Raw genomic sequence first — 60,948 nt, 5'->3', positions numbered from 1 at the left:
CCTGGTCCAGATAGCCTCCTCTATGAGTATTATAAATCCTTTCTTCCCCTACTTCTGCCACATAAACTGTAAACTCTTAACACCTTCCTTCAGCAAACTGCCATCCCCTCAGAAATGCAAAGATCATTCCTCACTTTGATACCAAAACCTTACAAGGACAGTTCTTCATGCGCTATCTATAGGCCTATAGCACTTTTAAACTCTGACCTGAAATTTTTTACCAAACTCCTCTCGATACGCCTGAACACGATATTACCCTCTTTAATACACAGAGATCAGGTGGGCTTTGTCCCTCTCCATCAGGTAGGGGACAACACAAGAAGGGCTAAGAAGGGTTATCGACTTGATGTGGCAAACAGGGACAGGCTGGATTCCTTAGTCCTCGGTCTGGATGTGGAAAAGGCCTTCGACCACCTTGGCTGGCCTTTCCTTTTTGCCACATTACGCCACATGGGATTCCGGGGACCTTTTCTATGGGCTATTCTACCCCTCTATACCAACCCTATATCCCAAGTGAAAACTCCTTTTCCTCTGTCTCCCTCTTTGCAAATTGGACCAGCCAGGAGTGCCCACTCTCACCTCTATTGTTTGCACTATATGTTGAACCCCTGGCGGCATCCATCCACAGAAACCCAGGCACTCCCAATCAACATCCCGGCAGCCGAAGTGCACCACCTGCAGCAGCGCTTTCCTTATAATTGGAGGACCTCAGCCCTGAAATATCTAGGGGTTCATATAACCCCGACCTTTGCCAAGTTATACTAAGTGAACTTCCTGCCCCTGTTTCACTCCATAAGAGATCTACTGAAAAAAATGTATCCCTTCTGGGCAGAGTGACCAAGATGACCATTCTCCCTAAACTCTTGTATCTATTCCAGACACTACCTATCCCTGTCCCTTATATACAACAAAAACTCTTGATTTCAAAAATATATATCTATTCTTTTTTGCAGAATTTTTGAAATCAAGAGTTTTTGTTAAGTGTCACTACAGCTACTCCCTGCATCTATGGTTGTAAGCTATCATCTGTACATCCAACCACGTAGCACTGCAGTTATGTTAGCCTAACAGTTTTCCCCTACACTCTTCACGGCACCGGATATGAATATATGGCCGGACTGTGCCTGTCGGCATTCCATCTGGAGGTGTATGCAATACTGACCAATCAAATCGCTATGTGTTTATATAATCATGACCTCAATGATGCTCCTCTTGTATGCCCTCTCTCATGATGAGATTGATGTTTTGCTGTATTGTATGTTTTTTGCTATTATTGTTGTTTTTTACTTTTAGAATGTGCTGTGGTAGTATCTGGCTCTGAATGCCCCTGATGAAAGGACTATACAAGCGCCCTGAAACGCGTAGGGATGAATGTCTAAAATTATCATACACTAACGATTCATGATTGTAATCTACTGTTTTTATTAATCATATTGGTGATGGTTGCACCTTAATTTTATATATTTTTTCATAATAAAAGCTATTTTGTAGAATTGTCTGTTTATGTTTCTCTCCTCTGTTGCCTAGAAAGTCCCTTATAATTTCCCTTGGGGGGGTACTTGTCTTTTGCAATTTAAGATTAGTGACTCTATCACTGGTGGGGTCTTCCATAAATGCCCTCTCTGCTGAGAGCAGACCCTCTGTGGCTTCAGTCATGGCTGTTTCTGAGGTGCGCTTAATCTTATTGATACGCATAATAAGTGTCATGTGGGCGTGGGTTTTAAATGCCTCCCAAACTATCTGTTGTAATGCAGTGCCTTCATTAGTGGTCAGGTATTGTTACCAGTTGGTTATTATATCATCTCCCTCTGGAAGCAGCGTCAGCCAGAAGGGGTTTAACCTCCATGTAGTTAGAGGTCTGGTATGTGGCAAGGATAGCGTAGCCCAGTAAGGACAGTGATTTGAGAGTGACCTAGGTGAAAATCCCACATCCGCTAACTGGGGTAGTAGGGAGTTGGACAGAAATTGATGAGAATAAGATGGTATTTTTAATATAGTTTTTTCAGGCAAATACAGTAGCTGCACATAATGATGAAAATATAAAGTGTTTGTAAACCTCTAACAAGAAACATGAACAAAACATATCCATCTAGAGCTAAAAAGGTGATGGGGAGGGAGATCCAGCCTATAATTGACAGCCTCAGCTTGGTTCCTGTGTGTTGTGTGAAGGGGGTGTATGCCTTCCGTCCAATGAGTGGCTTTCCACTTTGAATGGCTTTAGAGAAAAGAATGCTGCAAATAAACAGGTACAACTTATGTAGGAGGATTTGTTTAATATCGGTGTATCATCTGAGGTCAGTCGCTTCAGTGGGTAAACATAATGATTTACAACCACTTTAGTGCCTGGTAATTGGAGGTGCACAAAAGAATAAAAGCATTCAAATGTGCCTTTAAAGAATATAAGAGGTACATGGATACAAAGAAATGGTGAACTGCTGAAGAACTGCTGCTCAAGAAATGGTGAACTTGCTCTAACTTAAAACTCACAAACAAAAAAACGTTTGCTTGAGCAATTATCATCATTCCACTTTCCATCATCACGTATTTCCACACAGTCCTCATTGCCATGAAGGTTGTTGGGTTCACCTACATGCCAGTTGAAGTATTTGATGGCTTCTCCAGACAGGTCTCTAAAATGACCCTCTTTCTGCAAGTCATTTATACCCATGAATGCATGCTCATTGACCTGCTTGCGGAGGGATAAGATGGCTTGGTTTTCTTCGGGGGTCCGGGGGACGGCCAACTGACCTCCAGCATTGGCACAGCTGGTTCTGGCCTCAGAATAAGTGGTTTCGACACCATTTATAATATAGAATTTGTTGCCACTTCTTGCGACTTCTTTTGTAAATGAAAGAGCTGTAATAGTGGGAAGAAGAGGAAAAAAAATATATTTTCATCACAAGACTTCATGGAACACATAGCAAACAGTAACATCTGCCACTTTCTATTAGGTTAAAGGAATTATGTAGGTGAACAACTGTGGCAGCCATTCATCTCCATCTAATAATTGTCATTTAGAGGGCTCAGCTGCTTAAAATCCGGATGTCTAAACTGTAGTCTTGTTTATCTAAAGATGCACTCCAGGACATCTAAAAATCTAAAGACTAAAGGACTTGGTAAAACAATTTTACTAACCCAATCCTCCTCTCCTGCAAATTCCCTTGCACTGCTAGAGCCACCCACAGCCTCTTCTCTCCTATACTTCTGCAGTCTAAGGTCTTTTGACCTCAAAAAGACCAATGCAGCGACCACATTGTAGCTCTGCAGTGGACATAAGGACACCGAGGAACAGTCCAGTGCCAGAGCATGGGGGAGCAAAGGATTTGGTAAGCAAAACTGCTGGGCTTCAGGTTTGCTGCACTCATTTTAAGCATTTGTATAGTTTGGTTTGTAGACTGCTCCTGACTAAGAGCTGTGAGCTGGTTCAGCAGCAGAGATTGGACCTCCAATCCCTTTAGCTCTTCTTTCCCCACTGAATATTCCAAGGCAATTGTCTCTTCTTCCTACCTACCCATTGGCCCCAAACACAAGATATACATTACCCAGGTGAAAGTATCCTCCATATAAAGCATCCAGCTAACCTTTTGCCTGCTTCTCCAGGTTTGATTGCAGATCTCTTATTCGTCTATCCATACCAGCCATTTGCAATTTAAGACTTTCAATTGCTAAGAAAAGAGTTGACATAATTAAAGTGAATATATCACATGCAAAATCATTTGTTCCTTTCTTCAATCAGGAGTAAAAATCAAAAATGTTTCTACTTCTTTTTGGTCAGGAAACATTGAGAATTGAGAAGTTTGAGAAGTTTGAGTTCAGTACTTCTAAGATACATTTTTTTGGGCCTTAATATAGAAATTGTGGATGGGAACTTTGTCACATGTCATAAAAAAGATCCCCGGGTACGAGTTTTATTGCTATAGACAGATTGAATCCACATTGGCGAGGGAGTTCATCAAAAAGAAAAATCTCACGACTAGAAACCCAGTTGATTATTGACTTGAAATGTCATACTCCTGTGGGAATGAATATTGACTGGGACGTGAATTGCTTTATCAATAACAGTTAGGTTATTTTATGAATTTATATATATATATATATATATATATATATATATATATATATACAGTGGTGTGAAAAAGTGTTTGCCCCCTTCTATATGGAGACAATGCATGTGTGCAATCTATGCTTTAAAGATGTAAACAATTAATTAATAATAACCAATCATTCACACCTCAGAAAATATACAAACTAATCATCATCGAAAATTATAAAAAATTATCCATACAAACACACACACACACACATATATATATATGTGTATATATATATATATATATATATATATATATATATATATATATATATATATATATATATATATATATATATACAGTGGTGTGAAAAAGTGTTTGCCCCCTTCCTCATTTCCTGTTCCTTTGCATGTTTGTCACACTTAAGTGTTTCGGAACATCAAACCAATTTAAACAATAGTCAAGGACAACACAAGTAAACACAAAATGCAATTTGTAAATGAAGGTGTTTATTATTAAAGGTGAAAAAAAATCCAAACCATCATGGCCCTGTGTGAAAAAGTGATTGCCCCCGTTGTTAAAACATACTATAACTGTGGTTGTCCACACCTGAGTTCAATTTCTCTAGCCACACCCAGGCCTGATTATTGCCACACCTGTTCACAATCAAGGCATCACTTATGCCCCATACACACGATGAGATTATCGGACGAATGAACGTCCGTTTTTTATTGCATGCTAATCTCAGATCGAATCTGATGAGTTTACTAAAGTCACGAAAATTCCCGCACGACATAAAAAAAATTCGTACGTGATGTCATGTGTTGTAATGCATTTGTATTGCATTTTCGAACGATAGCTGTACTGATTACACAAAAATCGTACGATCTGGCATCGTACGAAAAAAATTTCCGTGCACGTCCGATAGAATAATATCGGATGTACTGTTCGAATCGGCTCTCAAAAGCTCTGTACTAACGATCCGATTATCGTACGATCGCATCGAAAGCGGTATTTTCCGTACGATTTTCGTATCGTGTGTACGGGGCATTAAATAGGAGCTGCTTGACACAGTAAGGTCCACCAGAAGATCCTTAAAAGCTACACATCATGCCGAGACCCAAAGAAATTCAGGAACAATTGAGAAAGAAAGTAATTGAGATCTATCAGTCTGGAAAGGGTTATAAAGCCATTTCCAAAGCTTTGGGAATCCAGCGAACCACAGTGAGAGCCATTATCCACAAATGGCGAAGACATGGAACAGTGGTGAACCTTCCCAGGAGTGGCCGGCCGCCCAAAATTACCCCAAGAGCGCAGCGACGACTCATCCAAGAGGTCACAAGAGGTCACAAAAGACCCCACAACAACGTCCAAGGAACTGCAGGCCTCACTTGCCTCAGTTAAGGTCAGCGTTCATGCCTCCACCATCAGGAAATGACTGGGCAAAAATGGCCTGCATGGCAGAGTTCCAAGGAGAAAACCACTGCTGAGCAAAAAGAACATCAAAGCTCGTCTCAATTTCTCCACAACACATCTTGATGATCCCCAAGACTTTTGGGACAACATTCTGTGGACCGATGAGACAAAAATGGAACTCTTTGGAAGGTGTGTGTCCAAGTATATCTGGCGTAGAAGGAACACTGCATTTCAGAAAAAGAACATTATACCAACAGTAAAATATGGTGGTGGTAGTGTGATGGTCTGGGGCTGTTTTGCTGCTTCAGGACCTGGAAGACTTGCCGTGATAAAAGGAACTATGAATTCTGCTGTCTACCAAGAGATCCTGAAGGAGAATGTCTGACCATCTGTTCGTGTACTCAAGCTGAAATGAACTTGGGTTCTGCAGCAGGACAATGATCCTAAACACACCAGCAAGTCCACCACGAATGGCTGAAGAAAAACAAAATGAAGACTTTGGAGTGGCCTAGCCAAAGTCCTGACCTGAATCCTATTGAGATGTTGTGGTATGACCTTAAAAAGGCTGTTCATGCTCAAAAACCCTCTAATGTAACTGAATTAGGACAATTCTGCAAAGATGAGTGGGCCAAAATTCCTCCAGGACGCTGTAAAAGCCTCATTGCACGTTATCGCAAACGCTTGGTTGCAGTTGTTGCTGCTAAGGGTGGCCCAACCAGTTATTAGGTTTAGGGGGCAATCACTTTTTCACACAGGGCCATGATGGTTTGGATTTTTTTTCACCTTTAATAATAAACACCTTCATTTACAAATTGCATTTTGTGTTTACTTGTGTTGTCCTTGACTATTGTTTAAATTGGTTTGATGTTCCGAAACACTTAAGTGTGACAAACATGCAAAGGAACAGGAAATGAGGAAGGGGGCAAACACTTTTTCACACCACTGTATATATATATATATATATATATACATATATATATATATATATATATATATATATATATGTGTGTGTGTGTGTTTGTATGGATAATTTTTTATAATTTTCGATGATGATTAGTTTGTATATTTTCTGAGGTGTGAATGATTGGTTATTATTAATTAATTGTTTACGTCTTTAAAGCATAGATTGCACACATGCATTGTCTCCATATAATTGATTTTATTATGCTTGTTATAAATTATTTTGTATAATGATTTATTTTTTAAATATTGTTTTTAATTTTGTTTACATAGTATGGTTTGTGCTCCATATGAATCCGCTTCCGATTTTCTATGTCTAATATCCTTTATTTGGATGTTGGCGAATTTTGTTTTCGGAGGTTGGATTGTATGTGTATACTTAATTTTATTGCGCATGTGCCAGTTGGAACGCAGAGCTGGACGGTGTATTGTGGTGGTTATTTCCACTTTTTCAATCCTTCCCAGCCATTGGCATTGAAGTGTGTTTCTCTCCGTTCCACTGATCACTTCCGATTTTGATTGGTGGATTGGTGCGCTCCAGTGACCACTTCCTGTTTCCGGATTTGCTGACTGGTGCGCTCCAGTGACTACTTCCGGTTTCTTATGCTCTTTTCTGGAAGTGGTCACTTGTCACCTCTCGCCTGATAGGGCGAGTGGAGATTATTTAGATTTTTATTGGACTATTATTTTCCTTGGTTTGCTCCTGGAAATTAGTGGGTTTTTAGCTCCATAATGCGCATGTCCTGACGCTTGTTCCGGCATACAGCTGTTGCATTGTGAGTAAAGTACAGCACCTGACATTCATATTGGGTTTATTATATATAGAGCATGCTTGCATCACTTGGTCATGCCTCAGATGATATCCCTCTTGAATGATACATGTAAGGCTGACTGATGCAAGCATGCTGAATGTGGAATTCTGATTTTTACCTACCTTTCTTTGATGCCCATGTGTCACTTCAACACTGTAAGTGCACAACAATAAAAATGTATATTTTTTTCGTACATATGTTCTGTCGCTTCACTTTTTTGCTTTGCATGTCATATGTAAACATTTGCATTGCTGTGGCCTGAAGTTAAATGGATTATCCTGATTGCTTCTTGGATACATTCACATTTGTTGTGAGAGATTGACACCAGCTAAGAGTGGCCAATTCCTGGAGATTATCTGTTCATTTAGTGGAAGCTGTATAATCCCTATGATTTACATTTAATGCTCGTCCTTATTTGATATCTGGTAAGCAGATTTGATACACCTGGGTGTTGTGTGCCTTTCTCTGCACTCATTGGAAATGGTGGAAGCTTTCTCACTAGCATTCTCTTCACTGATTGAGCTTGGATAAGTGCCGCAATTTGGACTATATTTTACTGAGATGGTTGATGATCAACGAACTGTGTTGGCTGCTATTTATCTCTTTACAATTTGTTGCTTTTCTTAACGCTGATACCTACCTTTATTTATTTTGTGGTATAAGTAAGCTTTGTAATGTCACTATTGGCCTCTCCCTTAGGGTTTTTTCCTGTCTTGTATAGGCAGTGTGCCACATTTATCTCTTAGCTTTGTTTTCAGACTGAGAACAGTGGTGGATGTAGTCACAGAGGGCAGGGAGATGGGGCGGCGCGGGGTAGTGACCGCCAGTCACCAAGCAGCAGCTTAAACAGACTTGTTCCTCTTTGCTCCCCTCCTGTACTGTTTGTTCCTGGTGTTAGACAGTCTGATGCCACGTACACACGATCAGACTGTCCGGCGGACTTAGCCCGGTTGACAAACTGCCGGACTTTCTGAAGGAGTGGACCTGCCCACACACAACCGGACTTTTGGCAGGAGTCTGCCATACTTTCGAAAATGAAACGGACTTGCCCACACACGGAGGAAAGTCCGTTCATTTTGAACGCGGCTCCAGGTAGCCAGGACTAGCGAAGGAGGTCAATGTCGCCGCCTTTGGTGGCAATATTGACACGCCGCTGGCTCCTTCACCTGGTATGGACTTAAAGGGGAAGCCCTACGCAGAAAAAACGGCGTGAGAGCCCCCCCAAGATCCATATAAGACCCTTATCTGAGTATGCAGCCCGGCCGGTCAGGAAAGGGGGTGGGGACGAGCGAGCACCCCCCTCTCCTGAGCCGTACCAGGCCGCGTGCCTTCAACATGGGGGGGTGCTTTGGGGAAGGGGGGGCACAGCTCCAGGGATCTTCTTCCGTCTTGGGTGGTCTTCTCGCCGGACTCCTCCACTATCTTCTGCTAGCTCTTTTACTAGCAGAAGAGCCCGCCTTTCTTCTTCGTCGCCGCCCAGGGATCTTCTTCTGACTTCGGGAGTCTTGTACCCCTCTTTGGGGGTCTTGTCCCCCTCTTCAGTTCTTCTTGCCGGGCCTCCGCATTCTTCCTTTAGCTCTTTTACTAGTGGTGGCCTGGAATTCTGTGGCCGCCGCCGCCTCTTCTTCTGACTTCGGGGGTCTTGTCCCCCTCTTCGGTTCTTCTTGCCAGGCCTCCGCTCCTTCTTCCAGGTCTTTTACTGGTGGTGGCCCGGTCTTCTGTCACCACCTTCTCTTCTTTTCTTCTCTTCTTCTTCTTCTTCCTTGAGATGTTGACTCGACTCTGTCTCTGGCCTTAATGACAGGGATGTGTTGCGCGGCGACTTATATAGGGACAATGGGCGTGGTCAATGGGTGATGTCCCCGGCCATTATGATGTCACAGTTCCAGCATCCTCTGAGACTGTGACGTCATAATGGGCGGGGACTTCACCCAGTGACCCCGCCCATTATCCTTATATAAGTCGCCGCGCAACACGTCCCTGTCATTACGGCCAGAGACAGTGTCGAGTCAACATCTCAAGGAAGAAGAAGAGAAGAACAGAAGGTGGCGAAGACAGCGGCGAGAGAAGACCGGGCCACTGCCAGTAAAAGAGCTGGAAGAAGGAGCGGAGGCCCAGCAAGAAGAACCGAAGAGGGGCACAGAAGACCGGGCCACCACTAGTAAAAGAGCTAAAGGAAGAAAGCGGAGGCCCAGCAAGAAGAACCGAAGAGGGGGACAAGACCCCCGAAGTTGGAAGAAGATCCCCGGGCGGTGACGAAGAAGAAAGCCGGGCTCCTCTGCTAGTAAAAGAGCTAGCAAAAGAGCAGAAGATAGCGGAGGAGTCTGGCGAGAAGACCCCCCAAGACGGAAGAAGACCCCCGGAGCTGTGCAATAAATGATTTTGAAACCTTGTGTGGTGGTTTTTAGAAAAAAATTTTCACCAGGTGAATGGGTAGGGGTACATTGTACCCCATACTCATTCATATAGGGTGGGCGGACGGTATCTGGGGGCCCCCTTATTAAAGGAGGCTGCCAGATTCCGATAAGCCCCCCGCCCGAAGACCCCGACAACCAACGGCCAGAGTTGTCGGGAAGAGGCCCTTGTCCTCATCAACATGGGGACAAGGTGCTTTGGGGTGGGGGGCCACATGGCCTCCCCTTCCCCAAAGCACCCCCCATGTTGAGGGCACGCGGCCTGGTACGGCTCAGGGGGGGGCACTCGCTTGTCCCCACCGGCCGGGCTGCGTACTCGGATAAGGGTCTTATATGGACCTTGGGGGGGACCCCCATGCCATTTTTTTGGCGTAGGGCTTGCCCTTTAAGTCAATACCAGGTGACGGGACCAGCAACGTGTCAATCTTCACTAGTCTTCACTAGGAGCCGCGTTCAAAATTAATGGACTTTCCTCCATGTGTGGGAAAGTCTGTTCATTTCAAAAGTCCGGCGGACTAGCACACACGGCCGGATTGTCCGCCGGACTCACAGTCCGACGGACAATTTTTGAGTCAAAACTACTTTCTAAGTCCGCTGGACTTTTGGGGAAAAAAAGTCCGCTGGAGCCCACACAAGGGCCGGATAGTTTGATCGTGTGTACACGGCCTGACTGTTTTTTTCTCAGATTCTGTGTCTCCTGTCTGCCTGTGGGAGGGCTGCCCTGGCTCATTTGCTGCTGCTTCTGAAGTAGGTGGATGAAAGCAGATGGTTCTTAAAGGGACAGTGTACCTGTTTTTCTTGGTGAGAGAATTATGATTTTTTTTCCATTTTTTTGCAGATATGAACTCACCACACCTGTCAGTGTCACAGGAGACTAGCAAAAGGTACAAGGGGGCAACATGGTACATTGTTTTTAAAAGAGTGTTCAAGGAATGCTCAAGGAATCCAATATATGGTGTTTTGCAATAATTTAGGAGCAGAAAACACAAATACTCCAAAAAACATAAGACCCACCACTGGTCATACCCTGACCAGGACAATCTGCATTCTTCACATTCTCGCACAAGATGGCTTTCATGCTCCTCAAGCAGCTCACGTGGCAATGGCTCACATGTGTTTACATCAGCACAATAGAAAATGCTTTGCCCAGCCCACAGTGAATGTTGGACTCGCAGTGACGGGAAAATAATGTGCATGGATTCCATCAAATGACAATGGATAAGGAAGTGGATGCACAAATTTCAAAACCTAGAGGCTGTAGTGGAAGGAATGCAGGAAATGTCCATGCCACAGACAAGACACAGGCCCAACCATCGCAAAACACACACAATATTCCCAAATGTGAAAAAAGGAAGGGTCTTCTTTCCCCATAATGAGTGTTAAAAGCTCATTGTTGACGAATGGCAGAGATCTGATAAGAAAACCAATTTACAGTAAGAGGCCTCCAAGCTTTACTCAATGAAGCTGGTCAATGCATATTTAAGCATCGCAATTCTAGTAGTGGATGGGGCCTGCCAGCAGCTGGTGTGCAAGTGTCTTTGCCTTTCAATATCTTTAGTGATCCTATGGATTGAAAAGTGCATTTTTATTTGAGTCGAAAATGCATGAACAGCGTTTACCATGGGTTCCAATGCCCTACGTCGCACCAGTGGAGTGTGTTTCAGTACAGTCAAATAAAGTAGCATTCGTTCTGTATGGAACACATCTGTAACATGGCAAAACGCATTGAAACAGCACCTGAACACTTCAAAAACACACATGCAGAAAGACCCCTTCAACTCAGAAATTGTGGTGAACTGGCCCCCAGACTTGTAGAAAATCTATACTGTGGCAGGTTTTTGCCTGTTGACTAGCAACAACATTAACTGTGATGTTTAAAGCATTATTAAATGGCCTTTAATTCAAGTGGAACCTGCAGGAGTGGCCATGGTTTTGGAGGACTTGAACCTGGCTGCTGACTTTTGGCAGAGGCTTCAACAGACTTAGTTATAGGGATGGCGCATTCAGTCACAGCCATGAGAGCTTTGTGGTTGAGCCACTGGAAGGTGGATGAAGCTTCCACACAAGCCCTTTGTAACAGTCTCCATAATGGAAAGTTGTTGTTCGGCAAAACGCTGGATGAAGCGAGTGACAGAAGAAATGTCCAGACTGTGGCCACAGTCTAATAAAAGAAAGCAGTCGTCTTTTTGTTCAAGTTGGTCAATCTTCAGAAGGGTTCAGGAGTCCAAATTTTATAGGCCAAGATGAAATTTAACAGATCACAGTGAAGGGGGTTTAGACTTGCTCTTTACAAGGAATCAAATCCAGAGCAGGCTGCTAGACATCTGGAAATTCTTTTGAAGCTGGGCCCAACCAGTGTCTTCCAGTGGGAGCCAAGATATTTTTTGGAGAGTTTGGTTGACAAACATCAAAGATAGTTAGCTGGGAGTGCAATCGCCAAATTCTTTCATTCATGACCAACAGATCTAAAGAAGAAAGAATTATTGCAAGATTACATATAAGAATTAGACTGCAACAAGTCCATAGTGCTTGTGCCACCAAAAGAACAAAATCTGGGGTATTCTTTCTAGGACACAAGGCATCAGGAGCTTTCCCTACTGTCTGAGTTTGAAGAAATTTAATGGGTGCATACACATCAAAAGGTTCAAGATGGAGTCCGTGAAAACAGTTATAGCAATAGTTCAGCATGAAGACCGGTTAGTGTCAATCGACCTGGCTGACATATACTTCCATGTACCAATCAGTGTGAAACATCAGAGACATCTGAGATTTGCAATGACCGGCTGTCACTTCCAGTTTAAGTGTTTGCCATTTTTTCGGCATAGCACCAAGAATCTTTTCAAACATTTTGTTGGTAGTGGTGGCAGTAATTTGTCTTTGGGGATAAGGCTCTACCACTACTTGATGATGTTTTGATTGCCGCATGTGTAAGCCAGGAGCTGGTAAAGCATCACAATCTTGTCCAAGAAGTCCTTTTCCAGGTTCGGTCGACTAGTTAACAAACAGGGAAAGCAGTTAACTCCTTCTTAATCTTTAAAGGGTCTTGGAGTAGTATTTCTGTTTCAATGTGTTTATTGAGATTTGCAATAAAGGCACATAAAGTAACAATACAGACATTGGCTCATAACAAAGGCCAACATGGCCAATCGAGGAGGACATGTAAGATATACAGTCAACATTATATCCTTGAAATGAATGGGATGTAAACTGTAAACATTTGCCTCCAAGCTCATCGACTGCTTTGTCCATGACCGAATGAGTCGCGGCTTCTGTGCACAACATTCCACTGAAACTGCCCTATTAAAAATTACCAATGACCTACTAACTGCTAAGTCCAATGGCCATTACTCCATACTCATACTCATACTCTTAGAACCTTTGACACAGTTGACCACCTGCTCCTCCTCAGCAAACTACACTCCCTTGGCCTCTGTGATTCTTCTTTATCCTGGTTCTCCTCTTATCTATCTCAGTGCACTTTCAGTGTTACTTACAACTCCATCTCCTCCACTCCTCTTCCTCTCTCTGTTGGGGTACCCCAAGGCTCTGTCCTTGGGCTCCTCCTATTCTCACTCTATACCTCTTCTCTGAGCCAGTCGATAACCTCCCATGGCTTCCAATGACACCCAGATCTATCTCTTTACTCCTCAACTCACCCCCTTGATCTCCTCACGGATCTCAAACTTACTGAATGACATATCAATATGGATGTCACACCACTTTCTCAAACTCAATCTTTCTAAAACCAAGCTTGTAATATTTCCTCCTTCCCCCTCTCCCCCCATGAATTTACCATTAAGATCAACGGCCTAAGCATTGGTCCCTCCACACATGCCAGAGTGCTGGGTGTAATCAATGACTTTGACCTCTCCTTCAGCCCTTACATCCAATCACTGGCTAAATCCTGCCACCTTAACCTCCACAACATCTCCAGAATTCGACCCTTCCTGACTAATGACACCAGAAAACAAATTATTCACTCCTTGATTTCAATGGGGAGCAGTGATGGTGGAGCGGTAAACACGCCGCTCCTTCACCACTCCAAAGAAGCTGATGGCAGGACTTTTCCCTGACATCCTGCCAGCGCACCGCTGTAGTGTGTCACACTACAGACAATGGTGCAGCTTTTTTAGGGCGGATTGCAGGCGCTATTTCTAATGCTATAGCGCCTGCAAAACGCCCTGGTGTGAAAGGGGTCTAAGTACAAGTCCTAAAGGGGGTGATGTTGTGGATATAAATAAATAGTTTTAAGTATAAAAAGTTTGTACTTTATGGTAGCAGCTTGAGCCTCAATTGGCTATAGGATATTCCTATGTAGGAATTTATTTTAGCGTTTTGCTCAATCCATAAGCGCGTGTGTGAGAGGCGCAGTTTTCTACACATTTTTGTAATTTTGTACTGTAATTGTGCTGTCCTCCCTCTACATTGTGAAGCGATGCGTAAACTGTTGGTGCTACATAAATCGTGTATAATAATAATTGTGCTGCCTTTACAGGCTAATTTGGTTATAATTACTTATATAGAATTTGCTGTTTACCACTGCCATCTAGTGGCCAAAGTCTGTAGCAGCTTTATCTCCAGTTATGTCAATTTCTCAGACAGGAATGAGACACTTGGTTTAGCAAGTTCTTCAGCCATTTTAGATGGCCATTCTATATGGATGCAGCATGTCCGTTTCTCTCCCAAGAGGCTTGAGACATCATCACCTGTAAGTTCCTTTCTGTTGTGTCATCTGTCATTTATGCTAGACTAGTTATTCTATGTGTACTGATATCTTGTCATTGTATTGTATTGCAGTTTCACAAAGAAGTAAAATAAAGTTGGATTACTTCGGTAGACAAATCAAGCATTGGGCTTCCATTTACTGGAGTCTCTGACAAGTGTTTAGCTGTCCGTTTAGAACCACACATAGTCAGTGTTTTGAGAGCGGAAGAAAGAAAAAGAAAAAGCAGAACAGGAAGCAAAGTTGCATATACTTCAGCGTCAGTGTGCAGCCGCCGCAGCAGCAGAGGCCGCAGCTTATGCTGATATTGAGCGATCTGGAAGTGGGTCTATCCACGAATGCCCAGATGTGCCTGAGAAACCCCGTTCCTCAGTAGAACGTACAAAGGAGTATGTCCAAGAACTTTTAAACAGTAATGCAACAAAACAGTTTCCCAATCCAGAGTCAGCTGAATTTAAATCAGAACCCCTGAGTGTACGACAACAAACCCATGAAGTCAGCAGTGCCAGAACAATTAAAGATGAACCATTAGAGACGTTGTTACATACCTTACAGCGGAGTCAGACTGCTGCGGGTGGCCTCTTGCAGGGTTCCGATCTCAACACCCATGGAAGTGGGGACAGGGAGTGTTGAGGTAGCGAAAGGGTGCAGGTGCCTGCGGATTGAAGATGGAGGCTTGAAGACACTGGATCCTCACGGAGGAAAAGGTGTAGACTGGTCACCGGAGGTATTCAGTAGAAGCCAAGCAGGTATGAGGAAAACACTGCACATCACGAACAAGCAAGGTTGGCAACTGATTGACAATGAGGTACAGGAACGGAAGGTAGGTACATAGTCAAGGACGAGCAGAGGTCTGGTAACGTGCTGGCAGTGAGGTACAAAATCAGGAAGCAAGCCGAAGTAGAAAGTCCTAGCCGAGGTCAGTAATAATCCAGGAAGTAATAAGCAGGGATGATCCGAAAGAATAGTCGATCAAGCCGGGTAATCAGGAACAAGGTCACAGGTACAAACAACGATCAGGTATCTCAGGGACAAGCTGAAGACGATCCAGCACTGGTATCAGGCCAGGATCCTGTTTATATATGGTGACATGTGCCAGGATTGGTGGATGTGATCGTGCGTGCGTGAGTTTGCCCATACGTTCGGTTTGACGGGCAAGTGCGTCCACGTATTCGTATTGGCGTGTACATGCGTCCGTTCGTTCCGAAACTCATTCGCCTCTGACGGGGACACCGCATATGGCCCTTGGAACGAAAATAAGCTGCTGCTACACAGGGACGGACATTCACGCGGTGAGTTCCCTGACAGACGTATAGGAACAGGCAAAGTGAATCCTTACTACAGCAACCCAAACACCAGAGCACACAAGATATCACTAAATATCTTTTAATGGTTAATTCAGGCTTTCTCAAGTTTGGTGACTGCCCCGAGAATTACTGGGCATGGAAGTCTACTTCTCTGAATGCAGTCAAAGACTAATGCCCTGTACACACGGTCGGAAATTCAGACGGAAAAGGTCCGATTGAATTACGTTGTTGGAAAATTCAATCTTGTGTGGGCTCCATCTGACTTTTTCTGTCTAAAATTTTCAGACAAAATTTTTTTTACGATCGTTTGTAGAGAATTTTGATGGACAAAGTGCCATGCATGCTCAAATTAAATTATGAGATGAAAGCTATTGGCTACCAGCCTCTACGTAGTCCTGTCGTAATCAACGAACATCACTTCTTTCCGAACGATTGGATTTTCCGACTACTTTGTCTGACCATGTGTATGCAACACAAGTTTTGGGCAAAATCCGTTGGAAAAAATCAGACGGATTTTGTGGTCGGAATGTCCGACCGTGTGTACAAGGCATTAGACTTACAAGCAGCTGACATGCTAGACCTGATGATAAAATAGCTTGGGACAGAATCAGCAGTGCATGCAAGAAGAATGCACAGGATATACATATTTAACCCTTCAGCAGGATTTGATATGATCTGGCAAAGGCTAGAGGAAAGATATGGATCACCAGAAGCAACTGAAGGTGCTCTAATGAAAAGACTGCAATTTTTCCCTAAGCTAAACAGCAGAGACAATTTGAAACTGCAAGAGCTGGGTGATATTCTTTGGGAAGTCCAGTGTGCCAAAGAAGAAGGCTATTTAAGAGGACTTGCACATTTAGATACCGCTAGTGGTATTAAGCCTATAGTGGAGAAACTATTAAGTCAAGAGGAGGGGTGGCAAGGAAAGCTGGATGTTTTCGGCACCTCACCGCTACACCATTAGCTAGGGAATCTTAATAAGTAAGTATGCACTTCGGTGCTGCTGGGGGTGTCACCTTACCCGTACTTATGTGTGTAATGATTATTGATCATTTCCATCTAATTTCCATTTTAGATTATCACGTGCATGCTACCTGATGCCATGTTTCCACCTATCTACACCCATTTTTAAGCTACTATTTAATATCTACCTCTACAGGTCCAGTGAAGCCATAGGTCCTGCAGGCACTACCTTGTAATTATGAATTTACCCAATCTTGTTTTTTTTGAACTATGGAATTTTATTATGGTTTTAATTGAGATAGTATTGCCATCAATTTGTTTACTGTTCATTATTATGTTTATTTTTCTACCTTTGACACTAATGGTTAAATTTTGAGGCACTTTTGTTATCATCATGGTTACTGTTGTTTCTGTGTTATTTACCTTGATATTAACAATATATGTATGTTAACACTGTTACATCAATAAAATTCCTTTTGCTCAGCTTAATTATCCATTTGCTACCATATGGTTCACACAAAGTCCCACTTTCCTTGCCCCCCTCCTCTTGGCTTACAGGCAGTTAATAGCAGTCTACTTACTGAGAAAGCAGGATCTTCTAATGGATCTGTTAGGCAAACTATCTTCCAACAATAAGTACCTCAACTAGTATTGGCTCTATGGAGCATTCAAGTGGTAGTTCTCATAGAGAGTACACTGAACATGCATCTTCCATTATTTGCAACAAGGTACAAAGGTGAAGTGATAGAAGGTGGATTCATGGTTCCAGGGTTTTCTTCCTCCAGTGTCCTTGAATATGAAGATTCTTCAGTTGAGCTGGAGGAAAAAAAATCTGAAAGTACCTGCTAAAAAAGTCTTACATGGAGAGCCAAGGAGAGAGAAACCTGGGTTGCTGAGGCTGGTGACCCTGCTGAGTACCCGTGCTTACATGTTTTTTTTTTTTGGATCGGGGCTGCACTACTACACCTAACCAAAGACCACCACCACCAGAGGGACCCACAAGGTCATGGCTGCACACCACCGTTAGTGAGAGACTGCCACCCACCTCTTTGCTTTGCTGAATTTGCAGTGTCCAGGTCTGTGTCACCATATTACTTCAAGGCCCAGCGAGCTGGGAGTGAAAAATTTTGCACCCAGAACATCTGCTGCTTTGCCCGGAATCACTGCTTCAGTGTCTGCTGCCACCATCTTCCAATACCAAGAACAACTCCTTATAAGATAAGGTTGTTAACTTAGGGACCTTCTGACTTCTGTACTGCTAAGAGAACCAGATTAAGGTCCCAAGGGGACACAAGAAAGTCCACAGATGGAGATATTTATCTACTAACTATACAAAGAAGTGAGAGACCAAAGGTCTCTGAAAGAGAAAGGCTAATGCTTAGATTGGGCCTTTAAACGTACTCAAAGCCAGATGCTGATCCAGACCAGATTAAAGGAAAGACAGAATACATCCCACGGAGCTCTTTCTGGGATGATAGTTCCATCCCAGTTATGATGGTAGACTTTGTGGAAAGTTTGATTTTCTAGGCTTCAAGTGGGTAGGGAATGATGACCAAGTCTAAAAAGACCTCCATTTCTAAGGACCATAAATTCCACAACCATTCTGTTAAAACCAGTGACTGAGAAGCAAGATGAAACACTTTCTATTGGTGCAGATGGTCCAGATGATTTGGAAGGGCCCGTCAGGAGCCTGAGTATGTTTTACTATCATGTACTTCTGGGCCAAGTTGATGCAATAAGTATCACCAGAATGCCTTCCAATGCAGAGCAGACAAGAGAGTATCTAGAGCAGGGAACTCCAAACTTTCTATGCAAAGGGCCAGTTTACTATACTTCAGGCTTTAGGGGGCCCAGACTGTGACCAGTAGGAGTAGAAAATGCCCTGGCATCAGTGCCCTATCATTGGTTTTAATGAGAGGAATAATACCACATTGATGACATTAATGAGGAGATTAGTACCCCATTGATGATGTCAATAGGTGGAATGCTGACCACCGATCTAGAGGGACAGAAAGGCTGAACCAGTGAAAGGCTCGATGATTCCTGGATCTGACAACAAACCTGTCCAGTTTGATGTTGAATCTATACAGTAGCAGATTTATGTCTTTCGCCCACCACCTGTGGCAAAGGGCCTGAAATACTTCTGGATGGAGAGCCAATTCTCCTGGATCTAAATGCTGATTATTGAAAAAGTCTGCCTGATTGTGATGTGGACTATGGTCATGGCTGAAACCTGCAGATGTTTTCTTTTGTGTGGCATGACTATTGGTGCCTCTTTGGTGGTTGATGTAAGCCATGGCCATGGTATTGTCTCACTATCATCAGGTGTGCTCACAACAGCAGATACAACTGAATACAAGGGTCCTGAGTGAATAAACTACCACACCTATTAGAGCTAAGAGCTGAGCCTGAGCTAGCAAGACCATCTGCCATTTTTCCTTTTGCTTAAGATTTGCTATGCTTGTGAATATATGGCTTCCAGAGGGATATCGATAATCTCCACAGCAGTAGAGAGGGAGTCCAAAGCAACCCAGGAAGCATGATAGCTACTATATTGTGTCTAACGGGAGAGAACCAGGAGATGTTGCTGGACCAAAGTCCTACCCAGAAAGAAGAAGAGGCACTTCAGCTCAATATTTGCTGCATCACACGTCTATACCTCAATCAGCATACAAGAAATCTCTCACGCTCCATCTAATCAACGCAGTTAGACAATGTATACCAGTATATTGGAGAAACACCATTTCCCCTAAAATTGCAGACTGGCTTAAACGTATAGAGAACATAGTGGAGATGGAGGATTTAATCCATCAAGCTAAAGAAAACCAGACAATATATCAGAAAACATGGGCTTGTTGGCTACACTTCTGAGACTCCTCTGAGTTTCAGGAGCTTCTATACAACTCATAACTTCACCTCATAGAGGGAACAGGCAGACATTTCCCAACGTACCTTCCCTCCCCCAACATGGATAGGGTAACCATCATACCCACTCACCTATCTTAATCCGCACTTCACATAAAGAACTCCCCCCACACACCCCGACAAAGAGCAAATCAAATTCAAAATAAAAGTAAACCTATACTTATCTCCCAACACTTGACCAACCATTGAACATAAGGCCAATTTCACAACTTTACATTATTGAGCTCCTTCGCTAACTTGCCCACTCCCGGAAATGGGCTCTAAAAAACCACTATAAAATGTGAAGAGGGCAAGTTCCACTACTGATGGGACATCTCAAAATGCAACAACTGCCCCCTCCCTCACACAGTGTGATCCCGTTAGGGGTGTCTGGGACGGGGATAGGCTTGTCTTGGTTCACCTGATCTTCATAGACAGACCCTCTAAGAAATGACCTACGAAACCTCATAACAGTGATACCTTTGTGCACAATTCTTCATACCCGTTCAGACTGATACAATTGTACAATGATTAGTTTGTACTTAAGTTATATATAACATTGTTATAAAAATTAATCATATGGTCTTTCGATACCCTGTATGGAAATTGTTTGACTACATGTACCAATTGCATTGGTTTAATTTCTGTTGTTATTATCTGTAAACGTTATGTTACTAATAATAAAAATTATCTGGGAAAAAAAAAGAAGAGGCAGGATGGACAACTGCAGTAATACTATTAAAAAAAGGCGGTGCTCAGGTCATGCAGCAAACACCTAGTTTGGGAAGGCACACTTGGCACCACAAAGGGGGGCATCCAGTCTTAATAACTCTAATCACTGGAAGGTGCTGCTCAGACCACTTCTTACAGGTGTGTAGACATGCAACAATGCAGGTTACAAAATTCACAAAAAAAGCATACCAGATAGGTGTGATCATGGCCTAACAGTTTAACTTTAATACTGAATTAAATTGATGTACTGTAATATATCATTATGTAAGCAACAAATGACATGGACTGTTACCTGGAGCAGCGTTGTCTCCTCTTTCCCCTTTCGGTCCTGGTGGTCCTGTTAGTTATAGAACATATTTAATAGGAGAGTTAATTAAACAAAACAGTTAAAACTTTAAATTATCTGTGCAGGAGAAGATCAAAATAAATTTAGGCCTATGAATATCTGTGGGTCAAAGATCATTATTTTAAACAAAGATGTTGATGACAATCTGTCTGTTTACTTTCCTCTAAAGGATGTGTGAGGGTGTCTAGGCACGCCTGTACCTACAGCCCAATAACTGTATATCTGCAGTGTGAGGTCTAAGGCACTGCTGCCCCTGACTGTGTCACAGAGAATGTGCATTCAGATTTGGAGATGTCACCACTGTACTACTCACTGCAGAACATTGCCTGGTAAGTCATTTTGTTATTATACTGTATCTGCTCAATAGGTGCAAAAAATAAATATGCAACACTCATATCAGTTACATTGTTCCTAGTAAACTCTGCTTCTGTTTAATATTAGTGCAGATCCCATTTTCTACAGCCTATTCAACCCTGAGGAAGGGTGTTTTTTTTTTACAAGCCCCTGAAACAAGTTGACCTTTCCTTGGTGATTCTAACCACTTGCTGACTGCGTAATATACATTTACTGTGGTAAAGTGTCTCTTTTGTGCAAAATGTGCAATGGCCTCTAAGGGATGCGCATGTATAGCTGGAGACTGATTGGACAGAGGGGGAGCCAATCAGGGGGCCGGTGGACCCGATGTCTTCCGGCCATCCCCAACCATTCTCGAGAGAGGCAGAATGGTGGTCTACCTATGTAAACAAGGCAGAATATCGTTTTGACAGGGGAGAAGATGGAGATCTTGTGTTTCTGCTACTCGTTACTAGTAAAAAATAAATACCTGTATTTATCAGTGTATAACACGCACCGTCAATTTAAGAGGGACGTTTCAGGAAAAAAAAGTTTAAAAAAAAATAAACTACTTTGAAGCAAAATAATGGTCAGTGCCCATCAATGCAGTCTTATCAGTGCCCATCTGCAGACTTGACAATCATTGCAGTCTTATCAGTGCCCATCTGCAGCCTTGCCTCTCTTTGCAGCATAATCAGTGCACATCTGCAGCCTTGTTATTGCTGAAATAAACAGAGGTGGGTCTCCTGTGTAATCGGCTCGGCTCGCAGTCCTGCCCAGTCCTGCCCTTTGCAACGAACGAACGTCATCACGTTCTGAACACCAGTTTCGGACAAAATCTATCGGAAAAAATCCGACAGATTTTGTTGTCGGAATGTCCGACCGTGTGTACAAGGGCTTAGAAATATAAACTGAGTTATTCAGCACTCCTCCTCACTTGAGCTATTGCAATTTTGACTGGTGATGCGCAATGGACCTAGGTTTAAATTAATGTAACACAATGGGATCAAATCCCCCACCACCCTTGCCCTTTTACCCCATTAAATAAAACACTTACAACCATCAGGTTGGAAAGGGCAAAGCCACAGCTTTATTAAATTCTAACACGTAACATGTGAACACATTTAAGCAGTGCCGATCACAGTCGTACTTTGAGCACTCAATTACAAAAGGGGGTAGTGGGGCCTGTCCTTACCATAAGTGCCGGACAGACAGCCTACTTCCAATTTTTCATCAAGGGCATAACCCATTCCAGCAACTTTTAAATGCTGGCAAGGGCAAGAAACCGCAGCAAGTTGTGACATACCATAACAAAAGGAAAAAGGGGGCGGGAGGGTGGTCAGCCCTTCCGATTCTTGTGAAAGACCCAGAATTCCCTGGGGTACACGTTTCCTGAGCTCAGGCCCATCCCATTCCCATGTTTCTACCAATCATTTCCTTTGTCCGGCACCTGGCCATGCCCCCAGCAGTCAAGGCTCTCTTTCCCCAGGGAGGGGGGCTCAAGAGGCCTTCATTATTTCTACCGGTGACCCCATTGGGGAGATTTCCTCTCACTAGATATGTACAGAATGGAAACATTTGTTTATTTTCACTTCGAAAAGATTTGTTAATTTACTATATTAGTTTTGTTGCATTTGTAATGAAATTAATTTCGTTTAGTTTATTCATATTCGATCAGATTCAATTTTTTCCAAAAATATAGAATCGATTTGAATTCATTGTGAAGAATAACTGGTTCTATTCTGTTCGAAGTTTGAATTTTGGAAGACAGACATATAGTTTTTATTTTGTTCTATTCAAAATTTATTTCAGGAGGCAACGGTAATATTTCCAAATAAATTTTGGCTATAGCAAGGGCATGTGGAGGTTCATTTTATTACAAACTTTCTGCAAGGAACAAGAAAGATACATCCTTCTTCTCCATCAACAGAAAGAAAAAAAAAACACAGGGGCGGGCTTCACAGTGACTGATCAATGTGGTAGCCAATCGGAGGCTTAGTACAGGGCCCAGGAATCTCGGTGAGACTCTCAGCACAAAGGGAGAGATGCATATATGCATCTCCACTTAAAAATACCCAGTGCACGAGGCCACGTATGTGTGTTACTTCTGCATGAAGAGGTTAAAGGTCATGATTGCAGCAGTGAATGGTGCATGTTTCTATTAAAATATGTGGTGGTGGTTACCATGTGTGTGTAAAGGGATAATTGGCCAGCCTACCTTTCCGAGTGATGGTCACTCTCAATCTGCTGGTACTTAGATTGGTGTCCTGCAAGCGGAAAATACTATTTGTACAGCAAGGCTGACAGTGTGTGTATGTCACACTAACCTTCCCTTGTTCTATCCAACGCAAAAACTTTTTTGCTGAAGTTGGGTTTTAGTTGCAGCAGAGTTTGGTGAGATAACATTAATGGAAGCTTTGGTTGAAAAACCAACCAGAGAGAAAAAAATAAGGTCTTAATTTCCTTCATGTACACAAACAATATGTTCCTTATTTACCTGAAGGCCCGCTGCTTCCTCTTTCTCCTTTTGGGCCTGTTGGTCCGGCGACCCCTTGTGTACCCGGTGCTCCTAAAAAGCCATGTAATACAGTGACCCAATTAAAGATAGAACAACATATAGAATTATATTTTGATACAACAAGGATGTACTTGTAAATAAGGATTGCTAAAATAGTATTTACCAAAAAAAATCTTAAAAGCAAACTACAAATTCCTGGACCTCATAGCAAAACTTTGGCTGCCCCTTTCCATCCCCAACTCTAGTTTGGTGGCCAGTGAACTATGTTGCAGATCTAATGATAGCCATTTTTAAAACATTACCCCTAGAATAAGCCTCCCATAAACATTGGGGCCTAAGGGCCTATATTGCAGACCTAGAAAAATGGCCTCCATTTAACATATTTCCTCTAATATGAGACCTCTCAACATTTACGTAAGCCTTAAAAATGTACTTCTTTTTTAGCATGTTAAAAATGTAATTAACATTATTTAATTTGTTCAGCAAGACAAAAATGCTGGTTGATCATATAAGAAATTCAAAGCTAGTCCGTGCACTATTTAGCCCTCATCCTGTACTGCATGTGTTATTTTTTTTTTTTTTTTGCAGTGAAATACACTTTAAATAAAGATGCCTCTATTTACCACATTGCCCTTGAATATATGGTAGCTGCCAAATGGCCAATATTGTAGACCTAAAATAGCCCCTATTTACCATATTATCCAAAATAATAGCTCTCATAAACACTGATGCTCAAGGGCCTATTTTGCACACCTGGTCCCTTTACCATATTACCTCTAATATGAGCCTCCATACACCTAGGCCCCCTATATCTAAAACCTAGTCATATCAGTTCACATTCAGCTACAGTACATATATACTTTTCTGTTGTTTAATCTAAAGTCATACAAATTATTAATGTAAGCACAGAGGATTCACTTTAATTAAGTTCCCAGTTACCTGTTTCCCCGTTGGCTCCTCTTTCCCCTTTTGCACCAGGTGGTCCGGCAACTCCTTGTAATCCAGGAGGGCCTAATCAGTCAAGAAAGAATAAAAGCTTTAGTTTAACCTACTTAATTGTTTACTTCCCTGGTTCCTCCCTCACCTTCAACGTGTTTCTAACAGGACCTGTACCCTCAAAAAAGTGTCAGGGCTGGGCTCAGCCCTTCCTTCTCAGAGCAGGCCACTCAGCTGTCGGTTGATTGCCAGCTCTAATCTTTTTCACAGTCACTCACCAGATAATGATATCCTGTTCATCATTCCTGCTGGTTACTTAAGCTGTTCAGTTCAGTCCCTCTCTGCCTTCACCTTGGTCAACACATCCAGAGACTCTCTCCTGTGTACCTGTTGATGACTTGCTTGGCTGATTTCCTTTCTGGTTCCTGATCCTGCTTGCTGTTCCACTATGCTAATTCTCCGGTTTCCTGATTTCCTGGCCTGTCCTGTAGTATGCTGATCTCTGGCTCCCTGACATCCTGGCTTGTTTGACTATCGGTTCCGGTTACCAAACTCTGGCTATAATTTGACTACTTTGCTCTTTTTACCTTTTACTATTATTATTATTAAACAAGTGTGATTTTAACTGCACTTCTGTCTTGGTCTGATTCATGGTTTCTGACAGTAGGCGAAGGCCATGAATTCAGAAGATGCAGTCAATCCACTTGTTGGTAATATTTTTCCCAGGTTGGATTAGCAGGATAACCGTAAGCCATAGCCTTACAGATGTTCTTGAATCACACGGCTCACCGGGCTCACCTGGAAGCTCCCACTGTGGTTGCAGTGAAGATGAACCCATGCACTTCTGCTTTCACGTCTGTCTGCGGATGAGAGAACATTTAGGGAGAGGGGGAGATTGTGCCTTTATTGTGGCCAGGCAGGTCACTTTTTAGTCTTGTCCTACTCATCCAGGGAATGCCTGAACCTTGAGGTCCTGTAGGGGACAGACCTTAGGTGGCATTGTTTTGTCCCCAGTTATCCAGAAGGATAAGCCTCTGGTTCCGGTTACCCTTTCTTGGTCTGAGTCATCCATCGAGATACAGGCTCTAATTAACTCTGGGGCGGCAGGCTTGTTCATTAATGCTGCCTTTGTATCTAAGCACTCAATTCCGCTCAGCTTCCTGCCACTCCACTTGTCATTAAGGCTCTTGAAGGGAGACCTTTACAGCCTGCCCATGTGACTCATAAGACTGTTCCATTGTCCATGGCCATAGGGGCTCTTCACCATGAGATAATCCAATTTCAAATTATTTCCTCACCTAAGTTTCTGCTGGTTGTTGGCTATCCTTGGTTATAGAGGCACAATCCCTCTTTTGATTGGCTTTGTGCTGAGGTTCTCTCCTGGTCATCACAATGCAGCAAGACATGTTTCCAGAATGTGGCTAAGGTTCTATGCACCTCTTCACTCTCCTCCCTGCCTGTGGTGTACCGCCATTTTAGCGATGTCTTTGACAAAGGTCAAACAGGTAGTTTGCCTCCACACCGGTCATATGATTGATCGGTTGACCTTCCACCTGGTGCCATATCCCCCAGTGGCCGGGTTTACCCTTTGTCGGTCTCAGGGGATAAGGCCATGGAGAAATATGTTGCAGATGCACTCGAGGTTTCATCCACAAGTTCTCGTCTCCTGCTGGTGCTGGTTTCATCTTTGTGAAAAGTAATGCCGCATACACATGGCTCCTTCCCACCAGACAGCGCTCTATAGAGTCTCAGTCAGACAAAGTGTCTGAAAGCAAACATCTCCTGCTGTACTTCTTTTTTTTTTAAAGACCCATAGTGTTTTGCATCATGAGTAAACACTGTTATAGATGTTTTATTTTAAAACAAATATTTTATATACATAGTGAAGAAAAGCTCAGATATAAAACTTTGTTTTTAAAAATTGTAAACCAAAATTAGAAAAATCAAAACTAATTTGACCTAAAACCAGTATAGTTTCCCATTACTGAATATCTTGTCATGTTTCACCTGTTTTCAACTAATGAAGAACACTACTGTACACCTTATAGCATGGAGTCAATTCTTGAGTAGGCAGGAAATATATTATGTTTTTATATAGTTCAGATGTTACCTGAAGCTCCTCTGTCTCCTGTTTCTCCCTTTGGTCCTGCTGGCCCTTGCTCTCCTCTTGGTCCAGTTTGTCCAGTTTCTCCCGGTGGTCCAGGCAGACCTAGTTATGGAATACATTTTACGAGTTAAAAGCTGATCTCTTATCAGATATATTGTTTCATGCTAAGTAGGGGAGTAACTACTGATCATGGGACACCAGAGCAAAGTGTTCATGAGGCCCACTAGCAAAATTTTGATGGGGCCCCCCCAGTGACCTAATACACAAAATATATTTTAATGCACACAAACACAATTTAATCCATATTTATTTTTTACTAAATAAAAAAGGTACTGTCTAGCAAATAGATTCCAAACACGTCAAGCCTAAAAACTACCAACGCAACGCCACTGAAAGGTCAAAAATGATGGAAGTCAAAATGATCAGTAGGTAACTACAACTCATGAGTTTATTAACCATTAATGAGGGACCTTGTGCAGACTATGCTCTGCAAGAACATAACAGTGGTCGGGCAACTCTACAGCTGCCCAAATCACTTTTAAACAAAAAGCTCAAAGCCTGCTGAGCAAAACTGAAACCGTTTAACCACTTTGTATGTACTGGACATGATCCAAAAAGGTTAAATAATTTTTTTTGTTTTTTTTAAGAACTACAAACAACTCTCAGTTTTTAACTGAGGAGACACTCTAGATCACTGTTTGTTCAGGAAGACTGCATTAGTCATACAGACCAAATTTTTAGTGCTAGCCAAAATCCATGAGGACAATAAATATACACTGTAAAGAGAGGTAGTCAAATTCTTCTTATGCCCCATACACACAAGCAGATTTTCCGTTGAAAAAAACTTGGATGGTTTTTCCAACTGAATTCCGCTCATGCTTGGCTTGCATACACACGGTCACACAAAAGTTCTCTGAACTTTCAACCGTTAAGAACGCAGTGACATACAACACTACGGTGAGCCAAGAAAATGAAGTCCAATGCTTCAGAGTATGCGGAGGAATTTTGCACGGCGGAATTGGTACAGACGATCAGAATTTTTGATCGGAACTTTTTTCCGACCGAAAAATTGAGAACCTGCTCTCAATCTTTTGCTGGCGGGAATTCCGCCAGCAAAAGTCCGATGGAGCATACACCCAGTTGGAATTTGCAACCAAAAGCTCACATCAGACTTTTGCTGGCGGAATTTCCAATCGTGTATATGGGGCATTAGTGCCCAACCTGAAAAGGGGATCTGTGACCAGTAACAACAATTCTGAAGGCTCTGACTGTACTGTTGACGTCAGCTCTTCTTCATTGGAAATGGCTATTTTTAAGTATGAGCCTGCTAAAGTAACATGTTGGTATAATACTGGGGGGGTTACCAGACCTCCAGAAACCACCTGGTGAAGTATTGGGATACAGATCTTTAATGGTATTAAAAGTTTGTTTATGGTATTACCTGGTTCACCCATTTCCCCCTTTGCTCCATTTGCCCCATTCATGCCTGGTAGACCGTTCTTCCCAGGAGCTCCGCATGTGATGATGGAGTAGGCATTTTCATCAGGGTCTTTGCATATCTGTGTTCCTGGAGTCACTAATGCCACATGGAGCAAAAGTAGACCAAGAACCTTCACAATTGACATATTCCAAATATAGTTGATCTGTAGAGAGAAAAAACATTTACATTGTTTGATCATCTCCCTTGTTTATTGATATATTACACCTTTTAATTGCCCACAAAAATATTTTTGGTATATCAAAGGATTTTGTATATTGGTATGGATATATTTAATGATACGTATATTGAATACAATTTAATATTTTATAAGAAAGATTTACTTTTTTGTATGACATGTCTCTTTAAAGTCCCATGGGCAATTTGTTTGCCTGAGTGTATTTACAACGATTTTAAGGACTCAAATATCCCTGTTTTATGCACATAAGCCACTTTCTATACTAGGTGTAGAAACACTTCTGCTGATGTATTTGAAGCAGACTTTCCACTTCATTGGCAACGTCTACTTATTTGAGTGTGTGTATTTATATATATATATATATATATATATATATATAAATTGGGTATGCAATCTCAATCTTTGCGATATTTATTTTACGTCAAATTTTCATGCATATTACAAGCAGAAAAATGACTACATAGTTTCGAACATAACCATGTTGTTCATCAAGCTGCATGTGATGTCATCACTGACTGTGGAAACTTCACACTGGACATCATGCAACTTGGATTCTGTGCCTCTCCCCTTTTCAGACTCTGGGACCTTGATTTTCAAATCAAATGCAACATTTTCCACAGTCCATGATGATTTGGGGAGTCATGTCATCTGATGTTGTTCCATTATGTTTTATCAAGTCCAAAGTCAGCGCAGCCCTCTATCGGGAAATTCTAGAGCACTTCTTGCTTGCTCCTGCTGACCAGCTTTATGGAGATGATGATTTCATTTTCCAGCAGGACTTGACACCCGCCCACACTCCCAAAAGTGCCAATAGCTGGTTTAAAGATCATGGTATCACTGTGCTTGATTGGGCAGAAAACTCACCTGACCTTAACCCCATATAGAATCTGTGGTGTATTGTCAAGAGGAAGATGAGACACCAGACCCAACAATGCAGATAAGCTGAAAGCCACTATCATAGAAACCTGAACTTGCATAACACCTCAGCATTGCCACAGGCTGATCGCCTACATGCCACACCACATTGATGCAGTAATTAATGCAAAAGAAGTTCCGACCAAGTATTGAGTGCATACTATACTTGTGCATGGACATACTTTTCAGTAAGCCAACATTTCTGTATTAAAAATATATTTTTTTATTGGTCTAATGTAATATTCAAATTTTCCGAGATACTGAATTTTGGATTTTTAACTAGCTGTAAGCCATAATTATCAAAATGAAAAGAAAGAAATGCTGGAACTATATCACTTTGTGTGTAACACATTTATATAAAATATGAGTTTTGAATCGAATTACTGAAATAAATAAACTTTTTGATGATATTCTAAATTTATGAGATGAACCTGTGTATCTATCTTCCTCTATATATAGATCACACCATGGTGTAGTGGTTGGGAGGCACAGTTGTGTAGTGGTTGTGTAGTGGTTATTACTCTCGCCTAGCAGTAAAAAGGGTGGCTGGTTCAAATCCCAACCACGACACTACATGGCTGGAGTTTTCATGTTCTCCCTGTGCCTGCGTGGGTTTCCTCTGGGTACCCTGGTTTCCTCCCACACTCCAAAAACATGCTGGTAGGTTAATTGGCTTCTGTCCAAAAATGGCCCTAGTATATGATTGTGAGTTGGGGATTGTGGGATCCTTGAGGGTAGAGACCAAAGTGAGTGTGTGACGTATGTGTGGAGTGCTGCGTAAATTGATGGCACTATATGGGTACCTTAAATACATAATAATATAATAAACAAGCATCTTAATGAGACTCAATGTATACAGATAGGGACAATTTTATACACTAACTCAGGATGGACTGGTATCTTTATTCAACCTTACTAACTATGTAACTAGATAGATAGATAGATAGATAGATAGATAGATAGATAGATAGATAGATAGATAGATAGATATATAGAGAGAGAGAGAGATACAGTGGATATGAAAAGTCTACACACTACATTGACATTTCAGTTGAACAACAAACTGAAATCTTTTAGGTGGAGGGAAGTAAAACTAAAAAACTAAAATCACAGAAACCTGACATTTAAACAGGGGTGTGTAGACTTTTTACATCCACTGTATATATATATATATATCGGTTACTAACCTCCATACTAGTCTTTGATTTATCAGGTCTCTGGGAAACCCTATTAAAATAATATATTAGGGGAGAATTTAAAGAATACTTCTTACATTGGGAGTCAGTGGAAAGAATACCCCTTACCTTAGTGAACATTGTGAAGAACGGCCCTCACATTGGTGATCAGTGGAAAAAATGCTCTTTACATTGGTGATCAGTGGGAAGAATGCTTCTTACATTGGTGGTCAGGGGGAGGAATATGCCTTATATTGGTGGTCAGATTGGCACACTTACCAACAGCTAAAAATATGATATATCACTAACTATGCCAAATGACCTTGAACTACACAGGCACCATCAGATGGAAGGTCAAAAGCTACAGTTCAAGGAGCCCCTAATAACCCCTGGAGGAGCCCTGCCTGAGAATGGCCCTTCTATACAACTGTTACGATGGGAAGTCAAACCGTGACTTTTGCGTTTATATAATAAAACAAGAAATTTCAAAGAGTGGAAACTGCATTTATTTTTCGGCATACTCGCCTGCTACATTTATACACTTATCCCAGCGTTTAACTAATGCCTTTAAAGCTTTGGCATAGAAACATTTGTCAGTATGCCTGATTCATCTAAGGACAGCCTGCTTCACATTGTCATCAGTGCTGAAATGTTGACCTCCCGTGAAATATTTTAGGGGGACAGGTTATGGGTCGATTATCAAGGATCAAGCGTTCCACGTGTTAAATGTTCACAGGAATGGCTGCTGTGGGCTGGGAACCAACATGGCTGGTATTGTCACTGACAAACGTATGGCCATCTTTGAAAGGTTTACACCATTCAAATGGTTTACTGCGGCTGAGTTTCCCATTACTGTACTGTGCTTGAAGTCTTAAAGACACCTTCGTTCACAACATCACCACACACTATATATATGAAAATACTTTTTTACTTGTTTCATACTATTGTCACAAATAAATAATGTTTATTAACCACTCTGCCGCCACAAGTCAATTGCCTCATGCAAAGTCCCATATTTCTTTCTTATTTACCTGAATCAGGGACATTTATTGTGCTTCATTTAACTGGTTGCCAACCACCGGCCAGGCGGCGTGGCTCTTGTGGCAGGAGGGTGTCATATGACGTCCTCCCATTTAAACAGGGAATGCGCATGATCATGCGCGCATCCCTGTACCTTCGGTGGCGGTGTGTCACGGAGACACCGCTCACCACCGAGGGGGGTTGAACAGTCATTGGGTATCACTGTTTACCGTGTGATCGGCCGTAACTTCATCACAGGTTCCATCCCCACTGTGAACGGCACATGCGTGCGTGCAGTGTTCACGTCCCAGTTCACGACTGCTCGTGACCGTCGCTGGTAAACAGCCATTGGCCGGCTGTTTACCCATGTGATCGGCTGTGATCCTTTCACAGCCGATCACTAAATGTAAACAAACCGCGGTAATGAGAAGTTACCGCGTTCTCCTCCTCACACACCGATCGTGTACGAGAAGGAAATTGCGGTAACATTTCGTTACCGCTTACAGTATGCACCAATCAAACTGATTGCCCCTCCAATAAATAGGACCTGTCACCACCCATTATAGTACCTGTTACTTGAGTACCTATCTCAGTCCATCAGAGTACCCAAGTACCTGTCCCAGTCCATCTGAGTACCCGAGTACCTGCCACAGTCCATATGAGTACCTGAGTACTTATCACTGCCCTTCAGAGTACCCGCATACCAGTCACCAGGCCATCAAAGTACCCAAGCACCTGTCACCAGGCCAACAGAGTACCTGAGTACCTGTCCCCAGGCCATCAGAGTACCCTAGTACCTGTCGCCAGGCCATCAGGGTACCCGAGTACCTGTCACAGTCCATCAGAGTACCCAAGTACTTGTCACAGTCCATCAGAGTACCCAAGTAACTGTCACCAGCCCATCAGATTACCGAGTACCTATCTGCAGCCCATCGGAGTACCTGAGTACCAATTTGCTGCCCGTGCCTCATAGAATATATGTTGGGATGTTTGCTTTCCAAATTGGGTCATTTTATGGGTAATTCCATTGTCCTGGTGCCCAAGGACCTTCAAAAGTGTGATGGGTAGGAATGAAATGAGATGTGTAATTTATGTTCCTAGAACGCCTGAAGGTTCTACTTCAATGTCCGGCTTCTCTATGTGGCCAGGCTGTGTAAAAGTATCACACATGTGGTATCGCCATACTTGGGAAGAGTAGCAGAATGAGCTTTGGGGTGTAATTGTTGCTATATACATGCTATGTGTTAGAAATATCTTATAAATCGACAACTTTGTGTAAAAAAATGTGTTTTCATTTTTTTCTTACATTTTCCAAACACTTCTGGAAAAAAATGAACAATTCAAAAGACTCATTATGCCTCACAGATTATACTTTGGAGTGTTTGTTTTCCAAAATGGGGTCATTTTGTGGGCAATTCCATTGTCCTGGTGCTCCAGGGCCTTCAAAGTTGTAATAGGTGGTTGTGAAATGAGATGTGTCATTTTTGCTCGTAGAACGTCTGAAGTTGCCACTTCAATGTTGGTGCTCTGTATGTGGCCAGGCTGCGTAAAAGTTTCACACATGTGGTATCGCCGTACTCGGGAAGAGTAGCAGAATTTATTTTGGGGGTGTAATTTGTGGTATGGATATGCTGTGTGTGAGAAATAACCTGATAATATGACAATTTTGTAAAAAAATAAAAATTTAATTAAAAAAAATCTTTATTTTGCAAAAAATTGTGGGAAAAAATTACAACTTAAAAAACTCACCATGCTACTTACTTATTACCTTGGAATGTCTACTTTCTAAAAAGGGGTAATTTGGGGGGTATTTGTACTTTCCTGACTTGTTAGTGTCTCAAGAACTGAGATACACCTGATGTACTGAAGGCCTGATCAGAAGTGATCAATTTTCAGTGATTGGCACCATAGTTGTAGACTCTATAACTTTCACAAAGACCAAATAATATACACTTATGTGGGTTATTTTTACCAAAGATGTGTAGTAGTATAAATTTTGGCCAACATTTATGAAGAAAAAAGACTAATTAGCAAAATTTTATGACAGAAACAAAGAAAAAGGCATTTTTTTCACAAAATGTATGTTTTTTTTTTAAATTTATAGCACAAAAAATAAAAAACCCACTAGTGATTAAATACCACTAAAAGAAAGCTCTATTTGTGTGGAAAAAAGAATGCAAGTTTCATATGGGTACAGTGTTGCATGACTGAGTAATTGTCATTCAAACTGTGAGAGCGCTAAAAGCTGAAAATTGGTCTGGACAGGAAGGGGGTGTAAGTTCACTGTATTGAGGTCGTTAAAGTCCCAAAACTCCCCCCCCTCATTTATGTACAATAACAGTTAGTATTCTATATCACTACAGGTATACAGTCTTTCAGATGGACATTACCATGGGCACCTTTAATGGTTTAGTTACAAGGCCTCACCAAACTTACCTACAGTCTTGGCTCTTGTATAAGCTCCAGCCAGCTCAAATTGGAGCCAGGAAAAGCATATACTGACTTTAAGCCAATTTCAAACTAATGCAACCATCCAAAAATTCAATAAACTAACAAAGAAAAAATGATGTAACCCCAATCCCTAAGGTATCATATAAAATTTTAACATGTTAATGTAATTTCAAAAGTAATTTCCAATCTTTTTAAATCAGCATTTTTTTGTAAAATAACCCCTGCCAATGCTGCCATGAAGGTCCTTGTTTAAACACTTCCTATGCTTTCCATGTTTCTGTGCTCCTGCTCTGTCAACCCATCACATGGGGTTCCAACAGAGTATAGTCCACTCTTGTCACCCTCTTGAAACCTATCCTGAGAAAATGCCATGTTGGAGTGTTTGTTGAAGTGGCTACGAAGAGGCTGCAGATATTATTCTGTGTTGCAAGTATATAGAAATGGAATCCTATAAATATAATTCAAATGGTACCGGATAGTGTAATGTTACTCACCGACCAGCACTTAGAAATCTGAATCAAGTGTAGTGCAAAGGATTCAACATGCCTCTATATATACTGATAGGATATTGGCTTACTTGCACAATCCAACTAAACAAAGGACTGATGGCAAATATGTATAACCTCAATATGCAAATATTTGTAAGGAAGTATGTTCTAGAGTATGAAATTGATTGTGTTATTGTGTCCTGGTAATAAAGATATAAAGATGAGTAAAGGCCCGTACACACGGTCGGACTTTTTGACAACAAACATGCAAATTAGCTGTTTTGGAGCAACATCCGACTGTGTGTACGCTCCATCGGACAAACTTTTTCTGTTTTCATCTGACTTTTGTTGGCTGTGCGAACGGACAAACTTTCTGGCAACAAAAGTCCGATGGAGCAAAGTCCTACCGTGTGTACGCAAAAGCATCGGACTTTTGTACAAGGTACAAACACGCATGCTCAGAACCATTGCAAACGATCAGACTACAATACAGAAGTTGACCAAAGGTGGCGCTGGAGTCATTGAACGTCCTCTTTTGAAGCGGCGTCAGTACGTTGTGACGTCATTACGTTCGTGTTTGTTGTCAAAAAGTCCGACCGTGTGTATGCAATACAAACTTGTGGACAACACACTTTGTACAAAAGTCCACGGAAAAGTTTGTACAAGTCCGACCGTGTGTATGGGGCTTTACTCCTGCCGCTGCGCTGTCAAGATGAAGGTGAAGATAGGTGACTAAATACACTGCAGCAAGCACCTGATTAACTGATCCTAAGCAGAGAAAAAATATAAATGTATATGTGATGGCGTTGCACTGTGTGTGATATACAAATGTGTATCAAATCAATAACAACTAAAATATACAAAATATATAAAATACCATGTGATGATAAAAGCCTGAAACCAAATATCTGAAATCTATATAATAAAATGTGACATCAAACGAATTAGTGAACAAACGAATAAACAGTGTGATAAAGTCCAACATGCACCACTGAGTGTGCAATAAAGCTGGATAAAAAATCAATATAGTCCGGTAATGAAAGTGATAAAACAAGAAACAAATTCCATTGTAACAGTCTGAAATAATGTTCCACACAAATAGCGAATCGCTCCACCGTGAGCAATCAATCGATCGGTGCCCAGCTAATATTCTAATGGTGGCACCTCTGTGTGCACAAGCCTCTCACCTTACTGCCATAAGGTATACGGCATAGAAGGAATAATAGGTGATCATCAAACATCCTTTTGATCAGCTCCAGTGACTTTAAACAATCGTCTCAGTATGTGGGGTTTAGATAAAAAAGAAAGAAAAGGACAACCCATAGCGTAATCCCAAGGACAAAGAGCAGCACCTTCTGAGCGTAGCAGTAAGAACTGTTTTAATAAAAAATAAATGAATAAAGAAATGATAGAAATGGTGATAGAAATGGGCATGTCACATAATATCATTATCATCCGCCCTCTCCCGGGGGGCTGGCTGGTACCCCGATGTCAGTGGCTGGGGTGTCTCTGAGTCCCCCCTTAAGCCAGTCGTGGTGGTGGAACCCAACGTTCATGGTGTAGAAAAGATGTAGCTGGATAGCCGCACTCCAAATTATTCAACTTTATTTCAGAAATGTAATAAAATCATAGCATCTAGGCTGGCAAACAGACTAACTGCACAGCCGCTGACATGTTTCACACCGAACACGGTGCTTAGTCATAGCTAATGAGCAGAATATACATACAGACAGGGCCGGCGCTACCACTAGGCGAACCAGGCAGCCGCCTAGGGCGCACTGCCACCTAGGGCACTGCCACAGCCTGTCACCTTCTCATCCCCAGTGGATGTCACATCGGGAGCCGGCACTAGTGTATCGCAGGTCCGGAGGAGGAGAGGGAGGAATGGTGCAGGGGCGCGGGGAGGGAACTATTGCATGCAGTACACTCACAGATCCCTCCCCCGGCTCCCCCAGCTGTTCGGCGGCTCAGGGCTCTGATTCATGCAGAGAACCTCCTTCATTTTCACTGGTCAGTGGTCGGGACTTGTGAGGGGGCGTGGCCAGCACAGGGTTGATCCCATCTGTCACTGGTGGGGAAGGGGGCAGAGCAGCCAACCTCAGGGATAGTGGTGCAGTCCTTCTGGGTCAAAGAGCATCATGGAGGCAAACAAATGCTATCTGTTGTTTTTTCAGCTCCAGGGGTGAGTGTGCATTGTAACTCCTAATCAGCCTTGTGTGTGTGACTCAGCCAGCCTGGGAGGGAGGTTGGAGAGGGGAGATCAGTGATAATTCCTCCTGCTCTGCTCTATGCACAATTGGGGACCATCCACCCCTCAGCATGCTGACCAAAGTTTGCAGGGGTAGGCTAGGCTAGTGATTGGCAGGGTGCTGGGAGTGCAGATTGCTGGGAGCAGGGATGGCAGGGTGCTGGGAGTGCAGATTGCTGGGAGCAGGAATGGCAGGGTGCTGGGAGTGCGGATTGCTGGGAGCAGATTGCTGGGAGCAGGAATGGTAGGGTGCTGGGAGTGCGGATTGCTGGGAGCAAGGATGACAGGGTGCTGGGAGTGCAGATTTCTGGCAGCAGGAATGGCAGGGTCCTGGGAGTTCAGATTGCTGGGAGCAGGAATGGCAGGGTGCTGGGAGTGCAGATTTCTGGGAGCAGATTGCTGGGAGCAGGAATGGCAGGGTTCTGGGAGTGCAGATTGCTGGGAGCAGATTGCTGGGAGCAGGAATGGCAGGATGCTGGGAGTGCAGATTGCTGGTAGCAGGGGTGGCAGGGTGCTGGGAGTGCAGATTGCTGGGAGCAGGAATGACAGGGTGCTGGGAGCAGATTGCTGGGAGCAGGGGTGGCAGGGTGCTGGGAGTGCAGATTGCTGGGAGCAGGGGTGGCAGGGTGCTGGGAGTGCAGATTGCTGGGAGCAGGGATGGCCGGGTGCTGGGAGTGCAGATTGCTGGGAGCAGGAATGGCAGGGTGCTGGGAGTGCAGATTGCTGGGAGCAGGAATGGCAGGGTGCTGGGAGTGCAGATTGCTGGGAGCAGGAATGGCAGGGTGCTGGGAGTGCAGATTGCTGGGAGCAGGAATGGCAGGGTGCTGGGAGTGCAGATTGCTGGGAGCAGGAGTGGCAGGGTGCTGGGAGTGCAGATTGCTGGGAGCAGGAGTGGCAGGGTGCTGGGAGTGCAGATTGCTGGGAGCAGGAGTGGCAGGGTGCTGGGAGTGCAGATTGCTGGGAGCAGGAGTGGCAGGGTGCTGGGAGTGCAGATTGCTGGGAGCAGGAGTGGCAGGGTGCTGGGAGTGCAGATTGCTGGGAGCAGGGGTGGCAGGGTGCTGGGAGTGCAGATTGCTGGGAGCAGGGGTGGCAGGGTGCTGGGAGTGCAGATTGCTGGGAGCAGGGGTGGCAGGGTGCTGGGAGTGCAGATTGCTGGGAGCAGGGGTGGCAGGGTGCTGGGAGTGCAGATTGCTGGGAGCAGGGGTGGCAGGGTGCTGGGAGTGCAGATTGCTGGGAGCAGGGGTGGCAGGGTGCTGGGAGTGCAGATTGCTGGGAGCAGGGGTGGCAGGGTGCTGGGAGTGCAGATTGCTGGGAGCAGGGGTGGCAGGGTGCTGGGAGTGCAGATTGCTGGGAGCAGGGGTGGCAGGGTGCTGGGAGTGCAGATTGCTGGGAGCAGGGGTGGCAGGGTGCTGGGAGTGCAGATTGCTGGGAGCAGGGGTGGCAGGGTGCTGGGAGTGCAGATTGCTGGGAGCAGGGGTGGCAGGGTGCTGGGAGTGCAGATTGCTGGGAGCAGGGGTGGCAGGGTGCTGGGAGTGCAGATTGCTGGGAGCAGGGGTGGCAGGGTGCTGGGAGTGCAGATTGCTGGGAGCAGGGGTGGCAGGGTGCTGGGAGTGCAGATTGCTGGGAGCAGGGGTGGCAGGGTGCTGGGAGTGCAGATTGCTGGGAGCAGGGGTGGCAGGGTGCTGGGAGTGCAGATTGCTGGGAGCAGGGGTGGCAGGGTGCTGGGAGTGCAGATTGCTGGGAGCAGGGGTGGCAGGGTGCTGGGAGTGCAGATTGCAGAAGTTTGGTTTGTGTAGAGAGCAGCAACTTTGAAGGTATTTTTAATTTAATTTTTTGAGCAGTCATTAAAAGAGTCAGGGCAAGGACAAAGGGGTGGGGTCAGGGGCAGAGCCAATGGGGCGGCAAAATAAGGTTTCGCCTAGGGTGTCAAAAATCCTTGCACCAGCCCTGCATACAGAGCTATATATACACACACACAAGCAATTAGACAAATGAATAAATAATAATAATGTGTCAGCTTGATTTTGGTGTTTTAGGGGAAAAAGTATTTTTCCTTTCATTCATTTAAATGTTAATCTTTAGACTTTGGATGTTCACAGGTGTTTCCTTAATTGCTATCTTGTCATACACATATTTTATTCATTTGTCTAATTGCTTGTGTGTGTGTGTGTGTGTGTGTATATAGCTCTGTATGTATATTCTGCTCATTAGCTATGACTAATGTAAAGTGTGGTGGACAATATAAAGGATATTAGCTTAATGTGGATGCTGGAGATGGGGGAAAAGGAGGGGATAGTTAAAATATTTATCATGAAAGAAATGTAATGACTAAAAGGTAAAACGAACTAAAATGATTAGGGATGAGCTGGGTGTTCGACTCGAACACCGGCTGTTCGCGCGTTCAGCGAAACCAGAACTTTATGGGCCGTTCGCGCCAAATTCGAGTGGTGTTCACGGCCCATAATGCACTGTGGCATTGCAGTGCATTGTTGGCTGATGATTGGCCAAGCATGTACTATGACCCGCATGCTTGGCCAATCACAGTGCCGTCAGCGAGGAGAGCCATAATTGGCCACAGGCAGATGCCTGTGGCCAATTATGGCTCAGGGGGTTTAGTACACGCCCCACACTATATAAGGCTGCCTGCGCGGTGGCCTTGCATAGTGTGTTGCGGCTCATAGAGACAGATAGACACAGTGTCTTCATTTAGTTTGAAGCTATTGTAATTATAGTCGGTGTATTGTGCCCCCTGAAGCTACCCCAATTGTCGGTGTTGTTCTGGTCCTATGCCACAGGCAGCTGCAGCCATTACAGTCGGTGTATTGTGCTCCCTACACAGTGTACATCTGAAGCTACCCCAATTGCTCGTGTTGTTCTGGTCCTATACCACAGGCAGCTGCAGCAGTTACCATTGGTGTATTGTGTCCCCTGCACAGTGTACACCTGAAGCTACCCCAATTGCTGTTGTTGTTCTGGTCCTATACCACAGGCAGCTGCAGTAATTACAGTCAGTGTATTGTACCACCTGCATAGTGTACACCTGAAGCTACCCCAATTGCTTGTGTTGTTCTGGTCCTATACCACAGGCAGCTGTAGCAGTTACAGTCAGTGTATTGTGCCACCTGCACAGTGTACACCTGAAGCTACCCCGATTGCTTGTGTTGTTCTGGTCCTATACCAGAGGCAGCTGCAGCAGTTATAGTCAGTGTATTGTGCCACCTGCACAGTGTACACCTGAAGCTACCCCGATTGCTTGTGTTGTTCTGGTCCTATACCAGAGGCAGCTGCAGCAGTTATAGTCAGTGTATTGTGCCACCTGCACAGTGTACACCTGAAGCCACCCCAAATGCTGGTGTTGTTCTGGTCCTATACCACAGGCAGCTGCAGTAATTACAGCCAGTTTATTGTGCCACCTACACAGTGTACATCTGAAGCTACCCCAATTGCTCGTGTTGTTCTGGTCCTATACCACAGGCAGCTGCAGCAGTTACCATTGGTGTATTGTGACCCCTACACAGTGTACACCTGAAGCTACCCCAATTGCTGTTATTGTTCAGGTCCTATACCACAGGCAGCTGCAGTAATTACAGTCAGTGTATTGTGCCACCTGCACAGTGTACACCTGAAGCTACGCCAATTACTCAGGTTGTTCTGGTCCTATACCACAGGCAACTGTAGCATTTACAGTCCGTGTATTGTGTCATCTGCTCAGTGTGCACCTAAAGCTACCCCAATTGCTGGTGTTCTCATCTCCCAGCCATTAGTACGTCTGGAAGGCCAACAAGGAGAGGCAGACAGTCATGAGCCAATAAAAGAGGGCAAGCAGGCTCTGTGTCTAGAGGCAACAGTACTGGTCGAGAACACGGTGCATCGTCATCAGCACGTTGCCATGGGACACGGTTGTCCTTTTTGTCGGCAGCTGGCAGTGTTGAGCCGCAACATGCCGAAGACTTGTTAGAGTGGATGATCAAGCCATCCTCACCCTCCTCATCCTCTCTCACCCAGGCTCAGGGTACTGGCAAAGCAGCTGCCAACGCAGTCTCTTCCCTCGTCTCAATGGTATCAGTCACTCCTTCCCTAGACCCACCATGTCCTCCTGAGGAGTCCCTCGAACTGTTTGAGCACAGTGTTGGGTACATTCTCCAGGAGGATGCCCAGTGTTTTGAAGGCTCTGATGATGATACCCAGCTTGATGAAGGCTGTAGCGTGAGCCCAGAGATAGGGGATGCCCAAGAAGGACAGCAATCTGGCAGTCATGTTCCAGCAGCTGCAGCATACTGCCAGGTTTGCTTCAGTGATGAGGAGGGAGGGGATGATGAGGTCACTGACTCCACGTGGGTGCCTGATAGGAGAGTGGAGGAGGAGGAGGCACATCTCCAATAAGGCAGGATGCCCTCCAGGGGACAGCTTAAGGGCAGCACACCAGCTGAATCACGCCGCAGAGCTCCGCCTGTGCAGGGCGCTGTCTCTGAGTGTTATTCCAAAAGTTCTTTGGTGTGGGCCTTTTTTGAGACGAGTGTACATTAAAGTACACACCAAAGAACAAAGCGAACCTCTCCTTGCTCCTCATAAGCTGGGATCTCCAACCCCACTAGACCTTCAGTCCTCTCTGAAACCTGCACTGAGAGGAATGTAGAGAGTGTAGAATTAGGTGTTTCACAGCCAAGTACTTGCAGGCTCTCTGCTAGCAGTACACCGACATCTAATTGTAGCAGGCAAATTTCCCTGCCCCAGCTGAAGTTCACTCCCAGCCATCCACATGCCCAGTGGTTGAATGCTAGCTTGGCTAAATTGCTAGCACTTCAACTGCTGCCTTTTCAGTTGGTAGACTCGGCCCCCTTCCGTGATTTTATGCAATGTGTGGATCCTCAGTGGCAAGTTCCCAAACGCCACTTTTTCTCACGGAAAGGTGATTCCGGCTCTCTACGGGCATGTGGAAGGCAATGTCCTTGCCTCACTGGACAGGGCGGTCAGTGGTAAGGTGCATATTACCACTGACTCATGGTCCGGCAGGCATGGACAAGGAGGTTACCTATCTTTCACGGTGCATTGGGTGACTCTCCTGGCAGCTGGGAAGGATGCAGGACAAGGTGCAGTAGTGTTGGAGGTTGTTCCGCCACCACGCCTCCAAAATGCTACTACTAGTTGTGACACACCTCTCTTCTCCACCCTCCACTTCTTCTTCCTCCATGGCCTCTTCCTGTGCTTTGCCCTCGGAACCAGCGGTGCTCCGTAGGCGTTCAAGATGTAGTATGCAGGCAAAAAGATGCCATGCGTGCTTGCATTGGTGTACTTGGGGGACAGGAGCCACACTGGGGCAGATATTCTGTCAGCTCTGCAGGGGCAGGCTGAGAGGTGGTTGATGCCATGCCAGCTTAAGCCAGGAATGGTGGTTTGCGACAATGGCACCAACCTCCTTTCCGCCCTCCGATAGGGACAATTGACCCATGTGCTCTGTCTGGCTCACGTCCTTAACTTGGTGTAATTACAATTTTTGATGCAAAACTTTGCATCAGTGCTCATTCCTTCTCTCCAACTAGAGTATCTGTGAGGGGTTGCAGTGTTGTGGCACCAGCACCAGTACCTAAGGCCCAATTTTTCTGCCCCTGTTTAACAGTGGCGTGTAATTACAATTTTTGATGCAATACTTTGCAGCAGAGCTCATTCCTGCTCTCCACTAGAGTTTCTGTGAGGTGTTGCAGTGTTGTGGCACCAGTGCCTAAGGCCCAATTTTTCAGCCCCTGTTTAACAGGTGCATGTAATTGCAATACTTGATATAATATTTCACAGCAGGGCCCGTTCCAGCGCCCACCGAGAGTAACTGTGAGGACTTGTAGTGTTGTGGCACCAGCACCACCACCACCAAAGGCCCAGTTTTTCTACCACTGTTCAACAATGGCATGTAATTACAATTGTTGATATAATAGTTCACAGCAGGGCACTCCAGCGCCCACCAAGAATCACTTTGAGGGCTTACAGTGTTAACTTGTGGCAGCACCTTAGGGCCAAATTTCTGCAGAGCGTATAGGGCAGGCCCCTACTTTCAAACATCCAACTTACAAACATCTCCTACTTGCAAAAGGAAGGAGACAACAGGAAGTGAGATTAAATCTACCCCTTGGAAGGGAAATTCTCTACTGTAAGAGTTGATATGGGAAAAACGTGTCTCATCTCTCCACTAATGCTTTATCCCAATCCTTGTTTTACTAAAAAGCCCACATTTTCAAAAAACATTTGTCATTGGAACAGAAAGTGAGGTGAAATCTTCTGAAGAGGCGCACAGACGGAAAAAAAAATGTTACAGGGGTGATAACCCTTCCCTATTTTTTCCAAAAAGATTAAAAATAGATTTTTTGACTGGAGCTACACTTTAAAAATGTACCAGTTCAAAATTACAAACGGATTCTACTTAAAGCGGTTCTGCACCTAAAAAAAAAAAATATTAAAAGCCAGCAGCTACTAATATTGCAGCTGCTGACTTTTAATAAATTGACACTTACCTGTTCCAGGGTCCAGCGATGCTAGCGGCAGATGACGAGCGATCGCTCATCTCTCTGCTGCCCCCGCCGCCATCCTCTGTCAGGGAATCGGGAAGTGAAGCGTTGTGGCTTCACTGTCCGGGTCCCGACTGCGCATGCGCGAGTCGCGCTGCGAGTCTCTTCTGGTCCCCGCTGTGTCCTGGGAACTGTGTGTTTCCCAGAACACAACGGGGGGGGCGGGGCATCTGCGGGGGTCTGCGGCAGTCTGTCCCGGTAGTGGGTGCAGATACCTGGATTATCCAGGTAACTGCACCCCCTCCCCCCTGAAAGGTGCCGATTGTGGCACCAGAGGGGGGGAGGGATCAGATTAGCGGAACTTCCCCTTTAGGGTGGAGAACCGCTTTAACACAACAAACCTACACAGTCCCTGTCTTGTTTGCACCGCCTGTATACTGCTGTTCTGAGTATATAGGGCCTGGGGGCCTCACGCCTTTCCTTTTTTTTTATTTGGGTACGGGGTCCCCCTTAATATCCGTGCAAGACCCAAAGGGGCTGGTAATGGGTAAAGGGGCTACCCATGACATTTTTCTCAATGATTTTCATTCATATTTCCGGAACCAGACATTACATTAAAACGGCAAGCAGTTTTAAATTACTTTTTTTTTGTTATTTAATGTAATTTTGTGCAGGGACTGTTCTAAACACGGGAAACACATGCCACTTCACAGGCATACTATAGACACTCCCCAAGCACAATATTTACAGGAATATTTCACTTTTTTTTCACTTTTTATTTTTTTCATATTCAAAGGTTTTTATTTAATGAAAATTTAACATACAATGAAAAAAACAAAAGGGATTTATATGCAAGATGAAGAACATGGAAAAAGATCTTGTCATCGTAAACAATAAGACATTTTTGCTTAGTCCATTACAGGTATTTTAAAGCTTGATCATATAAGATTATTATATAATGCTTGGAGGGAGAGGATAAGGGGAAATAGAGGGGTTTAGAATAGGTTACCGGGGAAGGATATGGACAGGGAGAGAGAGAGGGATAGGGATAAGGAAGGGGTAGGTACTAGGTACAAAAAGAACAACACAAAGGAATACCGAATGTGGGGTGAATATCTGATTTGGGCTCTAGGGAGCCCAGGGGTGTAATGTTGTCATCTAGTTATGCTAATTCTATGATAGTCAAAGGCCCACGTGCTAGGAGTACATAGTGTATTTCTTCCAGTCTTCATGAGAGAATGGATTGGTATTCATTAGAAGGACTGAACAGTAGCCAAGGTTGCCACATTTCATGGAAGCTAGTACAGTTTTCCTTTTTCATTGCCGCTACTTCTTCCATTTTATACATATAATGGACTCTGTCCAGCCAATCCCTGACCTTCGGAGCATGAGTGGATTTCCAGTGCAATGGAATTAAACTTTTAGCTGCTGTCAGTAAGTGCCTTGATAAGGACTTCTTATATTTACTGATCGTGAAAGAGTTAATGTGTAGTAGACAAGCGGCAGCATCAAGGGTGATCTTAGTATTTGTAATTTGTCTGATCCAATTAGTGATTTTGTTCCAGTAGTCAAGGATCATGGGACACCCCCACCAAACATGCATAAATGTCCCCATTTCTCTCTCACAGCACCAACATGTGTCTGAGGATGTGTGATACCATTTTTTAGTCTTGACCGGTATCATATACCACTGTGTGAGTATTTTGTAAGAAATTATTTGATATCTTGAGCTAAGTGAGCATTTATGTGCTAAAATGCATGCTTTTTCCCATTAGGTGTCACTTATCGTAATGCCTAGGTCTGCTTCCCATCTTTCTTAATGTTTGCTTATTCCATTTTGTGGTGGGAGGGATAGCCACATGTATGCTAGGGATGCTGTTCTGAAGGTCTGGGAGCCCTTGTAGCATATTTCTTCTAGGGGAGTAAACCTCTGGTAGAATGATGATTTGTGTTTGTTATTGAGAAGGAAGTCTTTTATCTGTAGGTAAAACCAGAAATTTGGAGAAGAGTCACCTAGTTCTGATTTGAGAATTTCTAGTGATTTGACTTTTTTTTTTTCACATGCAGTGAATGGCTAAGAATCTTGAGTTGTGACCTGGGGTTGGGAGTGTTTCTGGTTTAAACCTGGCCCAAAGTCAGGGTTATTGGCTAGTGGAGTCAGTGGACCTGGAATAGTGGCGAGTTGGTGTTGTGGAGCAATTTTATGCCATATTTTTAGAGTATTAGCTACCAGTGGGTGTGTAATGTGTCTGGTGGTTTTAGAATGCACGGACCAGGGACAATATAGTAATTATGGTTTACCATGATGGTATTCAAGTTGTAACCAATCCTTCGTCTTGCTATGGCAGTGCCAATCAATTATTCTGGCAATGTGAGTGGCATAATAGTATTTTTTGAAGTCAGGCAAGCCAATCCCTCCTTTGTGTTTGGGCCATGTTAAAAGGCGGAAGTTTGTCTTGGGGTTTTTGTTGGCCCACAGGAAATTTCTTTGTATTGCCAATAATTTGGAGAAGAAGGAATTGGGTAGTGGGATAGGCAGTGCGTTAAAAAAATACAGCAGTTTTGGGAGTATCGTCATTTTTAATAATGAGGCTCTACCGAACCAAGAAAAACCTTTGGAGGTCCAATTTTGGAGGTCTTTGGCTATGGAGTTTAACAGAGGGGTGAAGTTGGCTGAATAGAGGGATTCCATGTTAGGTGTTAACTGGATTCCTAAATATTTACGTGTGTCAAGTTCCCACCTAAATTTGTAGTTTCCTTTAAGGATTCTAAGCTTTTCAGGTGGGAGGTTTAGGTTGAGTGCCTCGGACTTGGTTTGGTTCACTTTAAAATTGGCTATGTAACCAAAGATCGAGAAGAGTTTTATGAGATTGGGAAGAGACAAATGGGGTTGTGTGACAAAGAACAGGAGGTCGTCAGCATAGGCGGCTATTTTATATTCTCTTTTGTGTATATCGAAGCCTTTGATTTCGAGGGACATATTTATATTTGTGTGGAACATTATTTCCGACTGTTACAGTGGAATTTGTTTCTTGTTTTATCACTTTCATTACCGGACTTTATTGATTTTTTATCCAGCTTTATTGAACACTCAGTGGTGCATGTTGGACTTTATCACACTGTTTATTCATTTGTTCACTATTTCATTTGTTATACAGATTTCATATATTTGGTTTTAGGCTTTTATCATCACATGGTATTTTATATATTTTGGTTGTTATTGATTTGATACACATTTGTATATCACACACAGCGCAACACCATCACGTATACATACTGGTAATAAAGATCACACCCTTCTCCTGAAAAACCTCTGAGAATAATGAAAATGAAAATTGTTATGCTCCTCACATTGAATGGGTGGCATTATGCTGTAAGTCAAGTAAATCAGCATAGGTAAATAGATATGTAGCACTAACCGCCGAAGGAGCTGCTGAATTTTTCTGGGCTTACCAATTACTTCCTCCAGCTCGTAACTTGTTGTTCTTGTCTAGGGGTTCCCAGGGTTGATGACCCAGTAAATGTAGAGACCAACACTTGAATTCCTTGTCAAGACTTTTATTTTGCATTAAACGGTTGAACAAACTCAGTCTCTAAATTGGGAATAGAGGGTATCAGGGTAAAGTTTAGCTCAGGTGCTTGGAACTGCTGACTTCAATAAAAGTCTCTCTCTATGTATACAATCCAGTGAATTGCCACACGCAACTGGACTCTTTAACTGTTGGATAAATCTTTAAGTTTGGTTTAGCAGCCAACAGGTAATTCTAGCTTTCAAAGTCTCTCACATGGACTTGGTTGAAGAACCTAGTTGTAACAGGAAGGGTAGAGGTAGGAACTTTTCTTACTGTACCAGAATCTTTCAGCCGGCCATGGCAGCTCTGCTTCCAGGCTCTTACTGAGCAGCCAGCCTCGTGCATGGACCTCCTACTGAAGAGTCTTCCCCTGGTCACATGTAGAGTTGCTGGGCCTCTCCAAAGTTGTAACGGCAACGGAACACCTTAGAATCCTTCCTCCAGTTACTGCGCCTCGAACTAGCCAGTTTCGAGGCTCGGGAATGGATGGATCCACACCCCAGGCCATGAGGGCTCCTGGGGGCTGGTCAGGAGGACCAGGACCATGGAGTCAGCAACAACTTCTGGACCGGAATCCAGAAGCACGTGACTTCGGCACCTTAAGTACCCTCTCCCGGATTACTCAGTGAGACAAACGCGGCCACTGATTGGCTCAGAGATAGAGATTGGTACCCAATGCATCCAACCAGACTGCGTTCTAAAGCCTCCCACAGGTGTACAACCCCACCTATGATCAGGCAGAACTTCTATACAGCCCAGCCAGACTGATGCCAAAGTACAATTTAACACAATCAGCCCCAAAACAACTATAGTTTTGATCAAAAGCGAAATTTAAACACACAGAATGTACTCATTAGGAGTACCGGCGCTACAGATACGTTCCAAACTGGTTGGACACAGAATAAATTATATGTGAAATGACCAATAGGAGCCCATTCTGGGCTAAAAAAAAATTCCCAACCCCGCCTTTCACCCCCTTCTAACCCATCCAACTAGACATATTTCCCCCTTCTCTTGCTAAGCCAGATATATTCACCTAAGATCCCCCTCCAGGTTCCTCACCACTGCCTGTGCCAAATGACTGCAAATTCAGCTGTGTAATTCAGCTGTGTAATGGAGTCCTAGATCACTGGTCCCCTACTACCCCCTGTGGTGATTTTTTTCCTTTTCTGGGTCCTGGGAGAACTCCACCACTGGACATCCAATAGGAAGTGTTTATGTCATGAAGGATGACCAAAATGGGAAGGCAATACATGACTGTGGCTTCAGGTAAGTGAAAAAGGGCATTTACAGATAGAGGGTGTGTGAGGCAGGTGTGGGTAGCACCCCAGTATAAAATGTAAAATAAAAAAAAATTGTTACTTATTAATGGAAGACCTGATCCTAGGACAATGCATACAACTGTGGTAAATAAATTGTTTCAGATGCTTCCCTTTACATCAGAGGTTCTCCCTTCATATCAGAGCCCCCATTACATCAGAGCCTTCCTACCACATCAAGTCCCCTCTTCACCTCAGGGCCCCTCATTACAACCCCCCCCCCCCCCCCAACCATGCAGTATCCCAACACAGAGCCCCCAGTCAAACAGCTCCCATCACAGAGCCCTTAACCACCCAGCCCCTCTTCAAATCATAGCCCTACCTTTTGCCTCCAGCTGAGCAGCAGAGGGCAGGAGGTGTAGCAGGTGGAACTCCTTCTTGTCCTGAATCATGGGGGCGGTCCTGCATGCCACCTGCCCTGGATTAGGGACATGCATTGCTATGAGCAGGCAAGCCATTTGCCATCATCTTAGCAATCAGTGATGCCATGTATCCTGGACCTAGCGTATCATTGGCTGCTATGATACTGGTGGCCAGCCCACCCATAGAATGGCATTGTGATGTTAGTCCATGAGAAATCTGGGTCCTTTGCTCATGGCACCCTGGGGGGGGCAGACGACACCCTGGTTAAGAAACACTGGTCTAAAGTAAGTACAAAGACTGTTAGACTGTTTAGTGAAGGACTGGCAGGTCTTATAGTTGTTCACAAGAAAATGTATCAATATGTGTTGGGGTGAAGTGTAAGCAGTGGGCAACAACATATTAATATAGAAAACTATACACAAAGTACTAGTGATTTGCACATAATAACCCTCAATGTATAGTATATGCAACATAATTCAGAGGGTTCCAATACACCCCCAGTAATTCTCAAAAAAGGGAGATGAAGCACAAATATCTTGCTCTTTCACTTCATTCCTTAACACTAGGGATGAGCACAGGCTTGGTTTGAACTCAGGTTACTCCAATTAGCACCCAATCAGCCTCAGCCAGGGCATTTCTTGCAGCTACATTTAGCAAAGGGGTAGGGATGCTTACAACATCATTGACCTAATATGGCCACATGGCCATATTTGGACAATATCTTTTTCCAAATAAGACCATATGTCCATACTGTATAAAATTAGTGATTTCACTTTATTTATTTGCGCTAACATCCACATTTTTATGAAAGTTTTTGGGGTGTGTTCCCTTCTTCAAGGACCAAGAAGTAAACTACCTGAGTACTTGCTTGGACCTTCAAGAAGGAGAAACACCCTGAAAGCTTGTCCTGAAAATTTGGATGTTAGCGCAAATAAAAAAATGATCATGGACAGTACTCAATTGTTCTTGTTGCAAGTGCACAGTGGGAAGAATGTACCTTATATTAGTGGTCAGTGGGAAGAATGCTCATTACATTGGTGATCAGAGGGAAGAATGCTCTTTACAATGGTGATCAGTGCTGAAAATGCTCTTTACATTGGTGATCAGAGGGAGGAATGTCCCTCACATTGGTGGTCAGTGAGAAAAATGTCCCTTACATTGGTGATCAGAGGGAAGAATTCTCCTTACATTGGTGATCAGAGGGAAGAATTCTCCTTACATTGGTGATCAGAGGGAAGAATGCTCCTTACATTGGTGATCAGAGGGAAGAATTCTCCTTACATTGGTGATCAGAGGGAAGAATGCTCCTTATATTGGTGATCAGAATGCCACACTCATCAACAGCTAATAAAAGATCATTGATATCATGCCACAGGCACTGCAAAATGACAATGGACCTGGAACTATGCAGGCACCATCAGATGGAAGGTCAATCAGTCACAGCTCAAGGAAACCCCAGTAACCTCTAGCTACCTTACATTGGTGGTCAGTGAGAACAATGCTCTTTACATTGGTGGTCAGAATGACACACTTACCAACATCTAAAAAAGTTAATTGTTATCATACTACTGATTCTGCCAAATGGCATTGTACATGGTGGGATTGGGCATGGAACTATACATGCAAAATCAGATGGAAGGTCAATCAGCCACAGCTCAAGAAAACCTCAGCAATCTGGAAAAACCCTGGTTTAGAATGACTGGTATATACAACTTCCATCATAACAGTATTCTGCATTCCTAGAGGCGTAGTTTTTCAGATAGAGATTTCTGGAGGCCCCTTTAAGCCCTTGTACACACGGTCGGACATTCCGACAACAAAATCCATCGGATTTTGTCCGAAACTGGTGTTGCATACACACGGTCGGACAAAGTTCTTGGAAAATCAGATCGTTCGTAACGTGATGACGTTATTTCGTTACAACAGGACTACGTTCAGGCTAGTAGCCAATAGCTTTGGTCTAGGAATTTGATCTGAGCATGCCTGGCACTTTGTCTGATCAGAATTCTCTACAAACGATCGGACAAAGTCCGATCGGATCATGTTGTCGGAAAATTTTATAGCCCAGCTCTAAAACGTTGTCTGTCGGATATTCCAACGGAAACAGTCCGATGGAGCCCACACACAGTCAGATTAGCAGATATTTTTTGCATCGGAATGTCCGACTGTGTGTACAAGGTCTAATAGTTGTCTATGGGCCCTCACCACAGATATTTACAGTATTTGTCTTTATGTAAGCTACAACCAGATCAACTTCGAGCCAAGAAAAGGATATGTTGACTTTAAGCGCATTTAAAATTAACTCAACCATCTAAAAAAAATCAATAAACTGAAAAAAAAATACAGTTGCTGTAATCCCAATCCCCAAGATATCATATTACATTTTAACATGTTAATGTCATGTTAAAAGTAATTTCCAATCTTTTTAAATTAGCAATTTTTAGTAAAATAACCCCCGACAATCCTGTCCTGAAGGTCCTTGTTTAGGCACTTCCTATGCTCTGTCCCTGTCTCTGTGCTCCTGCTTTGTCACCCCATCACATGGGCTTCCGACAGAGTATGGTCAACTCTTGTCACCATCTGGAAACCTATCCTTGCACAATCGAAGTAAACACAGGACTGATAACAAATATGTACAAACTCAAATAATTCTAAGGAAGTATGTTCTAGAGCATGAAATTTATTGTGTTTATTGTGACCTAGTAATAAAGATCACACCCTTCTCCTGAAAAAACCTTTGAGACCAACGAAAGTGAAAATTGTTCTGCTCCTTACATTAAATGGATGGCATCATAGGTCAAGTAAATCAGCATAGTTAACCAGATATATCCCAAACTGGGTGAACACAGTATACATTATATGTGAAATGACCAATAGGAGATACATTTTCACTCCTATAGCTAAATAGTTTAAAGCCCCATTCCGGGCTAAAATAATATTTTTTCCCAGCCCTGCCTCTCACCCCCCTCTAACCCATCCTACTAGACATTTTTTCCTTTTATCTTGTTAAGCCACATATACTTACTCACCTAAGATCCCCCTCCAGGCTCCTCACCATTACCCCAGAGGAACACAAATCCCGATCTGCAATGTATCACTGGTCCCCTATTATCCCCCTGTGGTGATGTTTTTCTCTTCTGGCTCCTGAAAGTACCCCACCACTTGGCATCCAATAGGAAGTGTCCATGTCATGAAGGCATTAAAGGACCAAAGTGGAAAATCACATGTCCCAAAAGGAACCCAGATGGCACCCTGGTTGAGAAACATTGGTCTAACACAGTTTAAAGCGGAGGTCCACCCTAAAGTGGACCTTACGCTCATCGGAACCCTCCCCCCCCCGGCGCCACAATTGGCACCTTTCAGGGGGGAGGGGGGTGCAGATACCTGTACAGTACAGGTATCTGCACCCATTTCCGGGATAGCTCTCTGCGGAAAGGGGCGTAGATTACACCCCTTTCCGAAAGTCCCCCGCTGCCTGCTGGGAAACACACAGATCCCAGAGGCAGCGGGTCCATCCTTATTGCGCAGCGCGACTCGCGCATGCGCAGTAGGGAACCGGGAAATGAAGCCGAAAGGCTCCACTTCCTGATTCCCATACCCAAGATGGCGGCGGCCGCACCCGAGAGACGATCGAGAGGTCGGCTTCGGGTGCCGACATCGCGGGCGCGCTGGACAGGTAAGTGTCACTATTTTAAAAGTCAGCAGCTGCAGTATTTGTAGCTGCTGGCTTTTAAAAAAAAAATGCGGAGTCCCGGCGGACTCCCGCTTTAAAGTGATTCTAAAGGTTTTATTTATTGTTTAATCACTTAAGGACCGCCGCATGTAAAAATACATTGGCAGAATGGCACGGACGGGCACAATCACGTACCCGTACTTGCCTGCCTTCCAGTGGGTGGGGTTTGATCGGACCCCCTCCAGCTGGCTGCGGCGGTCCGTTTCACTTCAGGAGCAATCCGGGATCAGGGGATGGCCGTTGGTTTCTGGCCATCCGCTCTTGATCACTCCTGGCGAATGAGAAGCTTCCCCTGCCTGTGTAGTGTAAACACAGGCAGGAGGAAGTGATGTCACTCTCTTCGGGCGGTCTTTTTGACCGGACGGCGATGAGAGAAGACATAGTAAGTGCACCAACACTACACTGACATGTAGGCACACTGTCACCCCCTGATCACCCCCCCGATCACCCCCCTCCCAGTCACTGTGTCACTGATTGCAGTGATCATTTATTTACTGATCACTGCTATTAGTGTCAGTTGTAACTGTAAAAAGTGTCAGGGCAGTTAGTGTTAGGTCCAGGGTAGCCCCCTACCCCCCATAAAGGTTTAGCCCTCATGATTGCCCCTAGAGTTAACCCTTTCACCCCCTTTTGCCAGTGTCACTAAGCAATAGTTTTTCTGATCGCTGCATTAGTGTCACTGGTGCCGCTAGGTAGCTAGTTATTTTTTAGGTTCACCGCCAGGTTTTTATAGCGTTAGGTACCCCCATATACTACCTAATAAAGGTTTTAACCCCCTGATTGCCCCTAGAGTTAACCTTTTCACCAGCGATCACCGTATAAGTGTCACTGGTGACGCTGGTTAGCCAGTTAGTTATTTAGCTATTTAGGTTCCCAGTCAGGTTTTTATATAGCGTCAGGAACCCCCATACACTACCTAATAAAGGTTTTAACCCCCTGATTGCCCCTAGAGTTAACCCTTTAACCCCCTTTTGCCAGTGTCACTAAGCGATCATTTTTCTGATCGCTGCATTAGTGTCACTGGTGCCACTAGGTAGCTAGTTATTTTTTAGGTTCACCGCCAGGTTTTTATAGCGTTAGGTACCCCCATATACTACCTAATAAAGGTTTTAACCCCCTGATTGCCCCTAGAGTTAACCCTTTCACCAGCGATCACCGTATAAGTGTCACTGGTGACGCTGGTTTGCCAGTTAGTTATTTAGGTTCCCCGTCAGGTTTTTATATAGCGTCAGGGACCCCCATATACTACCTAATAAAGGTTTTAACCCCTGATTGCTCCTAGTTAACCCTTTCACCAGTGATCACCGTATAAGTGTTACGGTGATGCTGGTTAGTTAGTTTGCTTTTTATAGCATCAGGGCACCCGCCATTTATTACCTAATAAAGGTTTAACCCCCTGATCACCTGACGGGTGATATCAATTAGGTTTTAGGGTCAGATAGGGTCTGCGTCGCCCCAGGCAATGCTAGGTTAGTGCCAGTACCGCTAACACCCACGTGCAAAGCATACACCTCCCGTAGTGGTATAGTATCTGATAAGATCAATATCTGATCTGATCAGATCTATACTAGCGTCCCCAGCAGTTTAGGGTTCCAAAAAAATGCATTGTTAGTAGACATGTGCATTCGTTTTCGTCCGAATGCATTTTCGTCCGAATTTCAGCTATTTTCGTTTTCGTTTTGACAAACGATAACGAAAGCACAAAATCCGAAAAACGAAAGATCCGACATAAATAAATGCTTTATTTTCGTTTTCATTGTTACAACAGTTCGATATAGAATAGGAGATTCGACATGACTCTGACAACAATCTGTGTCTATAGAACCTGTGTTCGAATGTGCCTAACCTTACCTCTATTAGTCCAAGATTATATAGAGAAAATATTCAACAGAGAAAAAAGATTTGACAGAGAGAAAAGATTCTGCAAGATACTGTCCTAAAAAGTGTTTGGGGACCCGGGTCCTGCCCCAGGGGACATGTATCAATGCAAAAAAAAGTTTTAAAAACGGCCGTTTTTTCGGGAGCAGTGATTTTAACAATGATTAAAGTGAAACAATAAAAGTGTAATATTCCTTTAAATTTCGTAGGGGGGGGGGTTGTCTATAGTATGCCTGTGAAGGGGCGCATGTTTCCCGTGCTTAGAATTGTCCCTGTACAAAGTGTCATTTATGCAGGAAAAAAAGTCCTTTAAAATCACTCGCAGCTATTATGAATTGTCGGCTCCGTAATACAGAGAACACTCATTGAAAGTCATTGATAAAAAAATAAATAAATAAATAAAAAAAAAAAAGCGTGGGGGTCCCCCAAATTCAATTACCAGGCCCTTCAGGTCTGGTATGGATATTAAGGGGAACCCTGCCTCAAATTTAAGAAAAAAATTGACGTGGGGTTCCCCCTAAATATCCATAACCAGACCCTTCAGGTCTGGTATGGATATTAAGGGGAACCCCGCGTCAAATTTAAAAAAAAATTGACGTGGGGTTCCCCCTAAAAATCCATACCAGACCCTTTATCCGAGCACGCAACCTGGCAGGCCGCAGGAAAAGAGGGGGGGACAAGAGAGCGGCCCCCCCTCCCTCCTGAACCGTACCAGGCCACATGCCCTCAACATTGGGAGGATGCTTTGGGGGTCTGTGACCCCTCAAAGCACCTTGTCCCCATGTTGATGAAGACAAGGGCCTCATCCCCGCAACCCTGGCCGGTGGTTGTGGAGGTCTGCGGGCGGGGGGCTTATCAGAATCTGGAAGCCCCCTTTAACAAGGGGACCCCCAGATCCCGGCCCCCCCCCTGTTTGAAATGGTAAGGGGGTACAAAAGTACCCCTACCATTTCACAAAGAAAGTGTAAAAAATGTTTAAATAAAACAAACACACTTTTGAAAAATTCCTTTATTAAAAATAAAAAAATAAAAAAAAGATTCCAGCGGCGGTAATCCACTCTTGCTATCCATCGACGGACGGTCATATCTCCAGCGATGTCTCATGTCATCCAGCGCAGCGCAGCATCCTTCTTCTGTCTCCGTGGAGGAGACACTACAGGCATTCCGGCGGCTGACGTTTGTTATATACGGAGGGCGGGGCCACCCGTCACCTGACCCCGCCCCCCTCTGACGCAAGGGGAAACCCGGGGTTCCCTGTGACGTAGGGGTGACCCGCACCCCTCTGATGTAACACAGGCAGGTTTCCGTTACATCAGAGGGGGGCGGGGTCACCCCTACGTCACGGGGAACCCCGGGTTTCCCCTTGCGTCAGAGGGGGGCGGGGTCAGGTGACGGGTGGCCCCGCCCTCCGTATATAACAAACGTCAGCCGCCGGAATGTCTGTAGTGTCTCCTCCACGGAGACAGAAGAAGGATGCTGCGCTGCGCTGGATGACATTAGACATCGCTGGAGATATGACCGTCCGTCGATGGATAGCAAGAGTGGATTACCGCCGCTGGAATCTTTTTTTTATTTTTTTATTTTTAATAAAGGAATTTTTCAAAAGTGTGTTTGTTTTATTTAAACATTTTTTACACTTTCTTTGTGAAATGGTAGGGGTACTTTTGTACCCCCTTACCATTTCAAACAGGGGGGGGGGCGGGATCTGGGGGTCCCCTTGTTAAAGGGGGCTTCCAGATTCTGATAAGCCCCCTGCCCGCAGACCTCCACAACCACCGGCCAGGGTTGTGGGGATGAGGCCCTTGTCCTCATCAACATGGGGACAAGGTGCTTTGAGGGGTCACAGACCCCCAAAGCATCCTCCCAATGTTGAGGGCATGTGGCCTGGTACGGTTCAGGAGGGAGGGGGGGCCGCTCTCTCGTCCCCCCCTCTTTTCCTGCGGCCTGCCAGGTTGCTGGTATGGACCAGACCAGGGTCTGGTATGGATTTTTAGGGGGAACCCCACGTCAATTTTTTTTTTTAATTTGACGCTGGGTTCCCCTTAATATCCATACCGGACCTGAAGGGTCTGGTTATGGATATTTAGGGGGAACCCCACGTCAAATTTTTCTTAAATTTGAGGCAGGGTTCCCCTTAATATCCATACCAGACCTGAAGGGCCTGGTAATTGAATTTGGGGGACCCCCACGCTTTTTTTTAAATTTATTTATTTATTTATTTTTTTATCAATGACTTTCAATGAGTGTTCTCTGTATTACGGGAGCCGACAATTCATAATAGCTGCGAGTGATTTTAAAGGACTTTTTTTCCTGCATAAATGACACTTTGTGCAGGGACAATTCTAAGCACGGGAAACATGTGCCCCTTCACAGGCATACTATAGACAACCCCCCCCCTACGAAATTTAAAGGAATATTACACTTTTATTGTTTCACTTTAATCATTATTAAAATCACTGCTCCCGAAAAAACGGCCGTTTTTAAAACTTTTTTTTGCATTGATCCATGTCCCCTGGGGCAGGACCCAGGTCCCCAAACACTTTTTAGGACAGTAACTTGCAAATTAGCCTTTAAAATGAGCACTTTAGATTTTGAACGTTGGAGTCCCATAGACTTTAATAGGGTTCTAAAGTATGCTATATACTAGCTCCGTCGAATCTTCTTTATACATTCGACAGACACCATAAGCCTTCAAAGACAGATTCGACCGTGATTCATGTGGATTTTCGGACGAATGCAATTTTTGAACGAAAAATGAAATAAATAAAAACGAATTTCGGGAGTAACTAAATAAATTAAGTTTTCAGACGAAAACGAAATTCCGAAACGAAATATTTTACTCTGCACATGTCTAATTGTTAGCAGGATCAGCCCAGATACCTGCTAGCACCTGCATTTTGCCCCTCCGCCCAGCCCACCCAAGTGCAGTATCGATCGATCACTGTCACTTACAAAACACCAAACACATAACTGCAGCATTCGCAGAGTCAGCCCTGATCCCTGCAATCGCTAACAGTTTTTTTTGGTAGCGTTTTATATTTAAATCCTGACATCGGTGCTTGGTTTTCGGGGTCCTGTACGCGGGCTCCCAAAAAGTCCCCCACATGTGGTATCCCTATACTCAGGAGAAGCAGCAGAATGTATTTTGGGGTATAATTTCACATATGCCCATAGCATGTGTGAGCAATATATCATTTAGTGACAACTTTGTGCAAAAAAAAAAAGTTTGTAATATTCCAGCAACTTGTGGCAAAATATAAAGTATTCCATGGACTCAACATGCCTCTCAGTAAATAGCTTAGGGTGTCTACTTTCCAAAATGGGGTCATGTGGGGGGGGGGTTTGTGCTATTTTGGCATTTTATGGCCTTCGAAACTGTGATAGGTAGTGAGGAGTGAAATCAAAAATTTGCACCCTTAGAAATCCTGAAGACAGTGATTGGATTTTGAGGTGCCGTACGCGGCTAGACTCCCAAAAAAAGTCCCCCACATGTAGTATCTCTGTACTCAGGAGAAGCAGCAAAATTTATTTTGGGATGTAATTTCAAATATGCCCATAGAATGTGTGAGCAATATATCATTTAGTGACAACTTTTTGTAAACTTTTTTTTTTTGTCATTATTCAATCACTTGGGACAAAAAAAATATTCAATGGGCTCAACATGCCCCTCAGCAATTTCCTTGGGGTGTCTACTTTCCAAAATGGGGTCATTTGGGCATTTGGGGGGGGGGGTTGTACTGCCCTGTCATTTTAGCACCTCAAGGAATGAGATAGGCAGTCATAAATTAAAAGCTGTGTAAATTCCAGAAAATTTACTCTAGTTTGTAGACACTATAACTTTTGCGCAAACCAATAAATATACGCTTATTGACTTTTTTTTACTAAAGACATGTGGCTGAATACATTTTGGCCTAAATGTATGATTAAAATTTAATTTATTAGATTTTTCTTATAACAAAAAGTAGAAAATATATTTGTTTTCAAAATTTTCAGTCTTTTTCCTTTTTTTTTTTCATAATAAATTTTTTGTTAGAAATACAACAGAAATACAGAATCTTTGTACAGACAATATATATTTGAGCAGTACAGAATTTTGCAATTTTTGATGATATAAAGATCTATCGGTAGTCATCATACTCCATTAGAATGTAGGAGGTATCCTCCTACTCTGAGACTTTTGTCTAAATTGATAGGCGTGTGTAGCCCTTTGCATGGCGGTTTTCTGTACTTATCTTTCAAATCAGTTGGGTGGTGATATTGCCCTGGACACTTCGCATGGAAGATGGCTAGAGTGGGGGTTGTTTTATGTCATCCAGGGGGGAGATTGAAGTCTTGTTCGGGGGTGTGTCTGTTGTCATATCTAGACTTATTGGTGTTCTTAGGATGAGACCATCCGAGTTGTGGTGAACTGTTGGGTAGTCAGTCTAATCGTCTGTTTCCCAATGAAATGTGACATGTTTAGGTCGTAGTTGGGTCCAAAAGAAAAAACAGAAAAAACTGAAAGAAAAGAAAAAAAAAGGAAGAAGGGGGGGGGGGGGTTAGTCTACAGTGAAGGGGGGGTAGAGGTAGGAGAAATAAGGAAAGGGAGGGGATAGGGCTGAAAAAAGAAAGATCAGGGAGGGGGTGATCTTCTCTGTGGTCTCCGCTGTTCACAGAGGACCTAGGTCTAAGTCTCTTGACCTTGGTCAATAGGAAGTGTAAAGTACCTTCCCACTTCTACTATAAGTGTGGTGGAGGACACTCGTATTATGTTCTCCAATGTAAATTGTATGGAGGATACTCTGTATTTCACTTTTACAGTGCTTCTATATTAATTTACAGCACTCATGATTGATTCGTATCTTTCTGAGGCACGCAAATTGTTCCAGTTCTCCCATGTTTGGGCATATTTGTGGGGGGAATCTTTTGTGATGTGGATTAACTCTTCCATTTCTGCTATTTTCCTAATGTGATTTAACCATTCTGATAGAGATGGAGTATCTTGAGTACCCCAATGTGCAGGTATGCATACTTTAGCTGCATCGGGCATATTTAAACAAAGAGATTTCTTGTATACTAGGGCTGGTGTGTTAGAATGATGGAGGATGAGACGGGCAGGCGAGAATTCAAGCTGGTCAGCTGTGACTTGGGATACAATGTTGTGCACTTGGGACCAGAAAGTCTGTAATCTGGGGCAAGACCACCAGACATGCAGAAATGCGCCTTTTCTGTGTTGCATCTCCAGCATTTGTCTGGTTTGTCTTTGCTGTATTTGTTTATTAATTCGGGTGTTTGGTACCAACGGGATAGTGTTTTATAATTATTTTCCTGTGTCGTGACATTGAGGGATCCTTTGTGTGCAATTGTGAATATTCTCTCACAGTTCTCCTCCGAAAATTCCATCTGTAAGTCTCTCTCCCAGGCCCTGCATGCCTTTCCTTCTTTAGGCGATATAGAGGAGAAAAGCACTGAATGGGTACTTGAGATTAAGTGCTGTTGTGGTGAGGTTTGGGAGCAGAGACTCTCAAATGGGGTGAGATCACGAGCAAGGGAAGAGTCAGCATTTGTTTTCTGGAGGAATTGCCGGATCTGAAAATATATCCAATAAGGGATGGGTTCAGATTCAGGAATCTTAGGAACTGCGCTACGATCTAATGTTTTACCACTTTGGTAGAAATGGTGGGCTTGTATATCTTTGAACGGCCACGTTGTCTTAAGGAAATTGTTGGCCATTCCTGGCTGAATTGCTGGGTTAAGTCGTATAGGAGTAAGGGGCCCTGGGTTTGAGGAAAGATTGCCTTTTTTGTTTGTTTCTCTAAAGCTGCGTAAAGTGGCTCCTATAAGTGGATGTTCCTTCAACGTTTTAGGGATAAGGTGCGGGAGTATCCAAGGGGTACTTTTGATTGGAAGCTGTGATAAGGAGTCTTCTAATTTCCCTCAATCTTTAGTGTTGCCGTGTACCGCCCAGTCCACTACTCTTCCCAGGTGGCAAGCTTGTGAGTATTTTCTGAGGTCTGGTAATCCAATACCCCCCTTTGATTTTGGTTTGGAGAATTGGGCATAGCTTATCCTAGGGCGCTTGTGCTTCCATAAGAATTGCAGAGCCAGCCTCTTCATGGCCTGGAAGAAAGAGTGTGGAAGTCTAATGGGCATTGTTTGAAGGAGATAAAGGGGGAGGACATTCATTTTTAATATGGATACGTGGCCAAACCATGAAAAATGTGATTTGTCCCAACTGCGTAAATCTGTCGCTCTGGATTGAGCAAGTGGCGTGAATTTTTTTACGTAGAGGTCAGAGAGGTTTGTGGGAAGTTGTATCCCTAAATATGGTATTTTATCTTGTTTCCAAATAAATGGGAAGTTGTTTTGACATAGATCAATTAAGTCCTTCGGAAGGGAAATATTAAGGGCGTGGGATTTTGAAAAGTTGATTTTTAAGTTCGAGATACGGTGAAATAAGTCAAATTCTTTAAGTAAATTGGGGGGTTGAAATCAAAGGATCACTAAGGAATAATAGAATATCGTCTGCAAAAGCCGCTAGCTTGTAGGTGTGACCAGCTATGTGGATTCCTTTGATGTTGTCGTTGGCTCGTATGCTACGTAGGAGTGGTTCAAGTGTGAGAATGAGAGGACAGGGGACAGGGGGCACCCCTGTTTCATTCCATTCCGGACGGGGAAGGCGTCTGACAGGTGGCCGTTAACTCTTATTCTGGCGGACGGAGAAGAGTATAGAGACATGATAAAGTTTAACATCTTGTCTGGGAAAACCAGGTGGCGTAATGTTGCCTCTAGGTAATCCCAGGCCAGCCTGTCAAACGCTTTCTCCGCGTCCAAAGAAAGGAAGAAGCCTTTTAACTTATTGGAAGACAACCAGTGGTGTATGTGGTTGCTTTGATGGTGTTGTCCCTGGCCTCTCAGCCAGGGAAAACCCAACTTGGTCTTTCCCTACTAATGATGGTGGGAGGGGCAGAAGACGGTTTGCTAGTACTTTAGAGAATAGCTTTAGATCTACGTTGAGTAACGAAATTGGTCTATAATTTATTACTGATGTGGCATCTTTTCCATCTTTGTGTATGACTGCGATGTGTGCCTCTAGTGCACCAGGAGGTGGCGTGGGAGTAATGGAGAGTGAGTT

The 60,948-nt window shown here is 43.7% G+C and overlaps 1 protein-coding gene across 1 annotated transcript; it reads right to left on the bottom strand.

Annotated features, from left to right (window-relative positions):
- Positions 1-2,253: 2,253 nt before the first annotated feature.
- LOC143958161 (collectin-43-like) lies at positions 2,254-34,330 on the bottom strand. Its single transcript, XM_077467618.1, has 8 exons — positions 34,234-34,330; positions 27,944-28,145; positions 26,506-26,604; positions 24,399-24,470; positions 23,439-23,510; positions 20,555-20,599; positions 3,582-3,665; positions 2,254-2,856 (listed from the first exon to the last, which is right to left on the bottom strand). Exons 2-8 carry the CDS (start codon positions 28,125-28,127, stop codon positions 2,477-2,479), a joined length of 936 nt encoding a protein of 311 aa, XP_077323744.1. The 5' UTR covers positions 28,128-28,145; positions 34,234-34,330; the 3' UTR covers positions 2,254-2,476.
- Between the last annotated feature and the right edge of the window lie 26,618 nt (positions 34,331-60,948).

Source organism: Lithobates pipiens, unplaced genomic scaffold (genome assembly GCF_037356315.1).
Source record: "Lithobates pipiens isolate NorthernLeopardFrog02 unplaced genomic scaffold, aLitPip1_a1.2 Scaffold_59, whole genome shotgun sequence".
In the NCBI taxonomy this organism is placed as follows: Eukaryota; Metazoa; Chordata; class Amphibia; order Anura; family Ranidae; genus Lithobates; species Lithobates pipiens.
This window is presented reverse-complemented; position numbering and strand designations above follow the sequence as displayed.

What these genes read in the sequence shown, in the direction of transcription:
- LOC143958161 (XM_077467618.1), bottom strand. Translation starts at nt 28,127, where the DNA reads ATGTCAATTGTGAAGGTTCTTGGTCTACTTTTGCTCCATGTGGCATTA. An exon ending in GGGGGAAATGGGTGAACCAG is followed by an intron (nt 26,605 to 27,943) that starts GTAATACCATAA and finishes TTCCATAACTAG; the next exon opens with GTCTGCCTGGACCACCGGGA. An exon ending in CCTGGAGAAGCAGGCAAAAG is followed by an intron (nt 2,857 to 3,581) that starts GTTAGCTGGATG and finishes CCACTATTACAG; the next exon opens with CTCTTTCATTTACAAAAGAA.